This window comes from Marmota flaviventris, chromosome 9 (assembly GCF_047511675.1).
Source record: "Marmota flaviventris isolate mMarFla1 chromosome 9, mMarFla1.hap1, whole genome shotgun sequence".
Classification (NCBI taxonomy): domain Eukaryota; kingdom Metazoa; phylum Chordata; class Mammalia; order Rodentia; family Sciuridae; genus Marmota; species Marmota flaviventris.
The window spans coordinates 90802882-90874970 of NC_092506.1; the positions used below are offsets into that span (position 1 = coordinate 90802882).

At 35.3% G+C, this 72089-nt stretch overlaps 2 protein-coding genes and 1 non-coding gene across 3 annotated transcripts; all 3 read right to left on the reverse strand.

Annotated features, from left to right (window-relative positions):
* Window positions 1-3832: 3832 nt before the first annotated feature.
* Window positions 3833-27825, reverse strand: LOC114089015 (caspase-13-like). Its single transcript, XM_027930771.2, has 6 exons — window positions 27697-27825; window positions 26568-26741; window positions 20419-20653; window positions 12192-12335; window positions 10717-10823; window positions 3833-3931 (listed from the first exon to the last, which is right to left on the reverse strand). Exons 1-6 carry the CDS (start codon window positions 27823-27825, stop codon window positions 3833-3835), a joined length of 888 nt encoding a protein of 295 aa, XP_027786572.2.
* Window positions 27826-30431: 2606 nt separating this feature from the next.
* On the reverse strand, window positions 30432-31395 carry Card16 (caspase recruitment domain family member 16). Its single transcript, XM_027930770.1, has 2 exons — window positions 31389-31395; window positions 30432-30736 (listed from the first exon to the last, which is right to left on the reverse strand). Exons 1-2 carry the CDS (start codon window positions 31393-31395, stop codon window positions 30432-30434), a joined length of 312 nt encoding a protein of 103 aa, XP_027786571.1.
* Window positions 31396-37760: 6365 nt separating this feature from the next.
* Window positions 37761-37833, reverse strand: Trnaa-agc (transfer RNA alanine (anticodon AGC)). The gene has a single exon. It is a non-coding gene; the product is annotated as a tRNA-Ala (tRNA).
* Between the last annotated feature and the right edge of the window lie 34256 nt (window positions 37834-72089).

Here is a 72089-nt window from a genome sequence, read left to right on the forward strand (position 1 = left end):
TCAGAAAGTTTTAGAACTCTATACCCAGTGTTTTAGAACTCTATACCCAAAGGCTCACAATATGTAGAAGTCTACATAAGAGTAGGGTTTTTTCCTATACTTCTGGGCAACTAATTCAGGCCAAGGACACTCTCTGTGAAAATCAGTGCCTGGGAAAGGGAGAGTTCTTCCCCCATCCCCCCTTCCCCAGGATCAAACTACTGAACTTTGTAATGCAAAAGCCTCTGTGAGGACTCTGGACCCAGGTTGGGAGGCCTTGAGTTAGCTTCTCTTATCTTTCTCACCTTCTGCAAACACACTCCCCGCCTGAAAATTCTTTTGCAGAAATTCTTGTTGAGAGTCTAAGAACAATTATGGTGAGGGTCCCTGGAGAAGTTCAATTAAGATTTGTGTGTGTGTGTGTGTGTGTGTGTGTGTGTGTGTGTGGAGGAGCGGGTGTTACTACAGTGAAATTATCAGAAATGAAGCTTGTTCAGTTACATTAATTTAGCTTCTACTCCTTACTATTATTCTCCAGGCTACCCCAACCCTCTTCTTCATGGACAACTGCCACAAAAGGTAATGTGAATACATACCAGTTCATTTGTTTTTCATCTTATTGGGAAAAAAAAATTGTAAATATCCTACTAGATTGGTAGGGAGTGGTTCCTGTGACTTTCTTCAGAAAAAAGAGAAACAAGAGGACATAATGTATGATAGTAATCTCTCAGGAATAATACCTGAAATAATGAACAGCTTCAACACAATCATGGTAAATCCATCATTCCAAACTATACCTCTATGAGTCCAGAAAGGTTACAGGTATACTAGATATGATGAGGAAGAATTTTGGTTATAATGGAAGTAATAAATGAAGTTTATTTCAGAATAAAACTTTGAAGTATGTTCTTACATTTAAGTACAATGAAATATCTCTGTTTCTCAATATAATAAGCGCTATTTGCCTAAATAAGTAAATTTCTGACTCATACATATTTAGAAGTGTTTTGAGAAAATTCAATGTACTACCATAAGTAATTGAAAAAATGACTCATACAAAATTCTCTGCATAGAGTTTAACTTAATAACCTCTGAGTTGCATCACGAGATTGCTTATGGCATGAGAGCACTATCAACATAAGCAAGGACTAAAAATACCTTATGCTACCTATTAGTACCTGAGCATTAGTCCACTGAACAACTGCTTTCACCAGAGTTGATACTAAGGTGTATTATTATTATTATTATTATTATTTCATTTTTATGTGGTATTGAGGATGGAACCCAGCGCCCCCAGTGCCTCGTGAATGCTAGGTGAGCAAGCTACCACTTGAGTTAAGGTCATTCATACTGATAACTGTAAGGTCCTTGCTTAGCATCTGGATGGCCATCTTAAGAAAAATTTAAGAAAAATTTCACTTTCCCACCCAAGGGCCTTTCTGAAAAAGGTTTACCACTCCCTCATACCAACTCCACCCCAAACTGCCCACATTAGGACCCACCTGGCTGTAATCTCCGAGCCTCCCCCATAAAAGTCTTGAACCTCAAGCCTGTATTGGTTCTATTGTCTATGGAGAGATGGCCTTTATTTGTCAGTTCTGACAAGTAAATTCCTGTGCTTATCTCTGCCTAGTCTCACCTTTCTCACTCTCCTGTCTCCTGGTTCCTCACTTTCCTTTCAGTAACACATGAACACAACTTTAGTTGGGTTAGTACATCTGAATAAATCCCTATTCAAAACTTTTTTTTTTTTTTTTTGGTGCTGGGGATTGAACCCAGGGCCTTGTGCATGCAAGGCAAGCACTCTACCCACTGAGCTACATCCCCAATAATCTCTATTCAAACTTATGTGTACCATCAATATTTAAACTCTTTAATTTGCTCATCTTTGTCATCTTTAATTCACTTTATTGTGGAATAATTGGCACATAATAATATATACCCATTTTAGGTGTAAATTCAGTGTGTTTTGCTAAATGTACACACTACTGAAGTCTGCTCATAGAATACTTACATTATCTTAAGAAGCATAATTGTGAACAATTATACCAGCCCCTCGCTCAAGGAAACCACCGATCTGATTACTGTCACCATGTTAGTTTTGCTAGTACTAATATTAATGGAGTTATACAGTATTATGCACTGTTTGTATAAGAATTCTTTGGATCAATAAAATACTTTGGAGGATTTTCTACTTTGATGTGTATAGGGAAAGTTCATGCCCTTCATTAGTGAGAAGCATTGCCCTCTATGGATACATAATAATTAGCTTACCCAGTAGCATGGTGACAGATATTTGAGTTACATGTAGATTTTGACCACCTTATTAATATTTTATTGTCATTTCAATTCGCATTTTCCTGATCATTAAAGATGCTAAACATCACTTCATGCAATTTATGTATTTTCTTTGTTAAAATGTCCAAATTATTTGCCCAGTTTTACTAAATAGTTTGTTTTGTTATTATTGAGTTATAAAGTGTTCCTTAAAGATGATTGATGAAAGATCTTTGTCAAAAAGAAAGCATTATGAATATTTTCTTCCAGACTATGGCTTGTCTTTTAATTTCCTGAATAGCATCTTGTGAAAAAGTTTTTATAGAGCTCAACTGTTCTGCTTTTTCTTACAGAGTCCTGCTTTTAAGTGTTGATAAGGTTTAGAGTAGCTTTTGTTCCAGGACTATTTTTTCTCCTCTGTGAAGCCATGACCTCTGTGAGATCTCTGCTGATTATTCTGATTCTTAATGGCCTCATTAGAAATAAACCATTTTCCCTTGCTGTGTGAACATTCAGTCGATGATCTTAGCAGAGCAGTGTTTTTCTTTTTCTTTTTCTTTGGTTCTTGGTCATCCCATGAGTGTGCAGAATGATATTCAAAGACTTGTTGGCACACTCTTTAGCTCTCTGGAGTTCTTTGCATATCTCTATTTCTGGATATTCTAAGAGAATGAATTTCTCTTAGAAATTAATATCTGCCTCAGCATACCTGAGTTCTGTTCTGTCTTCTCAATTCAGTGAAACTCTCATTATTTTCCTTAAATTACCTTGCCCTGAATTGTATGCTAGAATTTTATCATGACATAAAACTATGTATGGTATAGGTGTAATTTCATCTTCTGTGATTTTCTACTCTCAATGAAATCAATCCTACTGCTCATTGTTCAGTATTTGAAAATAGTTGTTTCAATTTTTTCCCTAGTTTTTTAATTATTTGCCACTGCAAGACAGGATCAGTATCAGCTGCTTGTCCATGGCCAAAGAAAAAACATTATCTTTTTTTTTTATATAGATTTTAGAAGAATGTAAGAATAAAAGAATTAAACGAAATACAAAAATACAAATATAGCCCATTTGGACACAACCTGTCACCATTCTGTCTCTTAACTCTAAGCACATCAGAATTTATTAACATCATTTAAAGATACTTACACAAAGTACATGTATGAAGACCTGAATTGAGTATCAACACACCTTATATACAAACAGAGATATGAAAAATTGTGGTATATATGTGTATTAAGAATTGCAATGCTGGGGCTGGGGATATGGTTCAAGTGGTAGCACGCTTGCCTGGCATGTGTGAGGCACTGGGTTCGATCCTCAACACCACATAAAAATAAAATAAAGATATTGTGTCCACCTAAAGCTAAAAAATAAACATTTTAAAAAAAGGAATTGTAATGCAAAAAAAATGTACACGTATAATGGCATAAATTGACATGAACATACTTTATATACAGAGATATGAAAAATTGTGCTCTATATGTGTAATAAGGATTATAATGCATTCCACTGTTGTCGTGTATTTAAAAAAATAATAAAATCAATTAAAAAATAAAGATACTTATGGATTTTAATTGCCTGGGAAGACGTAAAAAAGTTTAGTCAAGGTTTGTCTTTCAATTGTGGGCATCTGAGCTTTAACACCTGGTATTTCAAATGATCGTTGAACCTAAAAATAAAAAAAAAAAAAAACAAACAACTTTTGAGTTTTGCCCTTTATGGAGAAGTAGAAAACCTATTACACCATAAGACAACATGATCATGATTGGGATTGATTCTTGCAGTGATGTGAAGGCCAAAGAGTTATAAAAACTTTAAGAGAAAAAGCCTTTAATTACACCAGCAGTTCCTCACTGGTAAACATAACATTATGCCCTAAGTCAGATACTAAAAGTCACCTTCAAATTGTAACTAATTCCAATACTCCTCCTGGGATATGGTGTTAATTGGGTCTCTCCAAAATTCCGGTTGAAGCCATAACTCCAGTATCCTAGAATTTGACTAAATTTAGAGATAAGGTTCTACATGTGTGATCAAGTTAAAACAAGGCTATTGGTGTGGGTGCAAATCCAATCTAAATGGTGTTCTAAGGAGGAGAGTTACCTTGGGCACACATAGAGACATGGGATGTGTACCCACAAAGGAAAGGCCATGTGAGAACGCAATGAGAAGTCAGCCATTTGCAAGCAAAGGAGATTCTTTTGTAGGAATATAACCTACTGACACTTTGGTTTTGGATTTCTAGTCTACAGATCTATTAGGAAATAAATTTCTTTCATTAAGACACCCTGTCTGGGGTTCTTTGTTGTGGTGGTCTTGGAAAGCTAATATACCCACCCAATTAATTCTACTTCCAATCTTCAAGTAAAAATGTCTCATTGAGGTAGAATTGTTGTACATTCAAAGTGTATGGAGAGGTAGGTTGTTTTTAGTTTTGAGCTCTTGCAAATTTAGCTATTGTGAATATTCATGTTGAAGTATTTGTGTTAACATATTTTAATTTCTGGTAGAATATATAGAAAAAGAATTATTGGGTCTTATGGTAGTCATGTGATTAGCCATTTATGAACCTTCAAAAATATTTTCCAAAGTCATTGTGCCATTTTAACTTCTCATGAGCTGTGTCTAAGAGTTACGGTTTTTTTCACTTACACCCTGGCACTAGGTGTGTTCAGTCTTTTAAATTTTACTCATTCTTATAGATGTTGAATTTAAATTTTTCTTTCTCTCATAATTTATAACATTTAACATATTTTCATGTACTAATTTGCCATCAGAACTTTATGTGAAATGTGGGCTCAAGTGTTTTGCATTTTTTTTAGTATTTTTATATTTCTTCCTTGAATTATTTTCTTTTTATATTTAAATAAAACTGTACATATTATAAAATTTATATATATGATGAATCCAATTTCTTTATATTTTATGAACAAAAGTCATATTTTCTCCTAATCTAGCACTGTCTTTAGCTTTAATTTAGCACTCCTAATCTCCTATGTCTTTAAAAGGGCAGACAATCTTGCCTTTTTTTTGCGGGGGAGGGTACTAGGGATTGAACCCAGGGGCACTCAACCACTGAGCCATGTCCCCAGGCCATTTTATATTTTCTTCTGAGAGGTGTTCTCCCCAAGTTGCTCATTATCTTGCTAAATTGCTGAAGCTGGCTTTGAACTCAAGATCCTACTGCCTCAGCCACCCGAGCCACTGGGATTATGGGCATGTACCATCATGTCTATCTTGATAAAGTCAAATTTAACATGTTTTAACAGACTGTGCTTTGCATATTACGGTTAATCAAAACTTTGCAAAAATTAAAGTCTCAAAATTTTTCTTCTCATTTTTCCTCTAGAAGATTTATAACTATAGGTTTAACATCTAGGTTTAGGATACATGTGAATTTGGTCCTCATGTGTGGTTCTAGAGTGAATAGAAGTTCTTGTCTATTTTTAGCATATAGCTATTCATTTGCTCTAGTGCTATTTACTGAAAACACCATCTCTTCTTTATTTTTAAATGTTTTCTGGATTATTAATCTCCATTATTATCTGTTTTTCTTTTATTTTTCTTTTGCTTAGTTTTCTTTTCACTGACTCTTCCCAGGGATGCTCTATCACTGATCCATATCCCCAGCCATTTTATTTTATTTTATGTTATTTTGAGACAATTTCTCACTATGTTGCTGATGCTGATCTTTGACTTGTGATCCTCCTGCCTCAGCCTCCAGAGTCCCTAGGATTACAACTATGCACCACTGAGTCCAGCATGATTTTTCCCAGTTTCTTAAGGTAGAATTTGGACCATTGATTTAAGGCATTTCTTTTTATTCTAATTTCTTCATGCAGTGCTCACATTGTCTTCTAAATAATATTTTAGTAATATCTCAGAGTTGATGATATGTTTCATTTACATTTTAATTTCTCTATTGACCATGTGTTACTTAGAAATACTTTATTTATTTCAAAATATTCTAGACATCTTACTAGTTTATTCTATTCTATTTAAAGAACACATTTTTAATGAATAGTCATTTGAAGTTTATTGAGACTTTTTTTGTGGCTCAAAATAGCCATTATCTTTGTAAATATTTTATGTACCCTTGAGAAGAATGTCTCTGCTGCTGTCTTTGGTTGAAATGCTCTATGCCAATTGGGTCAAGTTGTATTGATTATCTTGTTCACATCTTGTCCGTCTTTGACTTCTGGGGCACTTGTTCTATCAATTATTGAGAGAAGGGTAATGAAATCTCTGATTCTAATTGTAGATTTGTCTATTTATATGGCAGTTCTGTCCATTTCTGCTCCTTACATATTAAAACTATTATTAGGCATGCACACATTTAATATTTTGATGTTCTCCTATTGAATAGATCCCTTTATCTTTATGGTATTACAAATTTTTATTTCTTCAAGTATTCTCTGCTGTGAAATCAATTTTGTCTGAATCTAATAATCCATTTCAATTTGTTGTTGATTAGGGTAGGTTTGATACACTTTTCCTATACTTGTACTGTTAACCTAGTTGTCACATTGTATTTAAAGTTGATCTGTTACAGTTGACATTTACTTGATTGTATCTGACAATATCTGATATTTAATCTGTGTGTTCAGATGACTTTCACCTTCTTTCTAGTTATCCTGATTTTCTTGAATTGTTATGCTATTTAAATGTTCATTTATACTTATTATTATAATTCTGATTTTATTTTAGTAATTAATTGTGGGCTTATGGTAAATAACTTTATCTTAACATAACTTTAACTTCTGATGACATAGCCTGATCTTACCACAAGTGTTACTGTGCCACCTACCTATAATGTATAGACATTCTGACTTTAGAAATCTATTTCTTCCAGAATTTGTTCTAGTGTCATATATTTTACTTTCACATCTATTGTAGAACTGATACTATATTTTTATTGCATATGTTTAACCAGATGATTTTCTTTAAAGAGATAGTATATGTGCATGTTTGTATACACATTAACATAAACTATGTATGTGTGTGTGTGTATGTATATATATATATATATATATATATATATATATATATATTTATTTATATATAGTTGCTATTTCCAGTGCTTGTATTCACTTTTATAGACCTACATTTCTAACTGGTATTGTCTTACATCTTCCTGATTGACTTCCTTTAACACTTCTTGGAGTGAAATCTTTTTTATGGTGGAAAAAAATGTTTATTTTACCTTTATTTTTGAAAGATTTGTTTTTATTTTTCTGAATAAAGAGTTTTAGGTTTACAATGACTTCATTGTTCTTATTATTCACAACTGTTTTCTAGCATGCATTATTCTTTCAATGAATTTGTTTATATTCTTTTTTTTTTTGGGGGGGGGGGGGTACCATGGGTTGAACTCAAGGTTCCTTGATCACTGAGCTACATCCCTAACCTTATTTTGTATTTTATCAGAGACAGGGTCTCACTGTTGCTTAGCGTCTCACCAAATTGCTGAGGCTGTCTTTGAACTCAAGATCCTCCTACCTCAGCTTCCTGAGCCACTGGGATTATAGGTGTGCACCACAGTGCTAGGCTTGTTTATATTCTTTTCTTTGTTTTTCTTCATGAAGCATTCCTCTTTCCTCACTTTGCTTTTAGGATTTTCTTATCAATAGTTTAAAAGAATAGAACTCAGGTAAGTCTTGCCGTCTTTTTCCACTATTTTAATATTTCAGCCTTATTGTCTTTCTTTAACTTATGGGTTTATTATATCTTTAATAACCTTTGGACATTTTTTAAAATCATTATTCAACAGTTTTATTCCTCCAAATTTAGAGCATCACTTGCACATGTATTAGCCTCTTCAATTTTTACCACCACTCACTGATGCCTTGGCCATTTTCTGGTGGTGGTTGTATTCCTTTTTTGCTCTCTGTGCCTTATCTTATACAATTTACTCAAATCAATTTTTCTTCTGTAATATCTAATATGCTCCTAATTCTATCCAATATATATATGTATATTTTTATCTTACACATCCTAGTTTTCACACCTCAAAATTTAATTCAGGCTGGGTGCAGTGACACATGACTGTAATCCTAACAGCTCTGGAGGCTGAGGCAGGAGGATCAGAAGTTCAAAGCCAGCTTCAGCAATGGCCAGGCACTAAGCAACTCAGTGAGACCCTGTCTCTAAATAAAATACAAAAAAATTGATCTGGGGATGTGGCTCAGTAGTTGAGTGCTTCTTAATTTAATACCGGGTACCAAAATTAAAAAAAAAAAAAAATCACTATAATCCTTTTTATATCTTCCATGATTCTACTTGGCTATTAAAAATGTGGAATATATTTACAATAACTGTTATATTGTCCTTTTCTGCTAATCCTGACATCTGTGCCAGTATGGGTAAATTTTCTTTGATTGATCTCTTAATACTCAGTTTTAATTTCCTGTTTATTTACTTGCCTGATATCTTATTAAATGGATGTCAAATAGCATTTATACACACATATAACTCACATATACATATTCATATAATTATGCTTTGTTTTTACATACTGTAGGTTGAGATTTATTGGATCCTTCTGGATTGTGCTTTTAAGATTTATTATGTAGGACCAGAGAATTATTTATTGTGAGGCTCTTTATTTTCTAAAATTTAGGAACAACACATCTGAGTCCTTAACAGGTATATATTGAGATTTTTCCAGACTGGCACTCTTCCTATTTCTTTATAAATATCATAGTGCTTTTTCTGCTAACCCATCAGTGTGATATTTATTTATTTATTTATGTATTTAATAATTATAACAAGTGAGCTTAACCACTGAGCCACATCCCCAGATTTTATATATATATATAATTTAAAAACAAAGTCTCATTAAGTTACTTAGGACTTCATTAAGATGCTAAGGCTGGCTTTGAACTTCCAATCACCTGCCTCAACCTCCCAAGCTGCTGGGATTACAGTCATGTGCCACTATGCCCAGCTTTTAGTGTGATTCTTTTCCCTAATTAAAGTAGTCTCCTTATGCACATGCCAAACCATTCTCTGCTGAAGATCTCCACAGTTCTCCACAGTTCTCTGTGTAGCTCCCTGCCCTTTATTATCATGCGCTTTGAACTCTAACTACCTGTTCTGCCTGGACTCTCAGCTCTGTCTTCTCAAATTTGAGTCCACCAGATTCTACATTGCTTCTACCTCCCAGTGTTGTGCCCTGCAAATTCTCAAGATTATTAAATTATGAGATAATTGTAGGACTCACCCTGTTTGCTTCCCATCTCTCAGGGCATAGGGACCTTCATTGTCTAATGTTCAGTACACTGACTATTACTGCTTCATGTAAGTTTTCTATTTTTTATGTGTATCTCAGAAATGGTACAAATTGAGTGTGTTAACCCAAATAAGCTAGAAGAGTCTCTGATCTCTAAATTATAACTATCAAATTTCCCCTCATGGTTTATGTCTTGGAGTCTGAACCCTTAGAGATTCCTTCAATTCTTCAGACCTGCTCCTTTCATTCCTTTTAGATTGGAATCCCAGTGTTCTGTCCCTTAAGATCTTATTTCACATTCTTCATTTGCTTGTTCTCATTCCCTCCTATACCTTTTTCATTGGTCAGTAAAAACAATTTTTAGGCCAGTCATAAACACATACTAGCCAGGTGTGGTGGTGCCTGCTTGTAATCTCAATAACTCAGGAGGTTGAGACAGGAAGATCACAACTTCAAAGCCAGTCTCAGCAGCTTAGGAAGGCCCTCACAACTTAATCAGACTTTGTCTCAAAATAAAAAATGAGAAAAGGACTGGAGATGTGGCTCAGTGTTTAAGTATCCCTGGATTCAATTCCTGGTACAAAAAAAAAAAAAAAAAAAACATAAAACAAACAAGCAAAAACAATGAAAACATACCCACACCAACACCTATACTAATAATCCTATTCTATCAAGCTTATGGACAACCACGACTAACATAGGACTTATTCCTTCCTTTCACAAAACTCTCTTATTCTTTTCTCTAAAAATATGAAGGACCTATATTTGAGTGATGTGCTTTTTAATTCTCTATATTCTACTAGAATATTAGCTATGAAAGTAGTGACTGTGTCTGCTCATTTTTATTGCATTGTCTGCATCAGGAATCCACAGTTCTTATTGAACGGGAACTCAACAAATGTAAAAAAAGAAAAGAAGGTTTGCACCAAAGGCATTCCATAATTTGAATATTTAAATAAATATCATTTCATATGACAGATTATATTTGTATAAAGATGCACTTATAGAAACAAATACAGCCTATCCTTACTCATCTCCCAATTTTTTAAAATTTTGATACAGATTTATTTTTTCCTATCAGAATGAGGTAATTTAAAAATAGCTAGAAAGCAAAGTGTGTTGCATTCTGAACAACATCCTATCAAAATACATAACTAGGTTATCGTGCACAATCGTTCTGGCTTCTACAATAAGTGAATGTAAGAAGTAATATATGATCTTACCATCATAAATATTTCTGTTAGGTGACAATACCAAGAATGTTCTTGAATATTATTTATAAGTTCTGTGATGAAGATGGAACCATTTTTTTTCCTCCAAGAAAGATTATCTGTGAGTAAAGACAAGGATAAATCTTGAGCTGTAGCCTTCATCCTTTCAAAAAAGGAAGCAATTATAAATAACTTTGAACAGATTTAAGGAAGGAGGAAAATAACTCAGATAACTGTGTTTGACTTTAAACACAAAGGGTAACAAGATGGGCTCTGATCAAACCATAAAGGGTATCATCTGAGGCTTGTAGCATCACAGGTGCAGGAGTAGGGCTCTGGAACCACGGTCCTGTGGTTCAGAATATAAATGCTATGTTTACATTGGTAGTATAGGTCACATTTTCTAGTAGATTTTTTTTTTTTTAATCTTCAAATTTTCCTCAAGGCAAAATAGCTGCTCAGTGACAAGCAGTTATTGAACTCATAGATAACAAGCTGGCCCATGAGAGACAGAGGGTGCTCTGTCCTTGTTAACACTGGTTGGTTCAAATTCCATGTTAGTCATGGACAGAGATGTCTTCTGCTAAGGCTATTCTGTTCTATTTTTTAGTAGCTCTTTCCTCAGAACAAAAGTCTGTGTTTCTGATACTGGAATTGCCCAAAGTTGCAAATTAGATAGGCTGTGTATTGTTTTCATTGGTATACCTCAAATAGCCTGAACTTCAGAGTCAAACTAACTTGGATTCATACCTGGAAAATATTGCAAGTGTTTATTCAGGCAATTTATATGATTTTCATGAAATTCATGAAAAAAGAATGACAAAGCTTACCTGTCAGATATGTGCTAAATAGTAAATAAATATACATACCAAAAATAAATAAATAATTTATATTAAGAATAAGATTTTGCTTGAACATTTCATAAATCCTGTTTTTCCCAGGCCACTGACAATTATCTTCTCTGAAATATGCTACGTTATTTTTCAAATGGAATTGCCTTAAATATGATGATTTTTAAAATTGGTTCTCTACATTTTTTTATAACTCCTAGTTTGCAATTTTATTTCACCAGGTGCTGCTTATTATTTGGTGATCTTTTAATGACATCTAACACTTAGGTTTTTTGATTTTCTAAACTAGAAATTTTAATTTTTTGAAAAAGAGGTCACATTCCCCTTTTCATTTAAAAATATCCTCAGTGGTAAAAGCAGTGCATTCATACCAGTAGACTCATCAAACCATTACTGCTGTGAGCCTACTGACCAATCACCTACTAAGTGGATAAGGAAGACTGGCATCTGGAAGGATGTAGAGCAGAAGAGGCCCCTGCTGCCACTAAACTGTAAAAGAATGCTACAGTAACGTGGATGGGATCTCCATTCCTTTCCCATTCCCTAGTAAAGTTTTCTGGCCATGTAGGCAGACAGGCCTCCTTCTCACACATCCTAACCCATCCATGCAACACATACATCCAACGAAATGCATACGTGGTGTTGAAGAGCAGAAAGCAACAAAGTCCTTCTCCACATGGGCCTTGTGGACACCATCATGCATCGGGTTCTCAGAAAACCGTGAAGAGCTATCCACTGAGCCTGCTGGAGAATCGCTGACCCACACCTCTCCAGTGTTTCCTATGGAGAATGATATGCTGTTATTTACTTACTCACTGCTGAATACATGTTAGTTCTTTGACAACTAAATAAATGGGATAGAATTTTATAAAGATTTTTCAATTAATTTCACACACACACACACACACACACACACACACACAAGCACTATGGGTCTAGCATAGCCATAGAGGATGTCAATGAATAGCAATCACATTCTTGACCTGGAAGGTACCAACTGAGCAGAGGCAGTATTGCTGCTATAAACATACATTGGCTATGCCTGAGTAAAGAGAGCCGTTTTTAGTTTCATGACAGTTAAAGTGACAATAACACAAAGGTAAGGGAGGAAATAACTACTCTGTGCAAAAACAGACATTAAATTCTAAACCTGTCTTTTCACTTCCTTTCCTTCCTAATTGCTACTTCTTCCTTCTAAACCATTCCCCAAGTGATGTAATTACATTAAAGTTAAAAAAAAGTTATACGCCCCCTGCGCCAGCATAGTAGAGGGAACTGGGACCAAAGACAGAGCAGGCCCAGCGGCCTGCTGAGGGGCAGAGCCGCCCCCCACCCCCCTCGCCTGCCAGGTAGGGGAAGGGTGACCACCCACAGAAAAGGCCCAGTGGCCCAGGGCGGGACAGAGCTTCCAATCACTCCTGCAAGGTAGGCGGGCCTGCGACCCACTGGCAGAAGAGGAGCAGCTGCCTGCTGAGAGGCTGAGCCGCCCCCTCCCCCTGCGCTGGCATAGTAGACGGAACTGGGACCAATCACAGAGCAGGCCCAGCGGCCTGCTGAGGGGCAGTGCCGCCCCCCACCCCCCTCGCCTGCCAGGTAGGGGAAGGGTGACCACCGACAGAAAAGGCCCAGTGGCCCGCGGCGGGACAGAGCTTCCAATCACTCCTGCAAGGTAGGCGGGCCTGCGACCCACTGGCAGAAGAGGAGCAGCCGCCTGCTGAGAGGCTGAGCCGCCCCCTCCCCCTGCGCCGGCATAGTAGAGGGAACTGGGACCAAACACAGAGCGGGCCCAGCGGCCTGCTGAGGGGCAGAGCCGCCCCCCACCCCCCTCGCCTGCCAGGTAGGGGAAGGGTGACCACAGACAGAAAAGGCCCAGTGGCCCGCGGCGGGACAGAGCTTCCAATCACTCCTGCAAGGTAGGCGGGCCTGCGACCCACCGACAGAAGAGGAGCAGCCGCCTGCTGAGAGGCTGAGCTGCCCCCTCCCCCTGCGCTGGCATAGTAGAGGGAACTGGGACCAAACACAGAGCAGGCCCAGCGGCCTGCTGAGGGGCAGAGCCGCCCCCCACCCCCCTCGCCTGCCAGGTAGGGGAAGGGTGACCACCGACAGAAAAGGCCCAGTGGCCCGCGGCGGGACAGAGCTTCCAATCACTCCTGCAAGGTAGGCAGGCCTGCGAACCACCGGCAGAAGAGGAGCAGCGGCCTGCTGAGAGGCAGAGCCGCCCCCTCCCCCCCGCGCCTGCAAGGTAGTCGGAACTGAGACCACCATCAGAACAGGTCAGACCTGCAACTGAGAGACAGAACAGGCCCAGTGGCCTGAGGAAGGGTAGAGCCGCCCCCCCCCCACGCCTGCAAAGTAGGCGGACCTGCGACCCACTGGCAGTACAGCCCCAGAGGCCTGCAGAGGGGCAGTGCCGCTGCCTGCGCCTGCAAAGTAGGCAGAACGGCGACCACCGACAGAACAAGCCTAGCGGCCCGCAGAGGGACAGAGCCGCCGCCCGCGCCTGCAAGGACGGCGGACCTGCTACCGACTGGCAGAGCAGGCCCAGCGGCCTGCCGGCGTGGTAGGCACATTGCCCCAATTGGCGGAGGGGCAGAGCCGCCACCCGTGCCTGCGAGGGAGACTTTGCAACTATACAAGACCAATATAAATATATAGGGGGAAAATTCAATAGCACAACAGTTTCACCAAGAAGAAAGGAACGCGAACAGTATGAAGAGACAAGGAAAGAAAGGACCACAAGCATTGCAGGTCAACTCAACTTTAGAAGAGGTAATAGCTGCAGCTGATGGAATGTCAGATAAAGAATTCAGGATATACATGCTTCAGATGATCTGGAGTCTCAAGGAAGACATCAGACAGCAAAATCAGACAATGAAAGATCACTTCAACAATGAATTACATAAACAAATCCAAGAAGCAAAAGATCAACTATACAGGGAAATAGAGGTTATAAAAAACAAACAAACAGAAATCCTAGAAATGCAGGAAGCAATAAGCCAACTTAAAAACTCAATTGAGAATACTACCAGCAGAGTAGAACACTTAGAAGACAGAACATCAGACAATGAAGATAAAGTATTTCAACTTGAAAAGAACATAGACAGCTCAGCAAGACTGTTAAGAAACCATGAGCAGAACATCCAAGAAATATGGGATAACATCAAGAGACCAAATTTAAGAGTCATTGGGATACAGGAAGGAACAGAGTTTCAAACCAAAGGAATGAGCAATCTATTCAATGAAATAATTCGAGAAAACTTCCCAGACTTGAAGAATGAGACAGAACCCCAAATCCTAGAAGCCTACAGGACGCCGAATGTGCAAAATCATAAGAGACCCACACCTAGACACATTATAATGAAGATGCCCAACATACAGAACAAGGAGAGAATTTTAAAAGCTACAAGAGAAAGGAAGCAGATCACATTTAGGGGTAAGCCAATCAGGATAACAGCTGATCTTTCAACACAGACTCTGAAAGCTAGAAGATCCTGGAATAACATATTTCAAACACTGAAAGAAAATGGGTTCCAACCAAGAATTGTGTTTCCAGCGAAATTAAGCTTCAGGATGGAAGATGAAATTAAAACCTTCCACGATAAACAAAAGTTAAAAGAATTTGCAGCTAGAAAACCATCTCTTCAAAACATCCTTGGCAAAACATTACAGGAAGAGGAAATGGAAAATAACAATGAAAACCAACAGTGGGAGGTAGGACACTAAAGGGGGGAAAATAATCAAAGTGGAAAACAAACCATGTTTAGTAACATAAATAAACAAATATGGCTGGAAGAACAACCCATATCTCAATAATAACCCTAAATGTTAATGGCTTAAACTCACCAATCAAGAGACACAGGATAGTAGAATGGATCACAAAACAAGACCCAACAATATGCTGCCTACAGGAGACGCATTTGATAGGAAAAGACATACATAGGCTGAAGGTGAAGGGTTGGGAAAAATCATATCACTCATATGGACTTCGGAAACAAGCAGGAGTATCCATACTCATATCAAATAAAATAGATTTTAAGCCAAAGTTAATCAAAAGGGATAAAGAGGGACACTACATACTGCTCAAGGGAACCATACACCAACAAGACATAACAATCATAAATATATATGCCCCAAACAATGGTGCAGCTATGTTCATCAAACAAACTCTTCTCAAGTTCAAGAGTCTAATAGACCACCATACAATAATCATGGGAGACTTCAACACACCTCTCTCACCACTGGACAGATCTTCCAAACAAAAGTTGAATAAGGAAACCATAGAACTCAATAACACAATTAATAACCTAGACTTAATTGACATATATAGAATATACCACCCAACATCAAGCAGTTACACTTTTTTCTCAGCAGCACATGGATCCTTCTCAAAAATAGATCATATATTATGTCACAGGGAAACTCTTAGACAATACAAAGGAGTAGAGATAATACCATGCATCCTATCTGATCATAATGGAATGGAACTGAAAATCAACGATAAAAGAAGGAAGGAAAAAGAATATATCACTTGGAGAATGAACAATAGGTTACTGAATGATCAATGGGTTATAGAAGACATCAAGGAGGAGATTAAAAAATTCTTAGAGATTAATGAAAACACAGACACAACATATCGGAATCTATGGGACACATTGAAAGCAGTTCTAAGAGGAAAATTCATTGCTTGGAGTTCATTCCTTAAAAAAAGAAAAAACCAACAAATAAATGATCTCATACTTCATCTCAAAATCCTAGAAAAAGAAGAGCAAAACAACAGCAAAAGAAGTAGAAGGCAAGAAATAATTAAAATCAGAGCTGAAATCAATGAAATCGAAACAAAAGAAACAATTGAAAAAATTGACAAAACTAAAAGTTGGTTCTTTGAAAAAATAAACAAAATCGACAGACCCTTAGCCATGCTAGCGAAGAGAAGAAGAGAGAGAACTCAAATCACTAACATACGGGATGAAAGAGGCAATATCACAACAGACACTTCAGAAATACAGAAGATAATCAAAAATTATTTTGAATCCTTATACTCCAATAAATTAGAAGATAGTGAAGGCATAGATAAATTTCTTAAGTCATATGATCTGCCCAGATTGAGTCAGGAGGATATAGACAACCTAAACAGACCAATATCAATTGAGGAAATAGAAGAAACCATCAAAGGACTACCAACTAAGAAAAGCCCAGGACCGGATGGGTATACAGCAGAGTTTTACAAAACCTTTAAAGAGGAACTAATACCAATACTTTTCAAGCTACTTCGGGAAATAGAAAAAGAGGGAGAACTTCCAAATTCATTCTACGAGGCCAACATCACCCTGATACCTAAACCAGACAAAGACACTTCAAAGAAAGAAAACTACAGACCAATATCTCTAATGAACCTAGATGCAAAAATCCTCAATAAAATTCTGGCCACTCGGATACAAAGGCACATCAAAAAAATTGTGCACCATGATCAAGTAGGATTCATCCCTGGGATGCAAGGCTGGTTCAATATAAGGAAATCAATAAATGTTATTCACCACATCAATAGACTTAAAAATAAGAACCATATGATCATCTCGATAGATGCGGAAAAAGCATTCGACAAAGTACAGCATCCCTTTATGTTCAAAACTCTAGAAAAACTAGGGATAACAGGAACATACCTCAATATTGTAAAAGCAATCTATGCTAAGCCTCAGGCTAGCATCATTCTGAATGGAGAAAAATTGAAGGCATTCCCTCTAAAATCTGGAACAAGACAGGGATGCCCTCTCTCACCACTTCTGTTCAACATAGTTCTCGAAACACTGGCCAGAGCAATTAGACAGACGAAAGAAATTAAAGGCATCAAAATAGGAAAAGAAGAACTTAAATTATCACTATTTGCAGATGACATGATTCTATACCTAGCAGACCCAAAAGGGTCTACAAAGAAACTATTAGAGCTAATAAATGAATTCAGCAAAGTGGCAGGATATAAAATCAACACGCATAAATCAAAGGCATTCCTGTATATCAGCGACAAATCCTCTGAGATGGAAATGAGGACAACCACTCCATTCACAATATCTTCAAAAAAAATAAAATACTTGGGAATCAACCTAACAAAAGAGGTGAAAGACTTATACAATGAAAACTACAGAACCCTAAAGAGAGAAATAGAAGAAGATCTTAGAAGATGGAAAAATATACCCTGTTCATGGATAGGCAGAACTAACATCATCAAAATGGCGATATTACCAAAAGTTCTCTATAGGTTTAATGCAATGCCAATCAAAATCCCAACGGCATTTCTTGTAGAAATAGAGAAAGCAATCATGAAATTCATATGGAAAAATAAAAGACCCAGAATAGCAAAAACAATGCTAAGCAGGAAGTGTGAATCAGGCGGTATAGCGATACCAGACTTCAAACTATATTACAGAGCAATAGTAACAAAAACAGCATGGTACTGGTACCAAAACAGGCGGGTGGACCAATGGTACAGAATAGAGGACACAGAAACCAATCCACAAAACTATAACTATCTTATATTTGATAAAGGGTCTAAAAGCATGCAATGGAGGAAGGATAGCATCTTCAACAAATGGTGCTGGGAAAACTGGAAATCCATATGCAACAAAATGAAACTGAATCCCTTTCTCTCGCCATGCACAAAAGTTAATTCAAAATGGATCAAGGAGCTTGATATCAAACCAGAGACGCGCCGTCTGATAGAAGAAAAAGTTGGCTACGATCTACAGTCGGTGGGGTCGGGCTCCAAATTCCTCAATAGGACACCCATAGCACAAAAGTTAATAACTAGAATCAACAAATGGGACTTACTCAAACTAAAAAGTTTTTTCTCAGCAAAAGATACAATAAGAGAGGTAAATAGAGAGCCTACATCCTGGGAACAAATCTTTACTCCTCACACTTCAGATAGAGCCCTAATATCCAGAGTATACAAAGAGCTCAAAAAATTAGACAATAAGAGAACAAACAACCCAATCAACAAATGGGCCAAGGACCTGAACAGACACTTCTCAGAGGAGGACATACAGTCAATCAACAAGTACATGAAAAAATGCTCACCATCTCTAGCAGTCAGAGAAATGCAAATCAAAACCACCCTAAGATACCATCTCACTCCAGTTAGATTGGCAGCCATTATGAAGTCAAACAACAACAAGTGCTGGCGAGGATGTGGGGAAAAGGGTACACTTGTACATTGCTGGTGGGACTGCAAATTGGTGCAGCCAATTTGGAAAGCAGTATGGAGATTTCTTGGAAAGCTGGGAATGGAGCCACCATTTGACCCAGCTATTCCCCTTCTCGGTCTATTCCCTAAAGACCTAAAAAGAGCATGCTACAGGGACACTGCTACATCGATGTTCATAGCAGCACAATTCACAATAGCTAGACTGTGGAACCAACCTAGATGCCCTTCAATGGATGAATGGATAAAAAAAATGTGGCATTTATACACAATGGAGTATTACTCTGCATTAAAAAATGACAAAATCATAGAATTTACAGGGAAATGGATGGCATTAGAGCAGATTATGCTAAGTGAAGCTAGCCAATCCCTAAAAAACAAATGCCAAATGTCTTCTTTGATATAAGGAGAGTAGCTAAGAACAGAGTAGGGTCGAAGAGCATGAGAAGAAGATTAACATTAAACAGGGATGAGAGGTGGGAGGGAAAGGGAGAGAGAAGGGAAAATGCATGGAAATGGAAGGAGACCCTCAGAGGTATACAAAAGTACATACAAGAGGAAGTGAGGGGAAGGGGAAAAATAATACAAGGGGGACAAACGAATGTCAGTAAAGGGGGCAGAGAGAGAAGAGGGGAGGGGAGGGGAGGGGAGGGGAGGGGAGGGGAGGGGAGGGGAGGGGAGGGGGGATAGTAGAGGATAGGAAAGACAGCAGAATACAACAGACACTAGTATGGCAATATGTAAATCAATGGATGTGTAACTGATGTGATTCTGCAATCTGTATATGGGGTAAAAATGGGAGCTCATAACCCACTTGAATCAAATTGTGAAATATGATATATCAAGAACTATGTAATGTTTTGAACAGCCAACAATAAAAAAAAAAATAAATAAAAAAAAAAAAAAAAAAAAATAAAGTTAAAAAAAAGTTATAGGAAAAATAAATGGCATAATAATTTTATTTTATTTATCTTATTACAGTATAATTTACATACAGTAAAATTCATGACTTTGGTGAATTTTAACATATGTACAGTCATATTGCTACCTCTGTAACAAGATGTAGAATAACCCTCCCATCTTCAGCTTCTGTCAATTATTACCTTGTGTTATCCCTATATTTTTGGCTTTTTCCAAATGCCATGTAAAATAGAATCATGTAGCATGCAATCTTTCAGGTCTAGCTTCTTTCACTCACTTTGCATTGTTTAATTATTTTGAGACTGGATCTTGCTATGTTGCTCCTGTTGGTCTTGAACTCCTGCCTCAGGCTTGCTAATAGCTAAGACTACAGGCACAGGTCCCCAGCTTTAATTTGGATCCCTCACTTTCAGGTGAAATACTTCACAGTCAGAAATCGTAAAATTTTAATAACATATTTTTAAATTAAACCCTCTTCATGCCACAATTTTAATAATTCTATGTAAAAAATAATTTAGAATTCATATTATCATCACCACTGAACTGTGGTTCAATGACGATTTACTTTTAAGTTGGATAGCAATTCTCTACTGCCACCCCTAAATGCTCTTTCCAAAGAAATCTGTTTGATATAATGGCACAAAAAGTAAGGTTCATGGCATTTTCACCAGATAGAAAGCACATAGTATAAAGCCTCAGCCTGCATGACATACACCTCTCTTATCCCTGGGCCCCATTGCAACTTACCCCCTCTACAGGCCTGGATGATGATGACCTTGGGTTTGTCCTTCAAATGGGAACAGTTCTGGTTGTTGAAAATCTGGAAGATGGAATCATAAGGCAACACATCTTGTGTTTCATCACCATGTGTGATCCCACAGATCGCATCAAAGATGCCATGGGACATGAACACCAAGAATGTGCTGTCTGAGGACTTGTGCTCTAGGCGGGCAGCAAAATCTCTTAGGACTCTCTTCATGGCCTGTGAGAGAAAACATTTCATCATCACAACACAATACCTACACTTTCCCACGTTAAAGCTTTGAGCAATAGAAAGAATAAACATCAAGTGTCTGGCACATTTCAGAGCTTAATTTATAAAACATACACATGGATGACAACCATTATTATTTTTTGTTGCTATTAATGTTATTGTAGTAATTCAGGAAAATATTTCAATACTCTAATTCTATATGTTTCCCTTAATTTTTTCATAATATACTGGCAAATGTTTTATTGTGGCAAAATGTACATAATCCATTATTTATCATTTTAATAATTTGTGACCTTATAATTCAAATACATTCATATTGTTTGATAAAATCTCACTACTTTCTGTACCAAAACTTTTTCACCATCCCCAACAAAAACTGCATTCATTAATTTTAACTCCTCCTTATCTCCTAGTAAACTCTATTCCACTTTTATTTTCCTATGAATTTGCTTATACTAAGTTTATCACATAAGTCAAAACATAGAACATTTGTCCATCCTTTTCGTTAAACACAGAGTTTTAAGACCCATTCATGTTGTAGAAAATACCAAAATCTCACTTCTTTTTATGACCAAATGATATTCTATTTTATCTTTATGCCACATTTTACCTACCTATTCATTTGTGGATGGACACTTGAATTTTTTTCCCACACTAAACTTTAGTAAGTAATAATATAATGATATAAATAACGACATACAAGTATATTTGCTAGAGTCTCTGCTTTTGATATGTTTAGATATAAATGTAATTAGGAGTGTAATCAGTGGGCCATATAGTAGTGTAATCTTTTAAGAACCACCCCAGAGTGTTTTCCACAGTGACTACATCACTTTACATGACAAACATCAAAACACAAGTTTCTAAGTTTTCCACATTCTGGCCAATACCTGTTATTTTCCTCCATTTTTTCCTCTTCCTCTTTCTTCTCCTCCTCTTATCATGGCCAACCTAGTAGGTGTGAAGTGGTGACTCATTGTGGTTTTGATTTCCATTTTTCAGATGAATAATGATGTTGAGCATCTTTGCATATGCTTACTGGTTATTTGTTTGTATTCTTTGGAGAAATAACTATCAAGTCCTTAACTTATTTTGTTGAATCAGATTGTTATTGAGTTTTAGGAGTTATTTTGTATATTCTGGATATTAGTCCCTTAACAGGTATCTGATATGCAAACCATTCTTCAGCTTACATTTTCACTCTCTTGTTCATATCTTTTGAGACACAGTTATATTTATCAATTATTTTTTATTGCCTGTGCATTTGATGACATATCCATGAAATTGTTTCCAAGTTTGATGTCATGAAGAATTTATTCAATGTTTTCTTCCTTGAGATTTATAATTTAAGCTCTTAAGTCTAGATCTCTGATTGATTAAAACTTAATAATGATAGTATATATAATTTATGTTAGGACTCCAACTTGATTTTGCATGAGAATGTCTAGTTTTTCCAGTATCATTTATTGAGAAGAAAAAGACTCTCCCTTCCTCACTGAATAGTCTTGGCACCCTTGTTGAAATCAATTAAACACAAATATGAGGCTTTCTGTTCTATTCCATTGCTCTATATGTCTGTATTTATGATGGTATCTGTAAGAGTTCTGACTGTGGAAATATATGGGACAGCTTTCCTCTAGTGAGCCAATTCCCAAGGGATAACAGGCACCCTGTCTTCCACAGTTGGAATATTCTGCAGTTTTCCCCAGGAACTAGAAAGATAACTAATCCACGTGCAAGGCCGAGCTGCTATGGCAATGCCCTGAGGCTCTATGCTAGAGTCTTATCAGCCTCAACCTTAATGTCAGGTATATAGCTCCTGGTAATAAAGGAATGTGCTATAACTATAATGTTTCACCAAGCTCCAGTGCTCCAGGACCTGCTCACCTAATGCCTAATGGTAACTTCAGATAATGGGCTTTCTTGAGAGCTACACAAAGCTCTTAACATTGCATATTGAACTGTAGAATGGAACTGCAGAACAAGAAAACTTTGTGATACAATAAACAATAATGTAGTTATGGCACTAATGACTCAATGTAACCTATTAGGGTAAATAAAGGTGGCCGCTTAGATGAGCAGCCATTTTTCTGCCTTGGCATCTTGTCTCTGTGTTTCCTTTTATTTCTTTCCTTTTTTTTAAGAGTATTCAACTTTATTTATTTATTTATTTTTATGTGGTGCTGAGAATTGAACCCAGGGCCTTGCACATGCGAGCCGAGCGCTCTACCGCTGAGCCACAACCCCAGCCCCTCCTTTTATTTATTTATAGGTATCATATGTTTTAATTACTTTAAAAAGAAAGTGTTTATTATATGTCAAGAAATTTGTAATGTTTTGAACAACCAACAATAAAAAATTAAAAAAAAAAAGAAAGCGTTTAGCTTTCTTTCTCTTTTTCAAGGTTGTTTTGGATATCTGAGCTTCTTTGAAATTCTCTATAAATTTGAGAATTGGCTTTTCAAATTCTCACCCTCCCTCAAAAAAAAAAAGTCTGTTGGAATTTTGATAGAGATTTCACTGTATATGTAGATCACTTATGACAGCATTAGCATGTTAATAGTATTCCCTTCCAATGCATACACATGGATTATCTTTCTATTTGTTTAGATTTTCTGTATTTCAACAATATTTAGTAGTTTTTGATGTACATGTCTCTCAGTACCTTTGTTAGATTTATTCCTAAGTATTGTATGCTTTTAGGTGTTACAAATAAAATTGGTTTTCTAATTTTCATTTCAATGTGCATTCTAGCATATAGAAACACAAGACCCTATTTTTATGTTAATCTTGTACTTTGCAACTCCTATGATGATGACTTTTTTATTAGTTCTGATAGCCTTCTATTATAAAGCTAGTGGTAGAATCTGTGAATAAATAGCATTCCCTCTTCATTTTCAGTCTCTACGCCTCTTACTTCTTCTAATAGTTCTGGCTTGATCTAAAGTACAATGTTGAATGCACTGATGAAAGTGATCATTCTTACTCTGCTGACTGATCTAGGAGAAAAACTTTATCTGAGTTTCTCATGAATACTATTTAGCAGATTGAGAAAATTTCTCTCTATTCATAGTTTTCTGAGAGCTTTCTTTGTGCAGTGGATTTTGTCAAATTCTTTGTATCCATTAATTTGAGTCATCACAAATTTGTTGTTTTTGTTCCTGTCATCCTGTCCATGTGATCTATTATCCATTGTTTCTCTTATGTTGAAACGCCACCACACTCCTGGGATAAATCCCACTTGGTTAAAGTAAATAATCCTCTTTATTTACAAAATATATTGTTCTGAGATTTTATTTTATTATGATTCTTGTATTCAGCTTTAGGATTAGAGTAATTCTAGCCTCATAGAATGGGATGGGTTATAAATTGTTTTCTCATCTTGAATTTCTTGGAATATTGAGAAAATTGCTGTTAATTTTTAAGTGTTTGGTGGAATTCATTGGTTAAGCCAGTATTCTTTGTTGTGATGTTTTTGATTACTGATTGAATCTCCTGACTTGTATAGATTTATTTCAAATTTCTTTATTTTCATAATTTAGTTATGATAAGCTGTGTGTTCCTAAGAAACTACCCATTTCATTTCAGTTATCTAATCTGTTGGCAAGTAGTTATTCTTAGTTATAATCTTTTAAATCTCTGTAAGTTTGAAAGTAATGTTCTCTTTTTCATTTCCAATTTTAATTATTTGTTTCCTCGTCCTCAATTCTGTGGTTTATTTTAAAGAACTAAGATTTTATTTACTTTTCCTATTAGTTTTATGTTTTCATTCAATTATTGTACTTCTCAACTCCAGAATTTCTTTTTGTTCCATTTTATACTTTCTGTCTCTGTATTGATATTCTCATTTTGTTTAGATATCTTATATCTGGTTTTGCCTATGTCTTTTGTTAGCTCTCAGAGCATCTTCAAGAGATCTATGTAAAGCTTCTATCTAATAAGTCTTCAATCTGTGCTTCCTCATGGATGTCTGCTTTAGATTTATTTTGCTCTTTCCCAATTTTTTCTGTAGCTTGTAATATTTTTAGCTAGATATTTGAGTATTATATAATTGTTACCATCAAATTTCTATATAAAATAACATGGGATTTGAATATAACCTACACCACACCCCCAAATACTTCAAATCATCTCTAGATTGATTATAATACCTAATATAATATAAATCCTCTGCAAAGAGTTATTGCTTATAGACTGAAAAAGAAAAAAATTGGTACATATTCAGTACCAATGCACGTCTTAATTGAATATTTTCAAACTTTGATTGGTTGATTGTGTTGATATGAAACCTGTGGATACCAAGGCCAAGAGCAATGGTGTTACTTTGGATTTACCCTTTCTTTGAAGTTGATGTTTTTACTTATTGTTTGTTTTAATATATCTCTGTGTCAGAAATCAGTCTGAGGTGAAAGTTTAAGATCTTTTCAGGTATTTTTTGAGCCTGGGCATATGTGGTGGCTTCCTAAATTCCCTCATATATGCTCTTGTTTTTAAATGTTTAAAAAAGACTATCAGTCACTGAAATGTTTGGAAACTGTTTATTTGGTGAGGGTTCAAACACGGCATCCAGCTTACATGCCCACAGTTCTCAGTAGGAACACATATCTCCAATATTTGGAGAAAAGGTCTTTTTTTCCATTCTTTCTCCAGCAAGTTGTACCATAAATGCAACTTGCCATCCCCATGGCTACCTGCCTCAGGTTGAAGAGTGGGATAAGGGATAGGTAGCTACCAATATTAACTGCTATTTATCATTCAGTCTGTTCCCTAGAAGATTGAAAGTATTCAAATAAAATCCAGAGTCCAAAGAGTAACTTCATTGCTTTCTGCCAGTATAATTTTCAAGGTACAGCGGTGCTTCTTACTCCTCCAACTTTCCTGATATCCTTCTCCTATAATGCTAAATTATTATTATTATCATTATTATAGTTGTAAATGGACAAAATGCCTTTGTTTATTTTTATGTGGTGCTGACAGGATCAAACGCAGTGCCTTGCACATGGTAGGCAAGCACTATGCTACTGAGCTACAGTCCCAACCTTGTGATGCTAACTTTTAAAAATTTTCATCCCCAGATCAATTTTTTGCTCTTATCTTCCTTGTTTGTGTCTCTACAGACAATACCTGTTGATTTCTATTGTCAACAAACTCCATATTGTTTTTGCCCAATAAAAGGCACTGGCAGGAGACTAGAGGAGAATGGAAAACAGCAGTAGTAAAAAGTCAAGATATTTTACTCCTCCACATGCCTACATGCCCCAGTGCTGCCACAGTTCTGCTGGGGATCATGACTTCTCTGGCTGCAATGCCTTCTGTGTGAACACTTCTCCAGTTCTCCACACATGCTGGCAGAAAGTGTGTGTGTGCTTCCTAAGTAAAGTGATCAGTTTGGGGTTTAAGAATAATAAAAATAAGAATAAAATGAAAATACTGTCGCTGAAATATATACACACAAACACATGTGCATATATGTATGCTTATACACACAGTGTGTGTTTATATTCACTGCTCCAAGGTAACATTGGCAACTATCAATGACAGCTTTGACTTTTTCATTTTCAAATTGAAAAAATAGCAGCTTGATCAGGTAGTGCATGCCTATAATTTCAATATAATTGGCAATAGGAGTACAAGTTCAAGGCCAGGCTCAGAAATTTAGCCAGACCTTAACAAGTTTGTGAGAACTTTTCTCAAATAAAAAATAAAAATAAAAAAAGCTGGGGCCCTGACTCAGTGATAAAGCACCTCTGGGACCAAGAAAAAAAAAAAAAGAAGAAGAAGAAGAATGAAAGAAAGAGTTGAAAAAGCAAAACAAGTCCCAGATAAATGAGATGAATGGCCCTCAAATAGAGGTACATGGGCATATATAAGTATGTGTACCAAATAGGGAAGGGGGCCTTACCCTGGCTGTGAGATTTCTTTCTACAACAACAGTGTAGCCCAGGTCTTCAAGCAGCCTCTGCATCCCTTGGATGTCATATTCAGACCCATTGCGCCTTGGGAGAGAGTCAAACTCTGTGTTACAGATGATGAGGGCCAGGCGAGTGCGGATCGCCTTCTCTTTGATTGGGTAGATCTGCAGAATAATGCCAAGTTATGTGCAATTAAAGTTCTCAATATATTCACAGCATACTCAGGCAACACTCTCAATGACATGAAATAACTGTTTGTTCATCTGCTAACTTTTGCTGGAACCATTTCTTTCTCTCCTTCTTTAATGGTAGAAAGAGTTTTAGAAAGAAATCAGACAAAATAAGGGGAATAGGGAAAGCTACAGCAAGAAAAGCAAACTCCCAGAGTAATGAATAAGAACAGATGTGGGCTATTTATTCAATGATCTAGTGGAGTAGACTAGAATACTTTTTGTCCTTCCTTGTCCCTTTCCTTATATTTAGCCAAACTTTATCTGATATAAAAGACCCATATCAAAATTCTTGAATATTAGATCATTCCCCACCTTCTTCAGTTGACATTGATCATAACAATCCTTAATTTTATTTTATAGTATCTATATATAAACACAAAGTAGCATCAATATATCATGCATCAAAACATTACTGTTTCATTATTGCACATCTAATTTTCCTGATAGAATAAAATCCCTTCTGTCAAGATCATATTATAATAAAATACTCATATACAGTTATTTTTTGACCCCTGAGGTACTTTCATATATCTTAAAATAAAAACCCAGTGTCAGCCAGCTATGGTGGCTCATGCCTGTAATCCCAGTGGCTTGGGAGGCTGAGGCAGGAGGATTGCAAGTTCAAAGCCAGCCTCATCAATTTAGCAAAGCCCTAATCAACTTAGTGGGATCCTCTCTCAAAATTAAAAAAAAAAAAAATTAATGCTGGGGATGTTAGGATGTTGCTCAGTGATTAAGTACCCCTAGGTTAAATCTAGGTTCAACTCCCTGGTACAAAAAAAAAAAAAAAAAAGAAATACTATTACTCTTAAGTCCTCTGTATATTTACATCTAGGGAATCTTTCTACTTCATTTGATTCCCTATTCCATTAATTTTCCGTCTCACCCTTCCAGACTCCTTTGTGCATAGTTCCAGGAATTTTTGATGAGAACAAAGCTTGAGTAAGCCTCTGGATTCTTCAGATACTGGCTCTGGTCTTCCATCAATAGCTTCTGCACAAATTTTAAAAGACATGACAAATGTGATATATGGTATCCTGGTTCTATTGGTGCATCCCAGAACCCAAATCACCCCAGTAATAGTCAGAATGTACTAATTATCTTGGAATATAAAAGAAAACTTTGTGGGAAAACTGTTAGCTGGTAAAAACTAGTTGTGTCCAACATCTTGTTAAGTTAGGTAAATTGTGGTCAGGCAAGAGTTGTTGCTCCTTTGTGGGAAAAGTTAACTGATTAAGAGAGGTACTCCAGATGCAGCAATATATGCATGTGACTCTGGTGAGGACTAGGAAACAATAGGTCTAATAAGACTCTATTGATCTGCCTTGGTTTTGAAAACTTCATTAAGAATCTCCTTTGAATCTAATTCAAATTTATAAGGATTGTCTAGCTGGTCCCTAAGAACAGCTAGAATGTGCTTTGTTTTGGATGGATAACTCTCCCAAATCTCTCTCATTGTATGTAGTTATCAACATTGGATTCTCATTTCTCCTTGATTTCTTTATAAGGCTATTTTTAAAAGCTGAGTGCTTGGCTCTACTGAACAATGGAGGACAGGTTGTCCAGTTGTTTATCCTTTCCTTTCAAGTTATGGAGCAGCCAAGATGCCAGGGCATCAGTGGGGTGGGTGACCAGCTGTCCTTGCTGAGGATCTAGAACTCAGAATATAGGTCCATCGACTGGGCAAAGTGTGTGAAAGTCATCAAAAGTCTCATCAAGCAGGCTCAGGCTGGAGAATATCGATACTCATTTCCTCCCTGAGTAGTCTTTGATGCTTTCTTGGGGAAATAGACATTTTATCCCTAAATGAGCCTCAAAAGAAAGAAAAAGGTGTGGACAGATGTTGCGGGTTTTGGTTTGTTTGGTTGATTGAACTCAGACAAAAGTAAGGCAATGATTAGAAGTAATGGCAAGTTTGACACAGAGTCACAAGAAACAGAGTCCCTGTGGATCTCTGATTTGGCATCATTGGATAGAAAGGTATGTTTGCACAACACAATCAGCTTGGCAATCCTCAGGATGGGATTTGGAAGCAGGCTTTACTCCTGATTCTACCGCATAACAGCTATATGAACTTAGATTACTTAATATCCCCTGTTTCTAATTTTCCCACTTCTGAGTGAGAACAAAAAAAAATCAGTTTACATGTTAGATTTTTGTGCATATTTAGTGATTTAACATCCAAGAAGTACTTGAAGCAATGTGTGACTATATTAACTTTTATGTGAGTGTTAACATCATTATTTTTCTCTTGCTACTACAAATATAATGTGGACTTAGAAAACGATGAAATCAGAATTTGGTGTTGTGTGCACATGTATGGTTCACATTAAACCACAAAGCACTGATATGCCTGTTTGCCATTGCTTCTGCAATGAAGGTGAGTTATTCTCATCTAGAGTCTAATGCTACCTTTGATTCCTGAAATTATCCTGATGCTTTTCCACAGGCTTCCTTTTACTGTCTATTTCTAGTGATCTCATCCAGTCCTAAGATTTCAAATGGATATCATAATTTTATGTCTCCAGCTCTTCTGGGTCCAAACTCATAATCAAGCCCTTCCTTAATATCTCCTATATCTATAATGTACCAGAGCATTGGCATTTATTTAAAGAGGATCAGAAGCTGAGGCTGGAGATATGGAAAGTGTGTGTCAGATTAAGAACAGTGGGTTTTATTCTTGGGACATTAGTAGATTAGTAAATGGGCAGTGTTTCAATTGGAATATTTCATCAATTACTGTATGTTGGTCCTTATTACCCTTTATTTGCCATTAGTATTGAGCATCTTTCATGAAGAAACAGCTCTTAGATTGAGCACTGAAAAGACTGTAAGACACATTTCTAATATTTCTAATTGTAATAAAGCAAGAAAAAGAATGATAAATTGCACTTGATTTATGCAGAAGTGATGAAGTGGACTATCACTATTGGAAAACTTGAAGTAATATAGCTGAAGTAATATGGTGGACAAGTTGTCAAGTAATAAAACTTGAAGTAATATGGTGGACAAGTTGTCAAGAGAAATGGATTGAAAAAATGTGTGTCATCAAATAAATGACAAATAAGGGAAGGGCATGTGGTTCTAATGTGTCCTCAGGAGACTTCATGAATTATAAAGGCTTAATGTCAAGGACCAAAGTAAAAACTTTTGTCTCTTATTCATTTGGAGAGAGTAGAAAAAAAGGCTTCAAAATTATTACTGAAGGACTAAAGGATTATCCACAGATAAAAAGACACTTCAAGTGAAGAAGAGACTAGGAGAATTTGATTTTAACAAAGCAAAGGAGAGCAGGAAGAGCAGGCCAGCATGAATGGGAGACCGAGTGTAATAATATATTAGGTTAAGAGCTGCTGAGTCATCTGTTATCTGGCAGGTAAAGAAAGCATGCATTAGATGCCAAGATACAAGGACAGAATTGAGAATGTGACTGTAGTTAATAATAATGTATCTTAGAAAATTATTTAGAGAGTGGATTTTAAGTATTCTAACCACAAAAAAAGGGACAAGCCTGCAATGTGACATATACATCAATTAGCTTGATTTAATCTTCCCACAATGGACCAATAGAGCAGAACATCGCATTCTACACTGTAAATATCTATAGTTTTGTGGATTAAGTCATTTAGAATTTTTTAAATAAAATCTTGGAATCTCACCTGAAGAAAATCCTAATTCATAAGCAAGGCTGGAATCTCTCTTGCAGATATAGTCAATAAGTTTTTGGCTGGCACAGGACCCTTTTGGAATGACTGAATCGATCAAATCACGGGCTTTGTCTTTAGTTGTAGCATTTTTCTTTTTCACATTTTCAGCCTCCTCTTGGTTCACTACCTCTTCACTTAGTAGGTCATCCAGCAAAGTGTAAAGCGTATCCTCAGACACGGAGATAATAAATGTTTTCCTTTTCTCCTTTAGTCTCTTATCTGTTGGAAGCACAACAGTGTTGAAATTAATTGCCAGCTCAAGAAATACAACCGTCACCTCAATAAGTAGGCTTCTTTCTTCTTTTTTTTTTCTATATTTCCTCTTTGTGGTTCAGATATTCCAAGGGATGGTCTAATTAATGTATTTACGATCACTGCTATTCCTTCTCAACCCATGGGCAGCCACTCATAGAAGTCTAACCCAGCACCCTCAAAAACAAGGCTCTACTTACCTGGTGGTTCTTCTGGTTCTGCCTTACTGAGTTGCCAGGAAAGGCCTAAGAAGCTCCAACTGTTGTATTTCTTTGATGAATATAAATATATCCATGAAATCGGAGTCAATAATGGTCAGATTTATGTCATTTTCCCTTCTTTTATTTAGAAAGACTCATCCTTGGTGATTGCACTATGCAGATTCTGAACTTCAGTCATGTTTGGAACATGAGCATTCAGGGAAGATCCATAGCTCATTCCCTACGAGGCCATTTATAAGAGCCTGACAGAATATAGCTCAGAGAAGGAGGGCTCCTTCTTTTCTCCTCTAACTAAAAATTGTTCACACAAACTATACAGATTCTAGTAAATAAAAGTTGAAGTGAGTCAATATCAAATATCTTTCCTAATGCCCCAGAGTGATCAAAAGAAGTCTTACCAGCCATGTCCTCTGAAGCTGTCTTCTTAGGATAATAGGAGGAATCAAAGGGGAAAAAATACTAAAAAGAAACAGGATTTTCCTGTTGAGCAGAATATGACTATAATTTGGGGTGGAGCTACTGCATTGCTTATATGGATGTCCTGTGTGTGTGTGTGTGTGTGTGTGTGTGTGTGAGAGAGAGAGAGAGAGAGAGAGAGAGAGAGAGAGAGAGGGGCAGAATTAAACATTGATCTGGGAAACTGCTAAGACAAATTAAGTCAACTCATCTACTATAAATCCCCAACTCCATGAGCCCCTCATCTCAGTCTTGGATAGCTGGTCATCAGAGAGACTCTCAGCAGCACCTGCATAAGGGCTGACTACTCCCAGCCAACTCACAGAACTAAAACCTGTCTCCCACATTAGAAGAATCATTATTTCTTTCCACATTAAAAGAATCATATTTAATTGACTTTTTCAGTTGGTATTCAGCAGGCTGTGCTATCATATGGCAGCCTGTGGAATGGTCTCTGCTCTTCTTCTTTACTATAATCACGCATGTTCTGTCACCTGAGAAGAACTCTATAATGTCATTTGATCCCATGAGCAACTTTAATAAAAAAGCGCATACAAGTCTTTTTAAAATATAATGTTTTCTCAGGTAAGCACCTGTAATCCCAGAGACTTGGGAGGCTGAGGCAGATAATCACGAGTTCAAATCCAGCCTCAGCAACTTAACGATCCTGCCTCTAATAAAATATAAAAAAGGGGCTGAGGATGTGGCTCAGTGGTTAAGTGCCCCTGGGTTCAATCTCTGGTATGTATAAATAAACAAACAAACAAACTGTTTTCTCTTGTTCTTAGTCTATATTTTAGTGAAAATATGTCAAAATATTTGAAAAAAAAAAACCTGCAGGATGAGTCTTTGCACAATCCTGGTACCTGGCACCTCAGATGACTAGGGATGCCTACTGCAGTTTCCTCTATAGACAGAATCATTCCATGCCTCCAAAGGCCACTTGTAACATGGGGCTAAGTACAACAATGTTCTCTCTGTTCTGAGCCACTTGTTTCTCTGTTGCCATGTGTCATATACCAAATTTCTAAGTTGATAAACTACAGGCTGATTGACTGCATTCAAATGCCATTAGTCTAGGAATTAGAGAATTACTGCGTTTGGTACCAGTTTTACCACTTTCAATCTCCATGATCATGGACAAATAGCATTCTTTCTAAGCCTCATTTTTCTCCCTAAAATTAGAGGGAATCATGTGTCACCAATGGAGGTGATTCTTATGAAGAACTTGTGAGATATTTTATACTTTAAATGATTTAGTAAACAAAAATACAGAGACTAGAAAATTCACTCACAATTAAATATGTCCCATATATGGTATGGGACCTTTTTCACCTAAATATTTGAGGCATATTTATGCTAAATGTATTTGTTGTTTAACTGAAATTTACGTTTAATTGATGTCCTGTATCTTCTCTGGGAACATTATGGCATATGGGCCAGATTAGTTTCTATGGTGGAAGGCATCCTCTGCATTACAGGATTGTTAGCTTTTACCTACTAGAAGCAGGTAAAATTCTCCCCATTGTGGCTACCAAACATGTCTCCAGACTTTGCCAAATCTCTCTCACCTCATGATGAGCTTCTGTTGAATTTAAGTTACACATGGGTGTTTAAAGTCTCTGCTCTTTTGCTTACATGTTTTATCACCTTGGAAAAGTTACTTAGCCTCATCCACTTTAACTATGAAATGGGCATAACAATAATATGTTCTTGTGTGGATTAAATTTCAAAACTTTTTCCCAAACATTTATATATGCTATATACATGCACATTTCAACTTTTTACTCATTTAATATATATGGTGCTCCTATGAAGTAGATAGTATTATTAAGACCATTTTATAGATGAAAAAACAAAAACAAGAAAAACGAAGCACAGGTTAAAGCTTAAGCATGTACCCCAAATCACACAGCAAGTAAGTGGCACACTTGGAATTCAAACCCAGGTGGTCTGGCTACTGAATCTGTTTCATCATTATGTCAGGCTTTCCCTAAGAACTGGGGGCAGAATTGATGGCAGGTGGTTTGGTGTGTAATAAGAATTAAGTATGTTGTATTGATTGTTAGATTAGTGCTATTATTTTATACAGCTCTGAATGTGGGTGTTGGGCTGTATGCTCTTTGAACTTTTTAAACTTTGTTTACAAGTACTTTGGAAGTTTGAAGGTATGAGAGAGGAACAGCAGCATCCTCTAGTGAATAATGAACCTGCACAATGGCTCAAAGTATGAGATGAATTCGAGGGAAAATTTAGAGTTTCTCATTCCCAGTCCAGGTCTCTTGTATCACATCCACTTCTTTTTATAGCATTGTGCCCAGTCAGAAGGCAAGGAGGTTAATATTGAGGGAGGGTCTGCTTTCATAGGTATATGATAAGTTAAAGGACAAAAGTATAAGCACAGGAAAAATATATGCCAATAAAAGAGACTAGAAAATTCACTAAATGGCAGTACAAACAATGCTATAATGGGATTTCAGAAAAAGATGGATTTATAAGTGTTCTGGGCTTTCAATGACTCTTGAATGTACAAATGAAAAAAGAAGGAGGAGGAGGAGGAGGAGGAGGAGGAGGAGGAGGAGGAGGAGGAGGAGGAGGAGGAGAAAAAGGAGGATCATCTATTATTAAAGAGAGCCTACTATGTACCAGACATTGTGGTGGATGCTTTACAAACTACAGGGCATTGTTCACTCAGCATCCCTGTGAAAAAGATGTTAGTGCTAGATTTCCATTTTACAGATGGAAAACTGGCCTTACTCACATTAAAACTTCTCACAGGAAGTCAGTAGTTAATACTAGGAAGAGATCAAATTTAAACTCACTCCTCCATTTCAAAAGCCAAGCTATTTCACATGCAAATACAAGGCAGGGAAGGGCATCCCATGCCTGCAGAACAGCATAAAATCGGAAGCATGCAAATCAGAATGCCATAAATGAAAATAAGGACAAGGAAATATAGCTGTTTCCTTTCAAGCAGACAATGCCTGTAATACAGCAAAATAAAAACAAGTTTATTGAGGTAAGTTGGTTCCTTTACAAAGCACTCATCACTAACTGATATTTTCAATTACTTACTTCCTCTCTGTCTTTCTCTACTTTAAAATGAGTCCCCAAGAGTGTCCTTGTCCATCTCCTTTGCTTTTATACACCATATCACACACAGTAATGATTGCTGTGTTGAGAACAATCCAGTATACATTGTAAGATGTGAATGTTAGAAAGGAAGAATAAATGTCAAACATAGCAAATTTGTGAATAAAAATGATTTAGACAAACATATTATAATTAGGGTAATCAGTTTAAAATTCAAAATTAAGTCATGCACAGAATTGTAATCAGGGTAAATATGAATTAATTAATTTAATCATAATACATTTCCTCATTTATTTTCATTCATTACGTATATATTGATAGCATGTCTAATAAATAGCAGCCATGAATAAGAATCTAGGAATTCAAAACAAAAATACAGCATTTTTTGTTCTTAAGGATTGTTGCTGGCTACTAAAGAATGCAGACATGTGAGTTAATAATTGAAGCACAATTGAGGTTTCATAATTGAAATCTGCACAGTGTAGGCAGGTAATGCTTGTAATTCATTGTTCCACTGCTAGATGAACAGGTTTGGCAATAGCTTTCATTGGAAATAAAAGGGCTATTTTGTTGGCTCATATTTTAATAATATAATCTTAGCCTGTATTCATCTAAACTCACTCAAAAATATTTCTTTTGACCCTATTAAATATCATACTATGTGCTCAATGAGAATGAAATAAATTAATTAGGACATAGAGTCCAGACTTCATAAAGCTTATTTGCTATTAGGAAAGAGACAGTAAGTCTATGGGGCAATAAATAAAATAATTGTTAATTAGAGTATCTACCATGAAGGGAGCACAAGTAGGAGATGGATTAATTTCCTATTGTTTTTCCAACAAATTACCACAATTCAATTGCTGATCACCATGCAAATTTAATGTCTTCCATTTCTGGAGGTCATAGTCTAAAGTGGGTTTCATGGAGCTTAATGATCAAGGTGTAGGCAGGTCCCCACTTCTGGAGGCTCTAGGGGAGAATCATTCTTCCCACCTTTTCCCTCCTGGAGGCTGCCCACTTTATTGGCACATGGCTCTGTGTCACTGTGACCTCTGCTTCTATTCCCATCTCCTTCTCTGACTATTCTGCTTCTTTCCTTCTAAAGTCTTTTTTTTTTGTCTAAAGTCTTCTGATATATTGTGATTAAGTTGCCCTCCCTGGACAATGTGGGGTCACTGCCCATTTCAATATACTTAACCACAAAGCCCCTTTGGTTATGTAAGGTAACACATAACAGATGCTGGTGATTGAGACATGGACAAGTTTCACTGAGTAGGTGAAGCTGTATATTCACTAAAAGAGTTGCAATATAACGGAAAAGACTGTTCATTAATCAGCCACTCTCTGAGAGAGAAGGGAGGATGTCCAAGTGCAATGAACTCTTTGATGGAACTGTCATCTCCTTGAATTTAATTTCATGGGTTGTAGATAACATATACCACAAAACCTCCCCTGGCATTCCTGTGAACTAGAAACCAAGATTTCCTAATTTCCTGTTGTCCTTGCTGATGTTGCCATTCTCCTTTCCATACTTTTAGATCTATAGCAAAATATGTAATGGAGTTTAGGGTTATTCCTACTCAGATGATGGACTCAAATCTTATATCACAATCTATTATACTGGCTGGATATTATTTTTTTTTCTAAATTGGGGAGGAGAGAGAAAGTACTATTGTAATATTTATTCATAATTTTAGGTAAGTGGATATCATGAGAATTTTAGGTTTGGCTTGATCTCAAGTATGGAGTTAATGAAAAACCTACAAAAATTGCAGTGGAAAATGGCTCTGAATGAAACTGCTAATGAAAGACCCTGACTTAGGTCAGTGATTTTAGACTGGCTTGGAATGATTTCATGGCTAGAGCTAGAGTCTGTGAATGTTAAAATATATGTTTTGTATTTTACTTTTCTAATGATAAGGGGATATTAATATGTTAACTTTATCCAAATAAATATGGGCACTAGTGGTCAATATCCTCCAAATTTCAGACACTTTATTGTGACTGATATTATACGATCATGCCTTTTATTTGGCCCTTTAGAGTAAGACACATGTGCCACGATGAAAAATAGATGAGGCAAATACTTGTTTAGGGGAAAAACTCAACCCCACTTAATTAAACATCAACACTGTAAAGTCCTGGTAACTTCAGAATCTTACTGAAAGTTGTAAGTGGTAGGTAGAAACAGCACAGACAAGGAAAGTCACCTTACAGGAATGACAGAGGGCTTGGCAATGCTGCTGACCTCCTATGTCCATGATGCCTCCTGTAAGCTATGAAGGCCAAGAAGAAACATGCACAACTAAGACAGTTATCCGGGTGCATGTGTATGTGAGAGAGGAAGTTGGAGATTCTCTTTATTTCTAGCTCAGATGAATCTTTCCTAGGCCTTTTCTCCTCCTCTCCTTCTTCTTCTTCCTCTTCCTCCTTCTTCCCCTCTCTCTCTCTTCTGCTTTTCTCCTTCCTCCTCCCCCTCTTCTTCCCCCTCTCCTACTAACCTGATGCAGGGTTCCAGGATATCAGTGTGACCACATGCATACATTGATTTGGGGAAGTGATTCTGTCCTGAGGGTGGAGCTCCCTCTTGGCTTCTCCTTCAATGAGGTTAGAGGGAAAAAGAAGGCATGCCAGGTCAAGGGACACAGCCAACTTAGCTTCTCTTTGTGTAACTGTTTCTAACTTTCTGTTCCCATGTTTCTGCAGTGGGAAATGGAGTGGGTGTTCATCATTTGTTGGAAGGCAGCCAAAACAGCTCATGAATTCTCCACTGTGATGCCCTGTACTGTGAGCATGCTCATTCCTTTTTTCTCTAGAGCCAGTTGTTGGCTTAGGAAAAGTGAAATATTTGTTTGCTTTAGGCCTTAGTACTATATTTCAGTTCACTATACATGAAAGCTCTGAATCACAAATGAGCTGATATAGAGATGGGCAGAAATAAATCATCCAACAAAACTTACAACTCTACTCTTTATAAGGTAGCAGTTTATTTGAACAAAGACATTGAATGTTATGCACACAGGCAACTACTACACAGAGAGGAGACATCGTGAACCTCTGTGGTACTTCTGTCTTGCCCCTCAAAGGTAGGGGCCTACCAAATCTGAAGAAGCAGCCAATGTCTCCCTTAAAAATGTAGATTTAGGTTACTATTTTTTTTTATATTTATTTTTTAGTTGAAGTTGGACACAATGCTTTTATTCTATTTATTTATTTTTATGTGGTGCTGAGGTTCGAACCCAGGGCCTCACACTTGCTAGGCGAGCACTCTACCACTGAGCCACAACCACAGCCCTAGGTTACTATTTTAAAGATTTACACTAAAACTCTATAAAGTTCATTAGACACATTTAGAAACATCACCTTTTTCTGTTTCTTGAATCAAAAATAAGCTTTTAAAGTACCCATACCCCAGAATAAGAACTTTGTCTTACATTCCACCACCCAAATTCAATATTATTTTACCTTTTCCTTGTGAGAGGCTTCTTACTGAGTGTTTGAAATAATAGGGAGAGTTTTCATTGCGTCAGAGAACTGGCCACTTTCAACAATCTCTTCTCTCTAAGCAAATTTCACTTTAAAGCTTTTTATTTAGGAGGTTCTCAGACCAAGTTTGGTTAAAGAAACACAATTAAAATTTGTTCCCTGTCATTTCTTGCCCTAAATGGACCATGGAATTAGAAACAACTATCCACTTCTTTACCCTGGGAGGCAGAGATATTTCTTAGAATGCTTTACATCTATCTGCTTTGAAAAAACTCTATGGACTTTCAGACCTTTATATACCTTGAGAATTTAAATTTGCATAATCATAATTATTGTTATTGTTTGTTTATTTTTTGTGTGTACATGTATATGCTAGTAACATGCTCAAGCAATTAAGGATCTGATATTTATATTCTAAAAAACAGTTTAGCTAAATATCTCTGAAAAATATCCTCTATTTTTTGAAGAAAAAAAAACACCCATGAGTTATTGTAATTTTCTCTTGTTCCAAACACAGGAGTGGTCACTTTGCAATGAGTTCTGATTGTGTTTAGTGGGGAACCATGTTAGAGACAGAAAATTTGGAGTTATAAGTCTGTTCAGACTTCTGTACAGATGTATGTTATAATTTTTTTATGAGTATTCAGGGGAAAATACAGTGAAGTAGAGTGTAATATCTATTTCTAAGACAAATTATTTTTTTTCTCCAAAAAGGCCAGAAGATTAAGTTTATGTCTCCAACTTAATTCTCTCTTCTGACCTTGTTCTAATATAAGGACTTATTCTTGAATTTCCTCTTTTTTTCTGCTCTATTTGATTTATCAAGTTGCATATGATCATATCAAGTCATATATTTATATTTCTGTCCCTCAGGCTGAGGAATGGTTATTTATTTGTGTACTTATTCATTAACTTGTCTACTTGTTGGTTTATTACGCAAGCATCTCAGAAATGGACCCCAATTGTAAATGTGTAGGATATTTCCCCTTTGTCATTACTTAAATTTCAACTGCTTAAAAATAAAAGGAAAATTTAATCTCCCTTCAAGATTTACAAAAAAAAAATCATCCACAAACAGAAACCACTTGAAATATCCCATCAAATATCACATGGTTAGGCCAAAGCAACAAACTTAAATAATCAGTCAAATAAAAAGAATTGAGATTTTGTAGAAAGCATTCCTTTAAATATTTTCATAGGCATGGACAGCACTGTCTTTTTAGCTAGTTAGCCTGAACATTTCACTCTACCCTAACTAATTGAGTAAATGCAGATATTTATTACTTTAGCAGGGTAATAATTCTACATTAAAAAAATCTAATTACAAATGGTGTAATATACAATCAAACTAATAGTAAGAATTATCCAAGTCTTTTCAAAATTTACTAAAAGTTTCAAGTAAATCCACATCATCCAACTCATCGGTGTCCAAATTACATAAAAGAGGAACACAAACTGTTTCCGAACTCAATGGAAGTAAGGAGACTTCTCATAGGAAGGTCAGAGGTAGTTAGTTCATTGATGTGAAGCTTTGGTCCTGGACTCCTATCTTGTGGAGTGCCCCAGGATAGTGTCCTCCAGGTGTCCTGTCAAGAGATGAGAAGGAAACTGAAATCTTGTTACACCACTGCCTTTTTCTACTCAAGTTTACATCACAAGTAGGAAGACTTTAAAATGATAAATAGATGCTTCTGTTTGAGGGAATAATGCCTGCCTGAGGAGGGAGACAAGCTTTACTGGAGACAGAGCTATTGTTCAGGGCCACCTGCTTTGGGCTCTGCTTTCTCCTCCAGATGCAAGTTAAATTCAAGAACCAGCAAGTGCCTTTCTTGCCTTTGCTGCATGTTCATCATCTCCTTTGGCAACTTCACAGGAAGAAGGCGTGTCAATGTCTTTGGCAGCATTCAGACATTTAGCTTTTTTTTTTTTTTTCTTGTCTATCAATGTTATCTTAGAGTGGCAAGGTGCATTACAATGCATGCTGAATATTAGATATTCAAAAAGCTCATTTCATAAATAAGCTAAGCATTCTTTATTATTAATCTTCTTTTCAGATAAGTAAGTGCAGAGAATACCAGGGTGATCCTGATACAGCACATTGTTTTAGACACTTCCTGTGTCAGAAAACTTCAAACTTCAGAAGCAGAATAATCCATTGCTAAACTAGACTAACTGGGAGAAAGACTCTTTATAAATATACAAACCTGTCTTCCATGTTTTACAACTTCTGCTATACAAATTCACAGCATAATGTATTTTATATTCAAGAGCTCTTCAAATATTTCAGAAATCTAAATCATCCTTGGGTATTCTCTGGATTGAGCAACTTCCTCTCCCGTAACCTCCCTCAACCTTCCTAGTATGCTCAGGGTCACATGGTATGTAAGACAGGGTCACCAAGGCAGACACAATGCTCATCTGACTCCTGACCTAGTGCTCTTTCCATGGTTATGTGGCTTCTCTGAAATAACCTGACAGCATTCTGATTCTCATTTACCTCATGGATTTATTTATCTAACAAAGTGGGTAAGGTTTAAAGGATTCTATTGTTAGAGTGTCCATAATTTGCAAAGGGAATAATCACATTTGGAACTAGTTCATTACGATTGCTTCCCTGCTAAGGATCTTGCAGATAAGGGAAATACTGGAGAAATTGGCCCTCATGTGGTGGAATATCAATTCTTGATGATAGTGTTCAGTGTGCATCTCAAACTCAACTTGGAGAAACAGATTAAACTCCATGGTCAATAATAAAATAAATTGAAGTTAAATTATGAATGACCAGAAGTGACCTTTCATTTATTTGTTTAGTTTTTAAGAACCTAAGGTACAATTCAGAAAACAGCAGCCTCTACAGAAGTGTGCTTCACATTGTCTGTCCCATGAGCTGGGTCTAGTTGACTACTTCAGCCAAATAAGTGCCAAAGATAAGGAGCTAGAGCAGAGTTGTTGCTCTCTTTGGAGAGAGGACCAAGGCAAAGGCAACCTGACTTGGTTAGGGTACACATTCAGCTGTTAGACCGAGGCCACATTTCAGCAGCCAGAACAAGATATCATTTCACTTTTCTCTGAATTATCAATCTGAGCCTAAGTGTTCCAGGGCTAATTCATCAGGGTGTCAAGGATCAAACTTATGCTATTTTGTCACCATTCAAAACAACTGCTTCAGTTTAACTCAACTTCCAGCCAGAAGGAATAAAAATTTCTGCACACTGTAGTAGGTCTCATAAGATTCCCACAATTAATGTTTCCTTAAGTTATAAATATTAGTGAGTTTTAAGAAGATTAAATTTTAGTTATTTTAATAAAATGTTGATCATCACTAAGCATGCATGAGTCACAGAATGAACACTATGTATTTTTGGCATTGCTTCCCTAGCTAAAACCTACCTTTCATTTTCCTTAAAGCAGAAGTTTTGAGATTTGATCTGCACATTATTGCTTCTTTATCACACAGAAAGGCTTCTGTAAAATTATTACATGCTAGAAAGGTAATATCACTTGCCTCCCAGGGTTTAAGGACTTATGCAAGCCTTGGTGGTGTTTCATAAAATCAAAATCAGATTCCCTGCATCCCATTAGCAGGATTCAGGTGGGTCATGGTAAGGAATTTCCACCAATTAAGCAATTATTATTGTCTGGAAAAAGTTTTTTTTTTTTTTTTTTTTTTTTTTTTTTGTTTTTTTCTGGAGGGAAAGTATACATTATGAGGCTTCCTCCAGCTCTTTTACCTTAAAGTTAGCTTATCATGCGATCTACTTGCAGTATCTGAAGATGTATAATATAGGACCAGGGACAGCAGGCATATTTTTATATAATGAGATGGATTGGATAAGATGATAAAGAAATAACTTTCAGAAAAGAATTAGAGGTCAAAGGAGAGAATTTGGAAAGTTGAATTTTCTCCAAGTGAAGATGGGCTGGATAACTCTGCAGCCAAACAATGACTTTCCATATCTCACAATGGTTTACATTTCACTCATGGTCTGTGTCCATTGTTGTTTGACATGGCTATAGCTCCTCATCTTACCCTTACTCTGAAACCTAGACTGAAGAAGTATCTTTTTTTACACAATATTCTTAGTCATCATAAAAAGGAAAGATACTTGACCAGCTGTGTTCTGACCCTAAAAACTTCTTGAGAGACACCTATCATTCATAATCACTTTTTATTGGTAGAAGCATGAATCCTCCTGAGTTCAACAGGACCTGGATATACAACATACTGTAAAGTGTCATGGCCAAACAGCAAGCCATTTACCACAGAGGCGTGAGGGAGGGTAGAGCACTTCAAAGTTATTCTCTATGGGGATTGCAGGCTAATAATGTTTAAGCTCCTATTATACACCATACACTAAGATTTTACAAGCATTATTTTATGAATCTTCACAATATTCCTATAATGTAAATACTTCTATTATCCCCACACAATGGATAAAAAGACCATAATTTAAGAGTGTAAGTAACATATATAAAAAGTGACTGAACAAATTCAGGCCAGAGAGAAAATAGAATCTTAAGGCTATCTGTTTTGTAATAATACTCTGTGTTCTTGGAAGTTTATAGAGAGGGCAGTGCTCATTCTTTAAACCTTTAAAGGGAATAAGAAACAGATTAAGTGGAAAGAAGAGCTATATTTCAGTGAGATGAGCACAGAGGAAGCTAATTATATCAGATCAGACAAGAATATGCCTTTTACTCTCTATGAACACTTTGCACACAGCAGGACTCAGATTGAAGGCAATGGCCTTCAAGTAGGGGATTCAAAGGTGTGTGCTTGGAACACCAATGGAATTTACATAGCCACTCTTTGGAGGAAGTAATTACTTTGAGGAAGAGTTAACTGAGATTCCAGACCCCTAAGTATGAACCCTAAGAGGACCCTGAAACAGGTAAGTACCTAGAGAAATGAACATGACCCACAGTAACTAAGCAAATGTGAGAGGTAATGAAATACAGAGTCCTCCAAGTTTTTCCCTAAGTCAGACTGATTGGCAGAAGCACAGTGTAGCCCCCAATAGGTCCCCACCTGCCTCAGTGTTTGTTAGTGGTATCTCTTTGTTCATGTCACATAACTAAAGTATGATTCACTTCTTTTTCACAACTACATTCCATATTAAACCTGGAAACTGTTACCCACTTGATGTAACATGCTTGCAATTACACAAGAATCCCAAGGTTCTAAATACCCTTTATCATTGGATGTTTATTTCTCCCACTAAAATTTTGCCATTACCACCACAGTCTTTCTTTGAACTTCCAGTGGTAATGTGTTAGCATTAAAATTATATATATATATATATATATATATATATATATATATATATATGAAGAATTAAAAGGCAAAGCCTATTCAGCCTCTTTGTCCTCAACTCTGCCCTTAAAGTGACCAATGAAAACAGTTGTCATATTTCTTTTTTTCCTGGGCTATTGAGGACTCCAAGATGAAGCTTTTGGAATATTTCTAAAATTCAAAAAATGAAGATATACCAGACTGAAAATATATCTTGAGCTTCAAGAAGAAGAAAGGGGCCTAGAAAGCATGTGAGGAGCACAGCACAGTGTTAGGTGTAGAAACTGGAGTCTGCAGTAAGGGATAGTGGGTGAACCAGGCAACTGAGTGGCCTCTAAGCTCATCAAGATAATATAGGAGCTGGATGTTGGGCTCTAAGGAACTGTGACTACCGCCTCCCACTTTTAGAAGAACATAGTGATATAAAGAATTCCAGGTTATTAGCAAGACATTGACATTTCCTAAAATACCTTAATTGATAAAAATTTGGCTGACCTGGTACCCTTTCCAAATTAGTGTCAATTAGAGGTAAAGGTCAATTAGGTCCATTGCAGTAATTTTATTTCCACCTTTTTATATCTCCTGCTGATTTAGTGCTGTGACCTCTAACAGGTATGGATTATATTCTTACCTGTTAACTCAATAAAAGAAACTATTGCTGAAAGTAATAAATTGCCGTAAGTCATGTACATGATGACAGACATTGTCTAGTCCCTTCTAATCATACTTCAGGGGAAACAAGAATAATACACTTGCAATTGGACTCTCTCCTTTCTCATTTATTTTTTTCTTGCAGATTCATCCCTTGAATTTTAATAATGTCAGAACTGTGCACAAATGTGTTCAACCCTCTCCTTGGTCCTCCTCCTCATCTGATTTCATATTTAAGGATGCCACACCAACTGTCTACCTCATAGAACCCTTGGGTTCAGAAGACATATTTCTGATCTCCTACAGAAGAGGAATAAATCCCCAAGGACTTCCACATGAGGTTTGCCATCCATGGTGTTCTTTCCATGCGAAAGAAATGACTTCAGTCAATGAACCATTCAAGAACGCAAAGAACCAAAAAGAAAGTGAAAGACCCAGAAAGACCCAGATCCTTCCAGACAATGTCATGCTCTTCAAAAGCACAGTAGGAAACTTGGTTCATCACCCAGGCTTCCTTCACTAGCCAGGGTATACAGAACCTCAAGAGCAAAAGCAAAGTTGGTCTGATAAGCTTCTTCTGGTGAAGGCATTCCTACCTCCATACCTTCGTTACTCTCAACTTCCCTCCCTCTTCCTAGCTGTCAGCAGCTTTCCAGAAGTAGTGATTTTGAAACCAGACATTAGCTTTCTCAAAGATATTCTTGAATACCAGCCCTTTTAGAAAGAAAAGACTCACATTCATGACTCTGCTCACAGCTCTTTAAAAAGTAAAGGAGAAATTAAGGAAAAGAGTATTTTCCCTTTCTTTCTGATCAGGATGTTTATATATTCTTACCCTTTTATTCTAGGCCTCCTGTGGAATAGAAAATTAAGCAAATTCATACCTACTTCCTAATTACATTCAGCATGCTCCTTCTCTTTCCCCAGGCTCAATCTTATGTAGGATAACATTGTCCTTTGGAAAGGACAAACCGGTTCTGCAAACTTGCATACCAGAAACTGTCTTAGATGTAGTTTTTCAGAATCGTTTTCCCTGATAAATGTAAGTGGTAGAAGGAAACCACTCCCTGGGTCCCAATGAGAGAGAAGGCACAGGGCCAGGAGATTGTGGTTAGAACCTAATTAATTAACCCAACACATGAGAGAGAGCTGAATTAGGAATTAAAAGAGATAAGAAAACAGTACCTAACTTCAGCTTTCATGCGTATAAAGAAAATCATGTTTGACAAAAGATGATTGATCAGTGCATCATGGTAGACCTGTAGGTTGAATTTATCTCAGGAGGTATAGAGCTAGAAAGAAAACTTAAGTAGCAAAGCTGAAGTTCATTTCAGTTATTGTGTGAATACCACATAGATTAAGAAGTCCAGGAATTAGGTAAGCATTCCATCTTTGCACAGGTGGCTAAGGTGTTTTAGAATTTAATGTTAATTAGAAAGCAAAGATTTGAATGTTGTCCATGTGTTTCAGTGGCCCCAGCCAACACATTTACTCAATTTTAACTAATTGAAAGCATATAGATTCATGCTATGGGTGTTGGAGCAGAATTGGTCTGAAAATCCAATTGAGGAAAAATTTGTTAATTGGTTTGATTGAAAACACTATGCTGCTGCAGGTCCTTTTGTGTTACAGACTTTTATTATTATTATTCATTTCAGCATAAGTTGAGATGTTGATACACTTTTTTTTTTCCTAAGAAAATAAATGAGTCATAATAAACCTTTTCCTGAATGAGGATGGATGTGAAGCACATAATCATTATTTGAACAGGATGTTCCCTTAAAAACCAATTGAGATTGTGGGTCTCAAGGCTCCGGATGGCAACTTAAGCAGCATGTCTGGCAACACAATTTTGTTCCTTTCTGTTTCTCAATGATATATTCAGAGGTCAGGAAATTAAACCCTTTGGGTGACAAATACCTCATCCTGGTCTTCTCTAGTGACTTGACTCTTAATGTTCTTTTATCTGTCTGAATTTCTCAGCAGAATGTGCCTTAACCTTTTACTATGTGCTTTTGTGCTTTGTTAAATTAAAAACACTTTTATAGAGAATAATACAAAGATTTTGGATATAATTTCAAATTAAAACTTTATAAATAGTTACAAAATTCTTTTAAAATTTTAATATGATCCATATATTTATTTATCATTAGTTATTTTGATTATAGTAGATAATATCTAGCAAGAATTTTAACAAGAGTCATGATACTATGATTATAGAACTTTTATTACCCCCAAGCAGGAGAAGTTTTAAATAGAAAAGAAAGACCACCTGCATTTCCAAAATGTGCACATATATGTTTGTTGTATTTTTATTTTTCTCTGCACATCATAATAAAGCTGCATTTAATTTTTATTGTAAGGACTGTTATACTAATGATAAATTAGTTTTAAGCATGTTTATGCTGCAGTTCCAAAATTAGAAACTTACCCAAACACTCACACCATCCTCTCTCTTCATACTCTGTAGACACCTCTCCAGGTTGAAAAAGTGAAAACATAGGAACAGAGTAGTCAGAAAAAAAGATATGCGGTAGAAATTCAATGTTACAGAATTAAAAATAAATAAATATAAAAGGAATATAATCACATTTTTTTTTCAGGCTGATCTTTTCTTTTTTTCTTGTCTTGTCTTTTTTTTTTTACTTTCCTTCCACAAGTTGAACTAGATATTTGTCTACCACAGACATTTTATGCAACAATCACTTAGAAATTGTAATGATTTTTGACATGATAAAGACAGAATATTAAATGACATTTGATTCCTCATAGCCATGTTAATTTGATTTGAGCTGAAATTAGTGAGCTCGATTTTCTTTTCTCCTTTGTCTAGTTTCTAATATGTTTAGAGCATTGTGTTTTATTATTTTATGAAAATACTAAAATTAATTTGCTTTTTTAAGTGAATGAATGAAACAAACCGAAGGAATAACTTAAGTTGAATAAACCAACAAAAAGGAAAACAAAGTTGACATTCCTGTAATCCAGACCAAGTTGAACATTGCCATCTCTCTATCACTTTGTCATTTCAATTTATCTTCACAACACATAAGAAAAATATATTTGTTTACATGACATAACGATAATATGGAAATAATATTTTACATGTCTGTGGCCTCTAGATTTGCAATGTAACCTTGGACAAAATATAAAATAATGAAATAGATCAAAGAGACAATATTAACTCTACAGAAATGAAAAGAGATTTCAAATTAATATGATAAAGCATACCTTGCTAGACAGAGAAATCAATAGGCACATTGTAAAACTACCACTAAGGAAGAGGAAGAAAGATATAAGAGAAGCTCATAATTGCAGAGAGCAGGAAGAAAAAATTATCAAGGACCCAAGGAGCATATTCTTGTTGTTAATACCCCAAGTAGGGTTTGGCATGTGAGAGAAAAATTAAAACAATAATTTATATTTTCCTGATCCTATTATTGTTTTTATACAAATGAGAATTCTATAAGCATATAATAAAATGATAATGCTATAATAGGAAAAACATGTAGTTAAAATTAAGTAATAGGGAAAGATACCAAGATGTTCTCTAAACCATACTGGGTTCCCATTTCTGGAGGTTAAGAAATATAGTGGGCCACACACAGGGATTAGCTTTAGAACTGACGCTTTCCTGTCCTTTTCATAAACAAGGCACTGACTCCAGCATCCTAAAGACACCACAAATAAAGTGAAAAGAACAAGGCTGGGCAGGACAGAAGCCCTGGGTAGGTAAGTAGCCCTATATTCCTTGAAAAAGTTTGCTCCATACTAAAACAAAAATTGTGGCGTTTTGAAAGCAAATTTGAACATCTGAATTGTTAAACTCACTTTTATTTCTCTTTCTCAAATTATGTTTTTAAATCTTTAATTTCCTCCTCAGTATTGTTTGCTTTTTTCCATAATTTGATTCTATATTCAAGTTATATAGAACTGGGTACCTGTAATCAATTGCATACATATGAACAGAAATATCATAGTGCAATCATCTAAAGATAATCTTCATGGTGTTGTAGTTTCCTGAGCTCTGAGCTCACACAAGGGTTCAAATTCAGTCTCACCTTACTGTCTCTGAGGCTTTAAATTTCCTATATACACACAGTGACAATACTTGGCCCTGCTGAAGTATTGAATACCTCTAATCATGTAATCAAACTCACTAAATGAACATCTAGACTATAGTGGATGTGAAAACAATTTCTTTTCCTTCCTTTCAGTTGAATAAAAACTTCAGATGCTCAAATTACTTTACCCTCAATCTTGGTTTAACAGAGATGTGTGGGGGATTATTAGTCGTGAACTATTAGAATTCTTGTTCTTTGTTGATTACTATTGACTATGTGTAAAGTTGCTGGAATTCTAATCTCCAGGTAAGTGAAAGGTTACTGTGCATCCAGATTTGTTTAGGATCACCATCCTATTCTGTATACAGAGGAAGGAGGGGGATAAGATAGAAGGTGGGTGAGAATACCCTCCACAGAACACAGATACTCCCTCCTGCCATTTCCATCACTTTCTGACCTCTGTCCACTTTTTCCATCAGGGTTAAGAAAGAAAGAAAAACAAAAAGAAAAAAAAGAATACATATCACAATTCAATGGACTATTCACTAGATTTTAATCTTGACAGAAAGTTTGATGCTGTCATATAATTAGCACCCATGCATATTTGTTGAACAAATGACTCTTTAAACAAATGAATGACATTAACTCGTTACCTGATTATTTGACTAATAAGAGGGAGAAAAATTTTTTTCCTGCTGGCCTTCCCAGCTCATTTTAAACAGATTCATTGTTTATTCCTATAGTTGTGTTAAAATTTCAACTCTGCTTTAACTCAGTAATAGAGCATCCACATCCCCATAACAAACAACCACTTTTCTAAAGTTATTAATTTTAATAAATATGTAATGCTCATTAAAAGAATTAAAACATAAGTGATAGTTCCCACTTTGAAAACTGAAAAGGACACTTTTTTTGATATTTAATCTTAACCTGTTGGGTTTCTCTAAGAAGTACTGTCATAGATCAAAAAGCAGACAAAGTAACTAATATTTCTTAGCCAGAAAAGGACAGCCGGACTGTAGGCAGTTTTTAGCAGCACTTAATGAGTTCCCTCTCCTGATTCTGTTTCATGGGAAAAAAAATAAATGCAAGCTGCAGCTCTGTGAGTGAATGCTAACTATTACTGGGAGTAAATGGGTCATGTTATTGACCCAAAAGGTGGCTGGCCAGACCAGATGACCAGCAATTTCCATCATTAAGATCCGTCTTGGGCCTAAAGTTAATGGCCCCCAGGTTTCAATGTTCACGTCAATGATGAAGAAAGGAAGCTTGGATCAGAGGCAATATTTTGAAAAAGATATAAAATTTAAACAGTTCCTTAAAGTAATTGTAATTATACTTAAAGAAAAATATGGAGCCTATTTTTCTCTTCTCCTTAAAAGTAAAATAAAATATCAGAAAGAACTCTTTGATATTTTTAGATATAAATGTGGTTTAAAAAATTTCAATTGTGATGAGATACATATATTATATAGATATTGTAATGAATGTAATTTTATATCATAAAACATATATATATATGTTTTATATATATAATCTATTATATTATATATATATAATCTTATTATCCTGAGATGTCTTTCTGTATTGTTTTTTTTTTAATTTATTTTTTATTTATATATGACAACAGAATGCATTATAATTCTTATTACATACATAAAACACAGTTTTTCATATCTGGTTGTATACACAGTATATTCACATCAATTAGTGTCTTCATACCTGTACTTTGGATAATAATGATTATCACATTCCACCATCATTAATAACCGCATGCCCCCTTTCTTCCCCTCCAATCCCTCTGCTCTAGCTATAGTTCATCTATTCCTCCCATGCTCCCTCTCCCTATCCCACTATGAATCAACCTCCTTATACCACAGAAAACACTTGGCATTTCTTTTGGGGGATTGGCTAACTTCACTTAGCATTATCTTCTCCATTGCCATCCATTTACCTGCAAATGCCTTGACTTTATTCTCTTTTATTGCTGAGTAATATTCCATTGTGTATACATGGCACATTTTTTTATCCATTCATTTATTGAAGGGCACCTAGGATGGTTCCACAGTTTAGCTATTGTGAATTGTGCTGCTATAAACATTGATTAGGCTGTGTCCCTGGAGTATGCTGTTTTTAAGTATTTTGGGTATAGACCAAGGAGTGGGATAGCTGGGTCAAATGGTGGTTCCATTCCCAGATTTCCAAGAAATCTCCATACTGCTTTCCATATTGGCTGCACCAATTTGCAGTCCCACCAGCAGTGTATGAGTGTAACTTTTTCCCCCATATCCTCTCAAACACTTATTGTTGTTTGTCTTCATAATAGCTGCCATTCCGATTGGAGTGAGATGAAATCTTAGAGTAGTTTTGATTTGCATTTCTCTAATTGCTAGAGATGACGAACATTTTTTTCATGTATTTGTTAACTGATTGTATATCATCTTCTGAGGAGAGTCTCTTCAGGTCCTTGGCCCATTTATTGATTGGGTTATTTTTATTTTTTTGGTGTTTTGCTTTTTGAGTTCTTTATATACCCTAGAGATTAGTGCTCTATCTGATGTGTAAAGGGTAAAGATTTGCTCCCAATAGATAGGCTCTCTATCACAGATTGTTTCTTTTGCTGAGAAGAAACTTTTTAGTTTCAGTCCATCTCATTTATTGATTCTTGATTTTAATTCTTGCACCACAGGGGTCTTATTAAGGAAGTTGAGGCCTAATCCCACATGATGGAGATTAGGGCCTACTTTTTCTTCTATTAGACACAGAGTCTCTGGTTGTATTCCTAAGTCCTTGATACATTTTGAGTTGAGTTTTGTGAATGGTGAGAGATAGGGATTTAATTTCATTTTGTTGCATATGGATTTCCAGTTTTCACAGCACCATTTGTTGAAGAGGCTATCTTTTCTCCAATGCATGTTTTTGGCACCTTTGTCTAATATAAGATAATTGTAGTTTTATGGGTTAATTTCTGTGTCCTCTATTCTGTATAATTGGTCTACTGTCTGTTTCGGTGCCAATACCATGCTGTTTTTTGTTACTATTGCTCTGTAGTGTAGTTTAAGGTCTGGTATAGTGATGCCACCTGCTTCACTCTTCCTGCTAAGGATTGCTTTAGCTATTCTGGGTCTCTTATTTTTCCAGATGAATTTCATGATTGCTTTTTCTATTTCTATGAGGAATGTCATTGGAATTTTGATCACAATTGCATTAAATCTGTATAGTGATTTTGGAAGTATGGTCATTTTGATAATATTAATTCTGCCTATGCAAAAGCAAGGTAGACCTTTCCATCTTCTAAGGTCTTCTTTGATTTCTTTCTTTAGGGTTCTGTAATTTTCATTATATAGATCTTTCACCTCTTTTGTTAAGTTGATTACCAAGTATTTCATTTTATTTTTTTTGAGGCTATTGAGAATGGGGTAGTTTTCCTCATTTCCCTTTCTGAGAATTTGTCACTGATATACAGAAATGCCTTTGATTTATGGGTGTTGATTTTATATTCTGCTACTTTGCTGAATTTATTTACTAATGCTAGAAGTTTTCTGGTGGAACTTTTTGGGTCTTCTAGGTATAGAATAGTGCCAATTTGAGTTCTTCTTTTCCTATGTGTATCCCTTTAATTTCTTCCTCTAATTGCTCTGGCCAGTTTTTCAAGAACTATGTTAAATCCAAGAGGTGAAAGAGGCTATCCCTGTCCTATTCTAGTTTTTAAAGTGAATGCCTTCAATTTTTCTCTACTTAAAATGATGTTGGCCTGGAGCTTAGCATAGATAGCCTTTACGATGTTGAAATATGTTCCTGTTATCTCTAGTTTTTCTAGAGTTTTGAACATAAAAGGGTGCTGTATTTTGTCAAATGCTTTTTCTGCATCATTGAGATGATCATATGATTTTTATCTTTAAGTCTATTGATGTGATGAATTACATTTATTGATTTCCCTATGTTGAACCAACTTTGCATCCCTGGGATAAATCCCACTTGACCCTTGTTCACTATCTTTTTGAAATGTCTCACATTCAATTTGCCAGAATCTTATTGAGAATTTTTGCATTTATGTTCATTAGAGATACTGGTCTGAACTTTTCTTTTTTTGATGTATCTTTGCCTGGTTTTGGAATCAGAGTGATATTGGCCTCATAGAATGAGTTTGGAAGTGCTGCCTCTTTTTCTACTTTCTGAAATAAGTTAAAGAGTATTGTTATTAGTTCTTCTTTAAAGGTCTTGTAGAACTTGGATGTGTGTCTGTCCAGTCCTGGGCTTTGCTTAGTTGGTAGACTTTTGATGGCATCTGCTATTTTATCACTTGAAATTGATCTGTTTAAATTGTGTATATCATCCTGATTCAATTTGGGCAAACTATATGACTCTAGAAATTTTTTGATGCCTTTGATATTTTCTATTTTATTGGAGTTCAAGTTTTCATAATAATTTCTAATTATCTTCTGTGTTTCTGTAGTGTCTGTTGTGATATTTTCTTTTTCATCATGTATGTAAGTTATTTGAGTTTCCTCTCTCCTTCTCTTCATTAGCATGGCTAATGGTTTGTCAATTTTATTTATTTTTTCAAAGAAAACTTTTTGTTCTGTCAATTCTCATGTTTCTTTTGTTTCAATTTCATTGATTTCAGCTCTGATTTTAATTATTTCCTGTATTCTGCTGCTTTTGGTGTTGATTTGTTCTTTTTCTAGGGCTTTGAGATGTAATGTTAAGTCATTTATGTGTTGACTTTTTCTTCTTTTAAGGAATGAACTCCATGCAACGAACTTTTCTCTTAGAATTGCTTTCATAGAGTCCCAGAGATTTTGATATGCTATATCTGTGTTCTCATTCACCTCTAAAAACTTTTTAATATCCTCCTTGATGTCTTCTGTAACACATTGTTCATTCAGTAGCATATAATTTAGTCTCCAGGTGTTGAAGTGGATTTTATTTCTTATTTTATCATTGATTTCTAATTTCTTTCCATTATGATCTGATAGAATGCAGTGTAGTATCTCTACTTTTCATATTTGCTAAGAGATACTTTCTGGCATACTATATGGTCTATTTTAGAGAAGGATCCATGTGCTACTGAGAAAAAAAAAGTATTTTCTCTTGTTGAAGGATGGAATATTCAATATATGTCAGTTAAGTCTAAATTATTGATTGTGTTATTGAGTTCTATAGTTTCATTGTTCAGCTTTTGCTTGGAAGATCTATCTAGTGATAAAAGAGGTGTGTTAAAGTCACCCAAAATTATTGTGTTGTGGTCTATTTGACTCTTCAACTTGAGAAGAATTTGTTTGATGAAGATAGCTGCTCCATTGTTTGGTGTGTATATATTGTTAGGTCTTGTTGGTGTGTGGTTTCCCTTGAACAGTAAGTAGTGTCCTTTTTTATCCTTTTTGGTTGACTTTACTTTGAAGTCTACTTTATTTGATATAAGGATGGAAACCTCTGCTTGCTTCCATAGTCCATGTGAGTGGTATGATTTTTCCCACCCTTTCACCTTCAGTCTGTGAATGTCTTTTTCTATGAGCTGAGTCTCTTGGAGACAGTATAATGTTGGGTCTTTTTTCTTTTTCTTTTCTTTCTTTTTTTTTATCCAATCTGCTACTCTATGTCTTTTGATTGGTGAGTTTAAGCCATTAACATTCACGGTTATTATTGAGACATGATTTGTATTCCCAGCCATTTTTTGTTTATTTTTGGTATTTAACATGACATGGTTTCTCCTCTGATTAGATTTTCTTTTAATGTAATCCCTCCCTCTGCTGATTTTCATCATTGTTTTTCATTTCCTCTTCTTGGAATATTTTGCTGAGTATGTTCTGTAGTGCAGACTTTCTCATTGTAAATTATTTTAATTTTTGTTTGTCATGGAAGGTTTTTATTTCATCATCAAATCTAAAGCTTAGATTTGCAGGATATAAAATTCTTGGTTGGCATCCATTTTCTTTCAGAGCTTGGTATATGTTGTTCCAGGATCTCCTGGCTTTGAGGAACTTGGTTGAAAAATCTGCTGAGATACAAATTGGTCTCCCCCTACATGTGATCTGCTTCCTCTCTCTTGGGGCTTTTAAGATTCTATCCTTATTCTGATGCTAGGCATTTTCATTATAATGTGCCTTGGTGTAGATCTGTTGTGCTTTTGTACATTTGGTGTCCTGTAAGCCTCTTGTATTTGGTTTTATAATTTGTACTTCATGCTTGGGAACTTTTCTGATATTATCTCATTGAAGAGATTGTGCATTCCTTTGGTTTGAAACTCTGTGCCTTCCTCTATCCCAATGACTCTTATATTTGGTCTTTTGATGCTGTCCCAAAATTCTTGAATGTTCTGTTCATGGTTTCTAACTTTCTTCACTGTGTGGTTAACTTTATTTTCCAGATTGTACACTTTTTCTTCATTATTTGACGTTCTTTCTTCCAAGTGATCTAGTCTGTTGATTATACTTTCTATTGAGATTTTTATTTGATTTATTATATCCTTCATTTCAAGGATTTCTGACTGTTATTTTTTTCAGGGTCTCTATCTCTCTCTTGAAGTAATCTTTTGCTACCTGTATTTACTCTCTTATCTCATTGTTGGAGTGATCAATTTTTGCCTGTATTTGCTCATTTAGGTCATTCTTTAATTCATAGATTATTTTAATTCACCCATGGGTGGATCTTGTATTGTTCTTATTAATATAAAAGTTGTTTCAGGGAAAGAATTCATAGGTCAGGATCCCTCAGTGATAACCTTCTGAACTTCTTCTCTGACATTTCATCAACTTAACTGTCCATGGATTCTGTTATTACAGTATCCTGGTTTGTTTGGGGCACTTTCCTCCCTCGTTTTTTTTTTTTTTTTTTTTTTTTTTTTATGTTGTCCATGTGTCTCCCTTTATTGCACTGTGGATCTGAGTTATTATAGTTTCTTCCCTATATTCTTGTAGTACCCATGCATATTTTTTGTACCTCACCTTGATGTTGGGCTTCTAGTCCCTGCTGGTATCCCTCAATGAATGCTACTGCATCCTGGGTCTGAGTCCTGTGTGAGTTGGAGTGGGTGGATCTGGGCTGCTGAGCTTGACATCCCCTGATAGTCTGCTGGTTGGAAGGGGGTGGTCCTGCACCAAAGGCTAGGCGCTGATGGTGTCTGCCCCATGGGGGGAGGGGTGAACCGGGCCTACTGAGAACCTGGATCCCATGTGGGCTGGTGTGGGTGGATATGGGTTGTTGGTCTTGACTTCCCTCGTAGTTTGCTGGTAATAAGGGGCAGTTCTGCTCCAAATGCTAGGTTCTGGCAGTGTCTGCCCCACCTGGAAAGGGGTGGACCAGGCCTGCTGTGGCTTGGGCCCCAAAGAGGCCAATGGGGGTGGATCTTGTTTGTTCTTATTAATATAAAAGTTGTTTCCAGGAAGGAATTCATAGTTCAGGGCCCCTCAGTGGTACTGAATATCATTGTGAATTTAAATTTGTGATGAAACAGAGAAAAGATATTTTCTTTCTGACTTTTGTATTTTTTAACATTGTTATGAGAAAGAGAGAAAGTAATCAGCTTCTTATGGGAATGTAGGGTCATTCTCTTAAATCTCTGTCCTTTCTTCAACATTACTTATGGGTGCATATGGAGACAGATAATTAGACATTTTCAGAAGTGGTGTATTACTATATTTTTATAATTTTTATATACAGAGTACATTCATCTTGAGATTTCATTTAAACTTTTTAAAAATTGCCTCTGCTGTGTTTTGCTCCTCTTTGATAATAGGGTACTCTAAGATATAACAGCGTGGTTAGGTCATTTGTGTTTTTTTTTTTTTATTTTTTTAAGAGATTGAGTTTGAAAAGATTGTTTTAGTCAGTGTTTTCACTTCTGTGACTAAAAGACCTGACAAGAGCAATTTTAGAGGAGGAAAAGTTTGTTGGGGGCTCATGGTTTTGGAGGTCTCTGTCCATACATAGCTAGCTCCATCTCTCTAGCCTCAAAGTGAGACTGAATATAAGAGTGGAAGAGTGTGGCAGAGAGAAGTGGATCACATGATGATCAGGAAACAAAGAGAGAGGCTACTCTACAGATTTCAAATATATACTGCAAAGGCATGCCCCTAATTACCTACTTCCTCCGGGCACACCCTATCCCCTTTCAGCTAATACTCTGTTAATTCCACCAGTGGATTCATTCACTGATTAGGTTAAGGCTCTCATAACCCAATCATCTGTACTCCAAACCTTCTTGCCTTGTCTCACACATGAGTATTAGGGGGGCACCTCACATCTAAACCGTAACAGAGATCAGATGTATTTTGCCCATATTTTGTTCCAGTCTGTTGCATGTGTTCTTATTCTTTTGTCATTATCTTTGGTAGAGCTGAAGTGTTAATTTTTTAAAATTTGTTTTTATTAGTTATACATGACAGCAGAATGCATTTCAATTCATTGTACACAGTTGGAGCACAACTTTTCATTTCACTGGTTATACATGATGTAGAGTTGCACCACTCATGCAGTCATACATGTACCTAGAGTAATGATGTTCATCTCATTCCTCCATATTTCCTGCTCCCATCCTCTCCCCTCCCTCCCTTTGCCCAATCAAAATTATTTTATCTCCCTCCCTTCATCATGGATCAGCATCCACTTATCAGAGAGAACACTTGGCCTTTGTTTTTTGGGAGACTGGCTTACTTCACTTAGCATGATATTCTCCACATCCATCTATTTACCTGAAAATGTCATAATTTTATTCTCTTTTACTGCTGAGTAATATTCCATTGTGTATATATATATATATATATATATATATATATATATACTACATTGTGTGTGTGTGTATATATATATATATATATATATATATATATATATATATATATATATACTACAGTTTCTTTGTCCTCTCATCCATTGAAGGACGTCTAGGTTGGTGCCACAGTTTAACTATTGTGAATTGAGGTGCTATGAACATTAATGTTATTGCATTACTATATTATGCTGATTTTAAGTCCTTTGTGTATAAACTGAGGAGTGGGATAACTGGGTCAAATGGTGGTTCCATTCCAAGTTTTCTAAGGAATCTCCATACTGCTTTCTGTAGTGGTTGCACCATTTTCATTGCCACAGGCAATATATGAAAGTACCTTTTCTCCCACATCCTCACTGATGTTTTAATTTTAGTGAAACAATTTTATTCCTTTCATTGATTGTACGTTTGGTTATATCTAAAATGTCATCTTAATACTCAAGTGCTTGTAGGATTTTCCTATGCAATTTTATGGTTTTGCATTTTATGTTTAGTTATACATCCATTATGAGTTAATTTTTATTTAGGGCTTAGGGTCTGGTTCTAAATTCTTTTGTTTGCCAGTGCATATCCAATTGTTCCAGCAACAATTGTTGAAAAGACTGCCTTTTCTCCATTGTATTGCTTTTATCACTTCATCAAAGGTCAGTTGGCTCTGTAAATGTGGCCTATTTTGGGGCTGTCTATTCTGTTCCATTTTTCTGTCCCATGTCTTACAAATACCACACTGTCTCGATTACTGTAGTTCTGTAGTCAGTCTTGAAGTCAGTAGTATGTTCCCTAACTTTGTCCTTCAATATACTTTAGAGGGTTTTTAAAAACATATTCATTAACTAATTATCTGGATTTTTTATAGGGATTTCATTGAATCTATATATCTCTTGGGAAAGGATTGACATCTTGACAATGCTGAATCTTCATCAGTGAGCACAGATATCTCTTTATTTGTGTTATTCTTTGATTTCATTCATATGAGTATTATAATTTTTCTACAGTTAAACATGCTGTACATATTATATTAAATTTATAGAAAAGCATTTCATTTGAGTGGTACTGATATAAGTAGTATTGCATTTATTAAAAATTTCCCTTCATTGTTGGTTTTGTTTTTATACAGGAAATCAAATTAATTTTATATATTATTAATTTGTATCTTGCAAACTTTCTGTTTGCTTTTTTTGTTTCAGAGTGTTTCTTTTATTTTTGTTGTCATGGTTGTTGTATATTTTTTAATTGTTTTATATGAATTTCCTACATGGAAGATCATCATCTTTCAACAGTCACAATTTCATTCTTCCTATCCAATCTTTGTAACTTTTACTTCTTTTTCTTGTCTTATTGTATTATATAATATTTATTGTAGATTTTAAGGCCATTTTATTTACATAATATTCATTACTTTTTTAATTGGCTATATTTATCTATAAAGATTTAATTGGCTATATTTATCTATAAAGATTTAAAAAGTAATTCCAGAGGGTTGTTAATTCCTCCCAAATTAAAGTGCAGACCTACTGCAATTCTAACAATACACCAGGAGAAGTTTAGAGTAATCAAAAGTGATACTATAATTTATCAAGAAGAAAAAAATAATTTAAAAATTGAAAATAAAAGTATGATGAATATTTAAATTAACTATTAAAATATTAGCACACTTATAAGAATAAAAAGTTTTCATACTATCATAAAAATCAATAGCAAATAAAATTTAGAATAAATAACTTCTTATAAGTAAATTTCTCTGGTTGAGAAAAATTATGGGAAAAGTTCTGAGATTATTGGTTTAATATTTTGAATATTTAAAGTCAAATTATGAAAATTACAACAGAAATAACTAAAGTACAATTTTTAGAATAAGTGTAAAGAAGGAAGAAAGGAGGGAAGAAAGGAAGGAAGGATGGAAAAAGAAAGAGCAAATCGAATGTTTTAGACATAATAAAACACCAAGGATTTTCCTTTATTTTTTAATGAAAAATTTTGTAGAAAACTCATGTATTAAAATGTTATATGTTATAACATGGGATTTTAAGAGCTTTTCAAGTAGTTGCAGATGTTATGATTAATATAGAAAAACTTGTTTTTTTCTATATTAATATTCCAAATTTTAAAGAAACACGAAGAAAATATTTCTAACACTAAATGTTTCTAAAATAGTGGTCAAGAAAATCAGAAGCTACAGACTGAATTATTTGTGAAAAACAAATCTGCTAAAGGACTGTTCTCAAAAATACCTATTCATGCTCAAGAATAAGAAAATGAGCAACACAACTAAAAAATAGGCAAAAACCTCAGAAACAGCTCACCATAGAAGGCAAATAGGTTACAAATAAGCATATGAAATGATGCTTCACATAATATGTTATTTGGAAATTACAAATTGAAAAAAAAATAGAATACCATTACATACATTTTAAAATGTCTAAAATTTAAAACTCTAGCAATACTAAATGCTGATAAAGACGTGAGCATTTATTCATTATCACTATGGATGCAAAACAGTGCAGCTACTTGGGAAGACATTTTGATAATTTCTTGCAGAACTAAATACAGTCTTACCATACAGTGTCACAATCACATACCTTGGTGTACAGTTAAAGGAGTTAGAAATTTATGTCAATATGAAGTTCTGTGCACAGTTATTTATAGCAGCTTTAATCATAATTTCCCAAATGCAGAAGTAACCAAGACATCCATCATTAGGTGAATTAAGCATTAATAATAAGCAGTAGTATGTTGAATGAAATTCTCTTTAGCACTAAGAAGAAATGGTTTATTAAGCCATAATAAACATGGAAGAAATATAAATCTCTACTACTAAGTGGAAGAAGCCACTTTGAAAAGAATAAATAATATATGATTCCACTTCTATGCCATTCTGGATAAAGCAAAACTTTGGAGACAGGAAAAATTAAGTCAGTGATTAACAGGGATTGGGGACAGGGCAGAGGGAAAAGGAATAAATATACACAATACAGATTTTTTATGGCTGTGAAACCGTTCCACATAATAATATAAGGATAGATAAATATCCTTATACACTTGTTAAGACCTATTGCATGAACAATACCAAGAGGAAACCCTAATGTAAACTAGTAACTTTGGATGGCCATGAAGTGTCAATGTAGGTTCATCATTTTCCATCACTCTGGTGGGGAATGCTGGTAAAGGGGGAAGCTGGGCATGTGGTGCATCAGGTGCTCCATTTTGCTATGAACTTAAAACTGCTCTAGAAGATAATTATAGTTATAAAAGAATAATTAAATATCACTAATGTGGATTTTCAAAAGGCTGTATATTTTTCTTATTTTTATTTAATTTTTTATTTGTTCTTATTAGTTATACGTGACAGTAGAATGCATTCTAACACATTATACATAATTCTGAATCTTCTGGTTGTACATGATGTAGAGTTACACAGGTCATGGAATCACATATGCACATAGAGTAGGTAATAATGTCTAATTTATTCTGCTATCATTCTTACGCCCATACCCCGTTGCCTCCCTTCACTCCCCTCTGTCTTTTTCTACTCTTGAAAAATTTGTTCACACAGTTCAATGCCCTTGAGATGAATCTAAGTTATATTTATCAATAGTTTGTTCCTTTGTATTCCATGTTAAGATCATATAGTGAAATGTTTTGTTCATTTATATTTTGAGTGACATTTTAATTTCCAGTTTGGAGCTGTTACAAATAGTTTCTATGAACATTCATATACATGTTTATGCATAGACATAGTTTTCAATTTCATGGAATACAAGTCCAATAGAGCTATTATTGAATTCTATGGTAAGTTTAAGTTCAATTTTTAAGAAGCTCTCAAATATTTTATAGGCTAGCTGTTCCATTCTATGTTACCATCAGCAACGTATGAGAGATACAGGTATGTCATATATTTGCCAATAATTGTGTTGTCCATGTTTTTTATTTCAGCTATTTTGCTAGGTGCATAATTATATCTCAAGATGATCTTAATTTACATATCCTGTAATGAGCAGTAATGTTAAATATCTTTTTATGTTCTTATTTTCCATTTAAATAGACTCTTTGTGGAAATATGTTTTCATGATTGTTGCTCATTTTTTAAATTGGAATGTTTGGTTTTACCATAGAATTCTGAGAGTTCTTTCTATATTCTAAGTACTTTGACAAATGTGTGTTTTGCAAATATTTTTACATGGTCTGTAACTTGTCTTTTCATGCTCTTGACTAGAGTCTTGCATACATAGTAAATTGCTTTCTTAAATTTTGTAAATCTATTTGATCATTTTTTTCTCTTTTGGATCATGCTTTTGAATTTATGACTAATAAATCTTCACAAAAACCTACATCCCCAAATTTTTCTCCTGTTATCTTCAAAAATTTTTATGATTTCATACTTAAGAGTTAATAATGGGATCCAACTACAATAATTTTTATAAGTCTTAAAGCTTGGTAAAAGTTTATTATTTACTTATTTTGTCTATGAATGTCAAATACTTCAGTACCCTTTAATGAAAACACTGTCCTTCCATTAAATTGTTTTTTACACCTTTGTAAAAATAAATCTGATGCTTCTACTTGTGTGAGACCTAGTTCTTTTTTTTTTTTTTTTTTGATTTTTGTTCTCTTCTTGTTTCTATCTCTTTGCCATTATTAAACGATTTTGATTACTATAACTATGTAATAAACCTTGAAACTTGGTAGCTATTCCTACCCCAATTTCATTCATCTTCAAAATTGTTTTAGCTATTTTAGTTCACTTATCTTCCCAATAAATTTAAGAATTACTTTTGTCAATATCTATCACATAATATTTCTGGGGATTTCATTGGAATATCATAAAACTATATCTGTATCAATATGTAGGTATTTATACATATCCTTATATGGAAATATAAAAATTTGGAGAGATTTAATACTTTTTTACTTGAATCTTCCAATCGATAACCAAGTGTTATATTTTCATTCATTTAGACCTTCTTTTCTTTCTTCCATCAGTGTGTTGTAATTTATACATTAGCATCCAAAATCCAGTGCTGTTTTGACAGATTTATAGCTATTTCATTTTTGTCCAGTAAATTCAAATTGCATTTTACTTTTAATTTTATTTTTCCCATTTTATACATTTCATATTTATCTTTTCACTTGCTTCAATCATGTTCCTAGTTGCTTATTGAAGCATTTTTATGATGGATGCCTTAAGATCCTTATTAAGTAATTCTAACATTTGTGTGACCTCCATGTTGGCATCTGTTGATTAGCTTTCGTCATTTTAGAAAACTGTTTCTGGTCCATGGTATGATTAGTGAGGGTTTTGTTTTGTTTTGTTTTAAGTAAAACATGAACATCTGAGAGAAGTAGGTTGTGACACTATGGATCTTATTTATATCGTGCATTTTGGAAGCTTCTTCTGATATTGCCCAACTGAGAAGGAGCACTGTTTTTGCCAGATGGTAGTTGAATTCCAGGTTCTCAAGTCTACTTCTGTGAGCAGTAGGGATGAAGGTACTTAACATTGCCGCTGGGTGGGAGTGAGGATAGGTCTCAGGATACCAACCTGGCTGGGAGGGGAACAGGGCCTTAATGACACTGCACTGGGAAGGCAGAGGCCTTACTGTTCATAGGTGATGAAAGGTTCAACTTTCTACTTAGTTTTCTCAGAATTCAACCCAAAGAGAGTGTCAGGGGCACCTGGTAACAGGCAGGTGAAGAGAAAGTCCAGACTTCTCACATGACCTCTACTGACACCATCTTGGGACTAGCAGGGTGACAGTTCTGGCCCTTCATCCCCCCTTTCCCTATATTACCCCATGCATGGGCTGGCAATTTCTATGAGAGAAGAAAGTCTAGCCCTCTCTATTTGATGTTCGAGAGAGACATAGTATGTTTTCTGTAGTTCTTGGCTGAAGTAGAGTGACTGTTGTCTAAAGTTTTCTGTTTTGTCAGGCTTTACCTTTTTCTAATTTTTGGTTAGAGAGAACAAGATTTTGGAGAGATTTTGTGTGTGACCATTGGTGTTTCCAGGTTACCATTTTCTCCCAAACCCAGCTTGTTTTATGTGTGTGTGTGTGTGTATTTGTGTGTGTGTGTGTATGTATATTTGTGTATAAATATATATGTACACACACTCACACACATACAGAGAGAGAGAGAAATAGAAAGAGAGAGAGAGAGAGAAAGCCTGAAAACAGATATTTCCCTTTATAATGATACTCACTGAAAAGGAAATTTATGACTACTTCAGAAAATGTGAATGTTAGCAGAAAAAAGTCTTGTAGAAGCTTATTATGCAAGCCGACATTCCATTATAAGGAAACTACAAAACTTTTATCTCCTCTTCCTCAAGTCCTTTGAGTAGTTCTGGATTTGAGAGAATAAGACACACAGTTGGTTTAATTCATTTTAAAATGGGATTCCATTTTAAGAAGATGAAATCTACTAAGTACTATCCTATTGAATCAACATCTATTATCTATATTTATTGAATAGTTACCATATCAGCCAGACACAGCTATCTGGACCAGTTTTTACTGTTATATTAAGTAGTTTGTGGAAATTATTTCTAGAAATTTGGTATATGATTTTTTTTCCTTAGTCTCTTTTGAGGAATAGTTTCCTGGCAGAGTCTCATTTATATTGTCTTTTAAATAACCGAGTTCCATTTGTACAGGAGCAAAGTTCATTTTGGTAAATAAATCTTAAAGCTGAAAACCTAAACAGAGATATAGGCATTATTTTTCTTGAGGACTTAGTGACTTATAGTGGCTGTAGATATCACACATAGTACTTTTTAATTGCTTTCAGTTACATGAACAGATTGCACTGAAGACCTGCAACTGGAATCTACCATGAAGATGGTATAATAAATGTTTCTGTGTCATGCAGCAATTAGAAAGGAGTCACAATTCTTTGGAGATTAGAAGCTAAGTTTCCCTTGAAAAGGCAAAAAACATATTGCAAGTCATAAATATATTTGAATATCCTGTAAAATTGTGTGTAAGTTAAGTATGTATGGCATAGCATATATTTTCCTCATGAATCTCAATGCATTATAAGGTTGGCAAACCATGGGCTGAGAGTAAAGCAAGGAGCAGAAGTAAAGCAATATAGCAGAAGGCTATATTCTGAGGTCTGACTGCTGAAGCCCTCTGCCTTGAAGAGAACTCTTGGGCCTATCTATGAACCTTACATGAATGGGAACTTTAATTCATTCTTTCTTACCACTAAATATATGACCAAATAATCTGTAATAATTCTTTTTAGGTGAAAGGAGTAGAAGAGATGGTGGTTACATTTCCAGATGAGCCTGATAGTTCCATAAATGTATTTCAGGTTCAAGACAGTCCTAAAATTACAAGGAGAGAAAGAGCAAATTATTTCCTATGAGTTAAACTTTGTTCCAGCCTCTTTTTAAAAGTGGAGATGCACAATGAATCCTGACTTTATATGGCTAATTAAAATAATAAAAATAATAATAGTGGGAAACAAGTAGATTTGAGCAAGGAGATCAGGGAGAGGATAAAGGTAGGGAAAGGTTAGGTACTGGGAAATGATACTAATTAAAAATGTGTTATGTGCATGTACATATATGGCATAATAATTCCCATTGTTGTGTGTATTATAATGAATCCAAAAAAAGAATTGAAAAGTACTAAAAGATTAAAAAATTGAATATTTAATTATTGATCTATTTAACATTAATTAATTAAGGGTTTTCAATATATTAAATATATGTCTATAACATATTAATTGTAATTAAAGAAATAGTAATGTGGATATTAGCTTTGTGTATAATTTTTTATAATCCAATATTAAAATTGAATCAAAGTTTTCTCCCTTTGAATTATCTATGAATGACATATTTTTAGGTTCTTGTTCAAAACATTCTACCTAGTTTCATCATTTTATAAGAATTTATGAGGCACTTTAAAAAATCTTGTGTCAGACATAATTCCATGTGTACCTCAGGATATTTATGCTCATATGCAATCAATAAGACTCTAGGAAAATAATATAAGAACCATATAACATATTCAATGGCATAGTCATGTTTAAAGGAAGGGATATGACACTTTGAGTGATTTCCGTAATGACTTTCACAATCGTTGTAATAATGCAGGTAAGAAATACTCTAGTCCATTTTATAAAAGCTAAATATTTGAACTCTGCTGCTACCATTTATTCAGTTTCTTTAGGCCAATAGGTTATTGGTGTTCTTTTAATCAGAACCAAAGCAACCCTATGAACCTCTCAGAGCCTATTGACATTGATGATTATGCATTTACTGGTAAATTTCACAAAATGCGAAGAGCATAACTATATGAACAAAATTAAATAATGTATTATTGAAAAGCAGACTTATATCCCCAGAACTATATTGCTCCTGTGCTTGTGTAGGAGTAGAAATACAGTGTAGCTCTTTAAGGTATTCATTAATATTTCAAGTTTAGGGCCATGAAACACCCCAGAAGCAGCTGATTCCTTTTTTTAAGTCTTTTGTTTTTGTTCAGTTTGTCCTACAAATAGTAAATTACTCATAGTACACACTTATCATATGTTAGCAGTCTTCCCAGAATAACCTAGTTGGGGTGAAATATGGAAAAGAGGTAGAACACATGCAGGGAAATATCCCCAAAGTGGTATGTATGTTCTAGCAGGCTTTTACATTTTTTTAATTGTTAAAGTCACTTTCATATCACCTATCCTGGCTAGTTTTCTTTCCTTCTAAAGTATTTTAGAAGTGTACTTATTTTAAAAATGGAATATATAATATTTATGATAAAAAATACAACATATATACTCTTCTAAAAAACACTTCTGCTCTCATTTGCAGGAGTCTTTAACCAAAGAGATGTCTGTGCATATCCCTTTCCAGCAGTTCTGCCACAGTTTCTGTATGTGCTCATCTCTTAAAACTGGTTATCTAATTGTATTTCAAGTCACCATTATGTTGAAGACTAAAGAGAAGTCCTCTCAAAAAATGTGATTCTTGTAAACACTTAATTTTTAATGTTAATTAATACTTATCCATACACTGCATCAAGCAATTTACTTATGGGCTACACAGACATGATCTCGTTAAATGGCCAAAATAACTATGTGCTCTGTGTGCAATTGTGAGCTTCCATATCTTCATTTTAGAAATTTAAAAAAAACTAATCTGTGAACAAGGTCATGCAGGTTTGTTAAAGTCGTAATTGCCAAAGTGAGACTTCCAATGCAGGCCTGAGTCCAGAGCCCAAGATCTGAACTACTCCCAAAGAGTGCATCTTTACACTTGTATTTTCTTTCAAGTGGGTTATTGAAGTAAAAGCTAAGATCTCACCCAACTATTCTTTAGCAGATATTCCACTAAGATAATTCATCACCTTTTACAAAGATAGGAACAAAATAATATTAATGGAAATTCCCCTGAAGGACTTGGCCTTGAGCCAACCTCAGTTTCACAAAGAATGTGAATGATTCAGCCTCTGCCTCATAACTGAGATCCAGAAATAGCTCTGAATCTTATAAAGAACTGAAGATGTAGTCTCCAGCAGACAATAGGCAGTATTGAGATTCCAATGAGCCATGTGAAAGTGGAAAATTCTGCAATATTTTTAACTTGTTTTAAAATATGTTTCCAAAAATACAAACTGTGCTTCTTTTCATTTATTTATTATCATTCAGTGGTCATTCTAAAGCTCTTCATAGTATCATTATCTACCAGTTTATTTTCCAGGTTAAACAATGAAAGGATTTTCCAACAAAACTATAGTCTCGTGTAGTACAGGGCAATGACATGAAGACTGCTTGTTAAGATCACTTGGGAAATGTGTATTATAGACGCTTATGATCAAGAGGAACCAAAACCAATGAACAGGAAACTTGTCAGGCCCCTGGTCTTATGGGAATTTATCCACTATGCTTCTCAGAAATCATTTAACTCTGAACATAAGTAACAAACATCACCAGTTGTGGCTTTCTGACTTTTTTGAGCAGAAAGAGAATGGTAAATTGTGTTGTTATGAAGCTAGTTGGCTTTGAAATTACTTTTTGGGGAAAAAAAAAACTTGGCTTTTGAGGAGTTTTAATCTGATATTAGTGCACAGAGTGAAGAATTAGCAAGTGTGTTTATGATTTAGAAGTTAAAACATTTATACTTATGGTTGTAGGGATTAGGGGAGTTACTTGCCTTGGAAACTCGATTAAATGCACAGAAAGAAAGAGCCCCATGTGGAAAAAGAATTAAAAAGACAGGAACAGCTTTTACTAGAAAACCCCTGTGTTCTCTTGTTGACATACCAGTGAGGTGAGAAACTACCATGTTTAAACCAGAACAAGACAGAAAAACAATAATGACAGAAAAATACATATATTTATCTTTGATTTGAATTTTTTTACCTCTTCGAAAAAATGACAACTTTTATGTGCATATCACTTGAGCTAAAAGGTAAAGACTTCAGGTTTATGCTGAAGTTAACTATCTATCTAACAAAAATTAAGAATGTGAGAACTATTTAGAAGTACTTTATATTGTTAAAGGTTTAACTCATTATGAAAATCATTTCTACATAATATACATGGCAAGAAATAGTGTCTTAATATTAACTCCATAATTTTCCCCATACTTCAGAATGTGTATACAGCCACCTTATATTTCATTATTAAAGTCCATTTATTGGTCACCAACAGCACTGTTACTGTTATCTAATCTAGATAAAAGGCTCACTCTGAAGAAAAAAAAATATTCTGAATAGAGAAAAGACACAGATCTAACATTTAAGTGATTTTCAAACATCCTGAACTATCCAAGTATACTTCACATTTTCAGGTTTTTAAATCAGATGTATGAGATAGAAGTACCATGGGGTCTTAAATAGCATATTTCCTTTCTTAGGTTATTATAGGTCAAAATTGGGGACAATATTTTGAAAAATAGGATATTGTTTTTTACACTTTGGGGAAGTTAGTTCCTCTGTCAACAGCAATGGGATAGTATGAAAGGGAGGCCTTTTGGTTCACGTCAACTCAGCTGATTGAGGTGAGGAGGTGAGGTGGGGTCTGGAATAAGTGTCACTAATCCATCCTGTTTCACTTAGGTTACTATACACATATATAGAATATAGCATGTGCTCAAAACATATTCAGTGTACTAAAGTGAAGCTGGCACATAGTAGGCACTCCAATGTTTATAGAAATGCAAAATCAACATATAAATTTGTCAATGAATGTTGAGATACATTAATTTATGAACTCTCAGTTCCTCTTGGATTTCTTCAGATCATTTGCAAGAGTATCATCAAATGATTCATTCTCACTTGATTTCCTTTCCCATTAATTATTCTTATCAACAGTTCTAGCACTCACATAATGCCTCTGTGACACAAATCTGTCTCCTTTGGTCATACAATTTTCAAACGAGAAGTTATAAATGCATTTTGCACCTTTAGTATTTATCAATTCATTTATCTATTAATTTCTCCTGGCTTCAGTGTGCACATACATACCAGCACATTATTAACCCTCTTCTCTCTTTGAAAGGTGACTACAATATGACTTGGATTTGAAGCAGGCAATGCAATTGCATGCAGTTTCATGCATGCAATTGAAATTTTCTTCCTCTTTTCTCTAGCTACACTAACTTCAAAGTCTATGAGAAAACATGAGAAAGATACATAGAGAAGAATGAAGCAAAGAGAAAGATATACAAAAGACAGAAACATAGTAGCAGTATTTGTACACCTTACAAAATAGAACGATCAAGACATTAAGTGCATTAGAGGAACAGAAGATAAGAAGCAGTTGAATATATATATATATATATATATATATATATATATATATATATATATATATATTTAGTGTTTGAAATGAGTTTTTAATGTAATTTTTTTATTTATATATGACAGCAGAATGCATTACAATTCTTATTACATATACATAGTATATTCACTTCAGATTCTCTTGAGTGATCAGAGAATTATTCATGACCTCTCTTATGCAAGGATATTCATAGGGAATTGGGTTGCCAGAACCAGAGAAGAAGAAAATATTTTCCTCTAGCCATATACATGGGTTCTTAATCTGATTAGAAGATTATTGAATGATGGCCTTCCTCAAAGATATATCTATAGGGCTGGGGATGTGGCTCAAGCAGTAGTGCGCTCGCCTGGCATGCGTGCAGCCGGGTTTCAATCCTCAACACCACGTACAAAGATGTTGTGTCCGCCGAAAACTAAAAAATAAATATTAAATCTCTCTCTCTCTCTCTCTCTCTCTCTCTCTCTCTCTCTCTCTCTCTCTTTCTTTAAAAAAAAGATATATCTATAACCTAATCCCAGAAACTTTGAACATGATTATATTTGGAAAATAAGTAAGTGGGGTGCTTTGTAGATTTTAATTGTTAAAGATATTAAAATGAAATCATCCTGCATTATCTAAGAAGTCCCTATGTCCAATGATAAGTGTCCTTATTAAAAAAAAAAAAAAAACTGTTGTGGAAAAGATATGATGCAGGGAGAAGGTGGCCATATGGAGATGGGAATAGAGATGGAGTTAGTGCACAGGACAAGGAGTGCATAGAGGCAAGAAAGGATTCCACCATAGAGGAGACATGACCTGCCAACACCTAGATTTTGGACTTCTAGCCTTTACAACTGTGATATAATGTATTTATAATATTTTAAGCAATCGATTTTCTTGTTGTTTTTAAAGGCAACACTAATAAGTGAGTATAATGTCTACCCTGCTTTTGTAGAATTAAGGTATAAAGCAATAAATAAATAAATAAATAAATAACCATAAAAAAGAGAATAACTGAAAATAATAATTAATTTTATTTCTTGCCTACAATCCTTCAAATGCATTCCAAATGTTTAGAAGTTTTATTCCTTCACACACACACACACACACACACACACACACACACACACACATTAAGGTTCCACAGCAGTTGAAGAGAGCAAAGGTTAAGAAGGAATCTATAATTGAAAATGTGGAAATTGCTACATCATCTTTGAACCCATTGATGCAGCAATTCAAAATAACATTATTGTGAACATTTTTTTTCTCAGTACAGCTGAAAGATCACTTACAACATAAGTACAGGTTCCCTATACACTGAAGTAAGTCAGTTTTACATTTCTTCTCAGAAAAAAAAAAAAAAAAAAAAAAAACAAGAGCATTATTAGTGTTATAAAAAGCAAGATGAAAAATAATACTGGAAATTCTCTTTGGTTCATCAGCTACTTAGACAAAAGTTGAAATTGTTGCTGCTAAGTTTGCTATCAGCCTGACAAAATACACATTCCGATTATATTTTTAATTGAGTAGAATTGGAATTCTTATTTTTCCCTTTAATGCTATGTGCAGGTTCATCCAGAATCAGCTTGGCTACAGCTGGAAGCAATTAAGAATATGCAGGAAGAATTAAAACCCTAGGAAATTGTTTTTATCTCTAATAGATTGCAGCAGAGTTAAATCGTGAATTGGTCACAGGAGAAAACTTGTCATGGTGACTCATGTAAATTACTGAAATTGCTTTAGTTTGGGAAATAGACTTCATTAGTCCCAAATTTTACCTTATGATTTTCCTAACTAGCCACATACCATTGCTTATACTAAACTGAAGTTCTTGTTACCATTTATTTCAGTAAAAACACAATGATATTAGCACATCACTTTTGTTGTAATCTCAAATCTAATAACAGATGGAAGGAAAGCAAATGGTCTCACTTAGAGCTCCTTATCATAAAATCAAAGTTAAAGGCACATTCATAGATAACAGGAACTGAGTTAAGATATTCAGCCTGACTCTCCTATCTCCTGTGACCAGATGCCTCTCTTTCAGTTCTTCAGGGGAAAGAAAAACCTGAATTTGCTACTGATATCCAGAATTGCATATTTGCTTATAAGCTTCTAGAATTTTTTTTTCTCTTTTTAATAGCAGGTAACATATGCTTAGAGCTTTGCAGGAAGGGCTTTGATGCATTATCTAGTACAATTTCTTCATTTAATTAATAGAGAAACCAAAGAGCTTGAGGGTTGATTTAATGTTTAAAACCTCAAGTTGCAAAGAAGGATCAACCTTATCTAAATTTTCATTAAGCTCTAACTTCATCATGATATTTTCAACATGTAATTCTCTCTCATATACATATGAAGAAAATAATTAAAGAGCAAATAGAAAATAGGCAAAAGAATACAAAATTTTAGAAAAATATGCTGATAATTCACTAAAACAAATTTTTTTTGCCTAGTATTTTTCTGGCATCATATTTTATTCTGTGGTTATCTCAGCAAATGATATACTGTCTCTGTCTTTAGGAAACTGAAAACATCATAGTGGATAATAGTGAACAAGCTATTTTGTAAATAGACTATAACAGAAGAATGAGAGACCAGTCAGATGAGGTAGGCTGACAGATGAGGTAGGCTGTATCACAGCCAGATGAACAGCTAAAGCAATACAGGAGGTGTCCCTAGAAAAGAAAGAAATACATTTTTAAAAATCCATTTAAATGCAAAACAGTATAAAGTTTACAGAAAACCTAAGAAAATTTTTGTTCATGAGTTAAATCAAGGAAGCATAATAGTAAATGAGGCTGTGGAGATTATAGCTAATAACAATCATACTTGCATAAAATATTAGGAAGTGTGGACTTTAAGTATAAGTCCTGGGGCTCATGAAACTAATTATGGTAAGACAGAAAAATTGTCAAGTTTTAATTTTAGATAGTTTATTATAAAAGTAACAATCAAAATATATTTGAAAAGAGACATTGTCAGACAGGATAGATAGACTTAAAACAAATAAATCAGAGATTAAATTATAAATACTTCAGTGGACATGATGAGAGAAAGGAAGGGAAAATCTTAAATATTTGCCTTTCTCCAGAAAATGTGAATTAAGGAGTCTTGGGCATCTACTGAACTGCAACACCTGTGAAAAGGAAGGTACCTGGTGTCAGAAGGTGAGCTCAAAATTAGGCTGACTTTGAGATACTTGGGAAATTCAAATTGATATGGTTAACAAAATTGGAATATCTAGCACATGAGCAGGTACATGTGTCTGAAGTTTAGGAAATCAGTCAGGGGTGGAGATTCAGATTTGGGGATCACTGTTATACAAGTGGTACCGAAAATAATCATTGAAATTTGGTTGCTTAAGATGTAGAATGTTATTTGGATGCACTGAAGTAAGAATTTCCATTAATTTCAAAGACTGCCAGGAAGACAAAAGAACTAGATTACAGGAACATCATACAGAGTAATGTGACTGAGAAATTGTTAGAAAAATGGGAGGGACTTACAGGGAAAA

Excerpts from the sequence above, each read along its gene's own strand:
- LOC114089015 (XM_027930771.2), bottom strand. The coding sequence starts at position 27,825 with ATGTCTTTTAAAATTTGTGCAGAAGCTATTGATGGAAGACCAGAGCCA. Across the intron at positions 12,336-20,418 it reads CATCCAGGCCTGTAGAGGGG|GAAACACTGGAGAGGTGTGG; the intron begins GTAAGTTGCAAT and ends CATTCTCCATAG. Across the intron at positions 3,932-10,716 it reads TAACAGAAATATTTATGATG|GTTCAACGATCATTTGAAAT; the intron begins GTAAGATCATAT and ends TTTTATTTTTAG.